General features: G+C 41.3%; 1 long non-coding RNA gene and 1 pseudogene across 1 annotated transcript; one reads left to right on the forward strand and one right to left on the reverse strand.

The window, feature by feature from the left end:
* The first annotated feature begins 21,089 nt into the window (after positions 1–21,089).
* LOC116554491 lies at positions 21,090–21,181 on the forward strand (annotated as a pseudogene).
* A 12,424-nt stretch (positions 21,182–33,605) lies between these two features.
* LOC116561816 lies at positions 33,606–40,568 on the reverse strand. The gene is made up of 2 exons (XR_004273629.1): positions 40,426–40,568; positions 33,606–33,837 (listed from the first exon to the last, which is right to left on the reverse strand). It is a non-coding gene; the product is annotated as an uncharacterized LOC116561816 (long non-coding RNA).
* Positions 40,569–60,993: the final 20,425 nt, after the last annotated feature.

Here is a 60,993-nt window from a genome sequence, read left to right on the forward strand (position 1 = left end):
TATTAAGTGAATTGAATTATTGTTCTGTTCAAATGACCTGTGCATTCAACAATGTGTGCTGAGCTCCAGCAAGAAATGTTTTATGTATTATTGGGAGATGGCCATCTGTGGCACAAACCGGGCCTCCCAACATGCAGAAATGTGGGGAGATAGTTTATGTTCAGTTTTATCTATGATCTGAATTCCATTTATAAGCTTTTTTCATCCGCTTGTCAACACTGTTCACTATAGCAACACTGAAAATGGCCAGAAATGAGCAGATTTATCAGAGCAATGTGAGGTCAGACTGTATGTTTCAATTATTGTATATTGAATTTTTATCATGCATTTTAAATTTTGGCCATAAAAATAGGAACAATGTAATAAAAATGGAATTACTTTTCTTTGATCAACTTTCAGTTATTATAAGTTACAAACTGAATAAGCTAGATTTCATGATTTTTATTAGATAATGGGTCTCACATTATATATGTATATTTTAAATATAACATTGGTTGTCCATGCCAAGAAACGTGGATTAATTTTTTTCAAGTCTGAAGAACACTGCCTTTCCTTTCCTGCATATGTAATAGAGCAGCATGGCAATATGTGAAATTAAATTTTAAAATTGTAGATTATATTTAAGCCACACCCTCCCAACCTTTTCATATCTTTTTAAAGTAAACTTTTGATAATTCTACTGGCATGTTAGAACAAATGAATGATTTTACATAAGGTAAATATACCCAGATATTTGTTGTACAGAATGAAAAGATTTTTAGGTATTTTTTCTGTTGGCTTTATTGTTGTACTGATACCTTAATTAACAAAAAAAAAATCTCCTTTATAATGAAATATAAAATCTTATATGTGGAAGAGAACTTTTACAAGAGGATTTTCTTTGTAAAAATCTTCTCTCTCTTCTTCCTTCCCTCCCCTCCTTCCTTCTTTCCATTCGTCCTTCCTTTCTTCGTCTCTTTATTTTTAAAATAAAAACCTTCTGGCCAGGCACGGTGGCTCATGCCTGTAATCCCAGAATTTTGGGAGGCTGAGGTGGGTGGATCACCTGAGGTTAGGAATTGGAGACCAGCCTGATCAACATGGAGAAACCCCGTCTCTACTAAAAATATAAAATTAGCAGGGCATAGTGGCACATGCTTGTAATCCCAGCCACTCAGGAGGCTAAAGCAGGAGAATCGCTTGAACCTGAGATGGGAAGATTGCAGTGAGCCGAGATCTCATCACTGCACTCCAGCCCGGGCAACAAGGGTGAAACTCCATCTCAAAACAAAACAAAAACAAAAAACAAACAAAAAAACCTTCTAAATTGTTTAACACTTTGGACATACAGCTTTACAGTTTAAATACATTTAGATTTTAATTTTATTTGTAAGTGGGGATATTTGTTAGAAAAATGACTAGTATCAGCAAACAGGTAGGGAGATAAGCTTTGTTCACAAATATATCCCTGGAGGCACATTACACTCACTCACCTTGAAAGTATCCTAATGAAAATGATGAGAACGATGATGATGATGAGATAGCCATGATAACTAGCATTTAATGAGCACTTCGTCTGTACCTGGAGCTAGGCTAAGTGTTCCACAGGTCTTGTCTTATTTGCTCTTCAAAACAACTCCGTGAAAGCAGGTAATTTCATCTTGATATGAGGAAACTGAGGCTTCAAAAGCAAAGAAACTTGCTCGAAGCCATTTACTGGGATTCTACCCTAGGTCTGTGTGACCTATCAGTCCTTCTGGAATCATGGTAGAAAGAGTAGAACATGTGGACTCTCCCAAATTTCTCCCAGTCAGGTCGTAGAAGTCAAGCCAAACAGAGGCCTATGGGCTTACCGTGGCTGAGGGGCCTTGTACTTCTGAGCTGCAAAGCCCCCGTCTGTGTAACATTGCTTTTCTGAGACCTGAAGCCCTTGGCTCTAGCAGACCAGTTCGTCCTATAACTTCTCTGCACCCACCCCTTTCTGATACATTTTAGACTTTCTGGTGAATGTTTTTATTTAGCATTTGTTTGACATGTTATACTCTGACTCTTCTTTCTGGTGTTCTGGGACACACATCTTCCCTGACACAATGGAGTGTCTGCCTTATCCTATATTCCCCAGCCTTTGCCATTGTTGTTTGGAGAAGCCCTGATAGGCCCAGAGATGGTGCCTCATCCAAAGAGGTTATCTGGTAACCCACAACGGTCAAGAACAAAGAACTCTGCACAATGGGGACAGCAGTGTAATTAGCTGACCTCCTGGGATTTGGACCAGAAAATGGGGAGAGTATCAGCCATACAGGAGTAAAGAGAGAATGGAACAGATACACTCTGAGAAGCAGAGATGACATGGAGGAGAGGCGGTGAGCATGAGCAGACAGGAGCTGGCCCTAAGGCCCATCTCAGTTTTTGGTGGTTTCCACTTTTAGTCTCACCATTTTCTTTCAGAAAACCTGAGGGAGGCTCTGTTCCTTGCAGCTATAAGAGCCTGCCATCTGGATACATATGAGATCCCATCACAGACACACTTTCATGGCTTCTCTTCACCCCACCCTTCCACCTGCCTTGCCCTTGATGGGCTTGATTACTAGAGGACTAATCCATACTAGTCCGGATTCTTTCCTTTGCAAGTGACAGAAATCCAACTAAAACATGTTAAGCAAAAAAAAAAAAAAAAGGGAAGGGTGAGGAACAGGATGGGGAGATGCGAGAGGAGTAGGGTTTGAAAGATGCTGACATAAAACAAAAAATAGATCTGAAGAAATCATTGCAGGACCCAAGTAGCTCCAAGCCTTCAGTGACTAGAAGAAAAGACTTACTGCTAGAAAGGTTTGATTGCACTTTTCTTTTGCTTCTTGTCTTTTTCGTTCTCTCACACATTCGACCTGGTGAAGGGCGTGACTGACAGCAGCTGTTGAACATGTTCTAAAAAGCCTTGTGATCGGAAATGAATGAGAACTCGCCCCACCAATAAAACTTAGAAATTTCCTGGGGAAGAACTTTCATTGGCTAGGCTTTGGTCAAATACCAAAGGAATATTTCCAAGGGAATAAGGTTGCACACTTACCACTGTGGCCCGGGAGCGTAATGCTATGATTCTAAGCTCACTTGAAATAGATGATTGCAGTGGGGGAAGAGCAGTTCCCCAAGAGAACAGGAACAAGCAGACGACAAGAGGTCTGCATGACCAGAGATGTAGCTATACAACTTTGTTGTATTGTTTACAAAGAAGCAGAGGAGCAAATCAATTCTCTGTGTCTCATTTCCAAGGGCCCTGGGGGAGACCTATTCCACAATCCCTGCTCCCACCTCAGATCATTGGCTTATCTCAAGATGTTAGAATCATTTACCTGAGGACAGTCACTCACCTCTGCCTGATAGTCATCCTCACCACTGAGCCCAACCATTTGAATGAATTTGAAAACTTCAAAAGAAGACAGTTGAAGTTCTTTTTTCTTTATGCTGTGGGATCTCAGTGCAGAATCCCTGGACCCGCTGCATCAGCATTATCTTGTTAGAAATACAAATTTGAGGGCCTTCCCCCAGATGTGCTGAATCAGAAACTATGGTATGGTGCCAAGGATCCATGTTTTAACAAACCCTTCAGGGGACTCTAATGTAGGATGAAGTTTGAGAATTTCTGCTTTTTTTTTTTTCCTGAGAAGGAGTCTTGCTCTGTTGCCCAGCCTGGAGTGTAGTGGTGTGATCTCAGCTCACTACAACCTCCGCCTCCTAGGTTGAAGCAATTCTCCTGCCTCAGCCTCCCAAGTAGCTGGGATTACAGGCACCTGCCACCACGGCTGGCTAATTTTTAGTAGAGACAGGGTTTCACCAGGTTGGCCAGGCTGATCTTGAACTCCTGACCTCAGGTTATCCACTGGCCTCGACCTCCCAAAGTGCTGGGATTATAGGCGTGAGCCACTGCACCCGGCTGACAAGTTCTGCTTTAAGCCATTCTTTCAACAGTTCCTTGTTTACATGGTTTCTATAAAACATGTGTGAGTAAAGACTCTTGGCCAAGGATGCTGACCTATTATCACATGTGTCTCAACAGGCTTCCTGGGGTTGCCACTATGCATCCATCCACTGCCATCCGAATGTCATGTGGATTCCCCAAGTAGATTCCAGGAGAGTTTGAAGGGTAAAGGGAGGGTGGATGAAACCATTCCATAGGGTCATTCGTGTCAATGTACTCCTGCAATGAGTGCAATAGTGTCAACTTGGTTGCACCACAGGGTCCCCAGATTCAACATTATTTCTGAGTATGTCTATGAGGGTGTTTCAGATGAAGTTAGCATTTGAATCAGTGACTCAGTAAAGCAGGTCACCTTCCCCAGTGTGTATGGACATCATCCAATCGGCTGAGGGTCTGAATAGAACAAAAAGATGGAGGAAGGAGGAATTCATACCACACCTTTTGCTTCCTACCAGCCTCCTTGAGCTGAGACATCAGTCTTCTCTTGTCCTTGGACAGGGATTTATTCTACCAGCTTTCCTGGGTTTCCAGCTTGCAGATGGCAGATTATGGGACTTAGCCTCCATAACTGTGTGCAGCAGTTTCTCATAATAGGTCTCTTTATGTATCTCTCTTTCTCCCTATCTATACCTATACCTCTATATCTCTATCTACCTACCTATCTATCTGTCTATCTCTCTCTCTACTTGTTCTGTTTTTCTGAAGGAATCTAATACAATTGGAACATGCACTTTCATGTGCAGGCAGAAACACATGCATCTAAAATATACCGGGGGCACTTCTTTGTGTCAGCTTCACAGGCTCCTTGTGGCCACAGAGACTTTAGGAGTGGTGCTTAGGGGAAACTCATCTTCCCCATGTATCCAAAGGGACTTGCTTAAGAACCTCAAAGGCTTAAAAGGAGGAACACTGAGTTCCAAGTGCCTTCCTGCCTTGTTTTCTTTTGTATATTGTTAAAAATCTGAGATTTTGTTTTCTTCACACTGTGAACATCATTATGGCATCTCATAAGTGCTGTGTATGCAGCAGGTGTAGAGAAGATAAACTCTGGTGGACCCTACAGCTCTTGCTTCAGATCCTGAGTACTGGTTTCTGGCCCACTCATTCAGAAGTAGCGATTTTCTCTGCATATCCAACATTTCCTAACATTAAAATATTCTTTTTACTACTCAACAACAAAAAAAGTGTTTTAGATTTCAAAAAAGCTTTATATTTAGAATGTAAAAATCATCCAATATACACTATATAGACTCATGTTTCGGATAAGTAAAATTATTCAAAAGCCCAAGATCAAAAATCTTCATAACAAGTGAGGTTTAATTTTTGTCCTTAGAATCTTCTGGGTGCAAGAACTCTTGTACAGTCATCTAATCCACGACTTCACCTTTAAGCCCAAAGTGCTTCAGCCAGGAAGGAGTTCTTATCCCAAAGTATAAGGATTTGCAAGGAAAGATTCATAACAGAAGTGCCGTCTCAGCCTTATTGGTGGGATTGCAAAGTGATAATTTAATTTAATTACACTATAATTTAATATCTCCTATGTTTCCCTGGGAGTGATTTGAGGACAATGTTTGAGAAAGGCAACTAAGTCTTTGACAGAATACTAACACTGGTGGACGATGGGGATGCACCTACAAGTACTGGATAGGTTTTTTTTTTTTAAATCTACATCTCTGAAAACATTCAGCTCATGTTAATTTTTTTTTTTTACATAAAATAACAAAACTTTTTTTTTCAAGGTTATTTATTTGCATTCTTATAAACAGAGTAGGATTTTCCAGAGAATAGTTGAGTATTTATTTGCCCAACCAATGATTCAAGCTTTCTGATCTAAAATAGAAAAAACAGCAGAGACCAGCCACTTCCTCGTTTCTTGGTTATATCACTAGTCCCCAACCCAGGCCCTAAAAACTGCCTAGAAATCTGTTGTCTTGGCTTCTTCAGTAATTCAGGGAGTAAAAGACAGATAGGACTTATGCCAGGTTTCACTTTGTAGTGAATTATTTAAAATTGTTTAAAAGGATAAATATGCTGGAAATTAAATGTGACAGACTGTTAAAAATCGCCCAAGGCAATTTTTAGAAATCTTTAGATTTCTCATCTACTACCTTGGGAAAGGAAAAATGGTGATGCTGATAACAAAGAAAGGAAAGTCAGAAGGGAAATTTTTAACTTGCTGAGAGGAGGCTGAGTTTTAGTTCCCGCATGGTGAACTTGTGGTGTGATCCAGTGTAGTGGGCTCCGTCATTTGCCATCCAAATTCCACATTTGGGACCAAGGCACTTTCTCCCCCAGCTATTAGGGTGTTACCTGTTGAGGCGCATAGCTGAGTCCCTCTCCAGGAATTGCCCTTAGACAAAAGGAAGTGTTTCGCCCAGTGTTATTTCTCTTTCCCTAGGGGTAGGTCACAATTGATGACTGGTTGATGAGGGACACCAAGTCCCAACTCCTTGCCTCAGTTCAGGGGTTCTCTGAGTGGCATCTACCTCGGACTCCCAGTGGGACTGGCTGAGGCCTTCCTGCAGCAGCATCACAGCTCAACATCTCCCTCTGCCCAGCCCTGCTTGCTTCACCAAGTGTCGTTTTTCCAAGCACACCCTAATAAAGTCGCCGCATGTATGTCTTTAGCTCAATCTGTTTCCGGCGGAGTTAAACCTAGGATACCCCGAAACTAAACAAAGATATTAATATGATGAGGGAGGTGAAATTTTTTTTTTTTTTTTTTTTTTTTTGAGACAGAGTTTCGCTCTTGTTACCCAGGCTGGAGTGCAATGGCGCGATCTCGGCTCACCACAACCTCCGCCTCCTGGGTTCAAGCAATTCTCCTGCCTCAGCCTCCTGAGTAGCTGGGATTACAGGCACGTGCCACCATGCCCAGCTGATTTTTTGTATTTTTAGTAGAGACAGGGTTTCACCATGTTGACCAGGATGGTCTCAATCTCTTGACCTCGTGATCCACCCGCCTCGGCCTCCCAAAGTGCTGGGATTACAGGCTTGAGCCACCGTGCCCGGCCAGGGAGGTGAAATTTTAATTTTAATTTTATTGTGGTAAGAACACTTCTTAGTATGAGATCTACCCTCCTAATAAATTTTAAGTATACAATATGTTGCTATTGATCATAGATATAATGTTGAACAGCAGATCTCTAAAAGTATTGATTTTATTTAACTAAATTTATGTAACTAAAGCTTTATGCCTATTGGTTACCAACTCTTAATTTCCCTCTCCCCCTAGTCCCAGGTAATCATCATTCTAGTCATTAACTTCATGAATTTGACTATTCAAGAGACCTCATATTAGTGGAATCATGCAGTACTTGTCTTTCTGAGGCTGGCTTATATCACTTAGCATAGTGTCCTTAAGGTCTGTATTAGTCAGAGTTCTTTAGAGGGACAGAACTAATAGGATATATGTAAATATGAAAGGGAGTTTATTGGCCAGGAGCGGTGGCTCACGCCTATAATCCCAGCACCTTGGGAGGCCAAGGCAGGCGGATCACGAGGTCACGAAATCAAGACCATCCTGGCCATCATGGTGAAACCCTGTCTCTACTAAAAATACAAAAATTAGCCAAGTGTGGTGGTGCACGCATATAGCCCCAACTCCTTGGGGGGTTAAGGCAGGAGAATCGCTTGAACCAGGGAGGCAGAGGTTGCAGTGAGGTGAGATTGCACCACTATACTCCATCGTGAGTAACAAGAGCAAAACTCGGTATCAAAAAAAACAAAAAAACAAAAAAATTAGCTGGGCATGTTGGCATGTGCCTGTGGTCCCAGCTACTCTGGAGGCTGAGGCAGGAGAATCACTTGAACCCGGGAGGTGGAGGTTGCAGTGAGCCAAGATTAGGCCACTGCACTCCAGCCTGGTGACAGAGTGAGACTCCGTCTCAAAAAGAAAAAAAAAAAAAGAAAAGGAGTTTATTAAAGAGAACTGACTCACACAACCACAAGATGAAGTCCACAATAGGCCATCTGCAAGCTGAGAAGACAGGAAGCCAGTAATGGCTCAGTCTAAGTCCCGAAGCATCAAAAGTAGGGAAGCTCACAGTGCAGCCTTCAGCCTGTGGCTGAAGGCCTGGGAGCCCCTGGCAAACCACTGGTGTAAGTCCAAGAGTCCAAAGCCCGAAAATCCTGGAGTCTGATATTCAAAGAAGCATCCAGCATGGGAGAAAGATGAAGGCCAGAAGTCTCAGCAAGCCAGCTTACTCCACTTTCATCCACCTGCTTTTTCTAGCCACATGGGCAGCCAGTTGGATGGTGCCCACCTACACTGATGGTGGGTCTTCCTCTCCCAGTCCACTGACTTAAATGTTAATCTCTTCTGGCAACACTCTCACAAGCACACCCAGGAGCAATAATTTGCATCCTTAAATCTAATCAAGTTGACAATATTAACCATCACAAGGTCCACCCATGTTGTCATATATTGAAGAATTTCCTCCTTTTTAAAGGCTGAATAGTATTCAGCTGTATATATATATATATACATATATATATATATATATACCGCATTTCCTTTATGCATATATCTGTTGATGGACACTTAGGTTGTTTCCTGGCTGTTGTGAATAGTGCTGCAATGAGCATGGAACTTCTAATATCTCTTCCAGATCCTGATTTCAATTCTTTTGAGTATACACCCAGAAGTGAGATTATTGAATTACATGGTAGTCCCGTCTTTAACATTTTTGAGGAGTTTCCATACTATACTCCATAGTGGTTACACCATTTTGCATTCTCACCAACAGTGTGCAAAGGTTTCCATTTCACAGCATTATTTCTTTTACTTTAAGTCCACCTTAATACAAGGTAAATTTATTGTAGGTTGTAGCCCTTCAATCTATAGTGTCCCTTAAGGCTGATTTGATGTATTAATAGAGAGAACACCAGCAGAAATCAGTTAGTCAAATATTTACTAAGAGCGCATTAGGTAACTCATTTCTGACTGAAAATCCTCATGAATAGTGTAATTTGTTTACACACTTGATCTTAGCCAAAATGCTGAGAAGCAATGCAATTTGTTTATCATATAACCTGTTGGTGCTGTTCTTAGTCCATTTGTATTGCTATCAAGGAATGTCTGAGGCTGTGCTATTCATAAAGAAAAGAGGTTTATTTGGCTATGGTTCTGCTGGCTGGAAGACTGGGCATGGGTGAGGGCCTCAGGCTGCTTCCACTCACGGCAGAAGGCACAGCAGAGCTGGTGGGTGCAGAGATGAAGTGGTGAGAGAGGAAGCAGCGGAGGCGGAGGTGCCAGGCTCTTTTTAACAACCGGCTTTTGTGGGAATGAATAGAATAAGAACTCATTACTGTGAAAACGGCACCAAGCCATTCAAGCGGGATCCACCCCCATGATCCAAACACACCTCCCATTAGGCCCCACCTCCAACACGGGGGGATCAAATTTTGGCATGAGGTTTGGGGAGACAAATATCCAAACTATAGGAATACCATTTAGAGGATTTTCAGTTTTGATATTAACAAGCTCACTTCTGAAAACTTCATAGATAATAAGGCCTTGCAGTTTCAATGGCCTAAAAGTGAGGTAACTGACCCAACGTGGACCTCATTTAATAGTTTCCCTTAAACCAGAGAGTGTCATATACAATTAGGTCTTTATGAAATCTATTAAAAATGTACTTTTTGTTTTTTAATCATCTAATGGGACAGGTCAAAGTCCTCTGCGTAATGGTTATATTCAGTGTGACCAAGACATTCAGCTGTGTTTTATAGATAACATTGTGAGAACTGTGCATGATTCGTTGAGAGGTAAGAGCCTGAACGTGGTATCTCTCACCTCCATGCCTCTTCCTCATTAACACTTGTCCCGGGCAACAAGAACTGCCCTAATGTTTTACCATTACCTCTGTCACTGAGAGTCCAGTGCAGCTGGCCCAGCAGGAATAGAGACCAAGTCACTGATGCCCAAAGCATACAGCCTACATTATGGCTTCTGCAAGTCATTTTATTTTTGCAAGCCCAGCTGCTCAGGGTTGTTTGCATCCCATTAATGTCTTGCAGTCTTGGATTTGGGAAACCAGAAAAATAGTTGATAATCCTAATTTTTTTTTACGTGATAAAGAAATACACAATCCCTAGACTTCCCTGTTATTTCAAGTCTAAGACCTCCAAAATCTGTAGTGTTTCCTGTATAAGGCAGCACCTCTCAACCATGACAGATCACATGAACTAAGACGTAGAGAAATCCACCACACAGAAGTTGAATTTTAGCGGTTTTTCTCTCTCTCCTTCAGTAATTTGATATTAAAATAGTGATTTAACATTTTAATGTGGCGTAGTTGACAATGCAGGTTTGTGCAGTGAAAAGATAATTGTTATAACATTTAAAAATATTTCATTATGGCATTTTTAATAAGAAAAACAGTAAAATGTTTTGCATTTTGGAATCAGCCTAAACTTTAATAATCATTCTTATTCAAATGACAGCATGTAGAGCACTTGAATGTTGTATATACACCCATGAATGATTTAGGGGAACTATGAAATTATATTAAAATTGAAGAATACAGTTCAGTGTAGGAGGGGAAAAAACTCTAATGACTTCACAGGAGAAATATTTATTGGAATATCATGTTACCTTTGTTTGTAGCATGATGGTCTCAGAGGGATCAAGTGAGATTGTTTTGATGGTAAATTTATTACATTGTTTTTAGGGGCCTGGGCCTAAGGGATCCTGTCGAAAAGGGTTTTGTGATCCCAGAAGCTATAAGGAACTTTGGCTTCTCCCAAAGAGAGTCTCCACAGAGTGAATCAATTTCCTTGGAGAACCAAAACAGATGCTGCTCCGGGAGGGAGCAATTGTTTCAAGTTGGTGTTAGCTCACCGAGGAAGGGAGCAGACAGAACATATTTCATTGCTGTCAAAAATGCAGTATTTCTTTAGAAACCTTACTCCAAAGCATTTTCCTCCCCTCTTCTTAAAAGCTCAGGCTCCATACTAACCCACCTGAGTTGGATTCTGGCTCTACCATTTACCGGCCATTTGACCTCGGTCAAGTTACTCAACCCTGCTGAGCCTGTGTCCTCATCTGCAAAATGGGAAGAGTAACTTACCTCTTAAGGTTGTTGTGAAGGCCAACTGAAGCAATTAAAATTAACTGAGCAATAAAAGCAGTCAATATTTAGCACTAAGCTAAATATTGTACGTGGTACCTTGGCACCTAATTAAACTGCCAATGATGGTAGTCATTATTATGATGGTAAATAACTACTTTTTTTTAGCTTTTATTTTAGGCTCGGGGGTACACGTGAAGGCTTGTTACATAGATAAACTCATGTCACAGGAGTTTATTGTACAGATTATTTCATCGCCCCGGTATTCAACCTAGTACCTAATAACTACCTTTTCTGCTTCTCTCTCTCTTCCCAGCCTCAACCCTCAGATAGACCCAAGTGTCTGTTGTTTCCTTCTTTGTGTTCATAAGTTCTTATCTGTAAATAACTATTTTTTAAAACCGTGTTTTGTCTTCATGTGTATAAGACGGATTGATGAGGACATGGCTTGTGAAATAGGGTATGTATTTTGATGCTTCAGACTCCAGCTGCACACTGGTGACCCGCAGGTCCACGAAGAGGGCTGGTGTGAGGCTAGGGGTGCATGCTGTCTCTCACGGCCACTGCATGCCCAGGAGATTTAGAGGAGCCAGCCTACGGTAGAGGCCCTAGGAGAGCAGAGACCCTTCCAGACTCTTCTCTCTCATTACTTACATCTCCAGTACCAGCCCCTGGGAGCCCAGAGATTCTGGACAGGCCATAGGGCACAATGACTATGTGTCAGAGTTGCCAGAAAATAAAATGTTATTCTCCCAGCTGCATTTGCAGGAATTTTCCTGGCTCCTCGCCTCTGCAGCTCCCTTCTACCACTTGAGTCCTGTCTGTAGTTTAGCCTTGCCCCAGATCTGTGACCAATCTTGTCCTTATTTAGAAGGAACTGAAGAATAACTCGACCATTTTGGTGATTTCACATCAAGACTGCCTTAAGGCTTTTCTGCTTTGATTATGTCAGTTGTTGTAATAATAATGCTAACTAATAATAATAACATTTTAATACCTACTCTTTTCTAAATGCTTTACATATATCATTTCATCTGCTTCTCCTAAAAATCCCACGAGGTAGGCTTTGTTATTATTCTCTCCCTTTTTTTTTTTGAGACAGGGTCACCTCTCTCACCCAAGCTGGTGTGCAGTGGCATAATCACGGCTCACAGCAGCCTTGACCTCTCAGGCTCAAGCAATCCTCACACCTCAGCCTGCCTAGCAGCTGGGGTTACAGGCACGCACCACCATGCCTGGCTAGTTTTTGTATTTTTTTGTAGAGACAGGATTTTGCCATGTTGCCCAGGCTGGTCTTGGACTCCTGGACTCAAGTGATCTGCCCACCTCAGCCTCCCAAAGTGCTGGGGTTACAGGTGTTTATTCTAATTTTGTAGATGAGGAAACTGCTGTCAAGAAACAGCAGTTAAATGAGAATACAGAAAGGCTGTTACTTGTACTTGACCAAAGTTACATAGGTGGTAAGTGATAGAGTGGGGACTTGAACCCAAGGAAGCCTGGCTGGACAGGCCTTGTACTTTACCGCTTTCCCCCCAGTAGGCTTCTCCTTCATTCTTTGCCTCAGACCTAGCTTGTTCTCCCATTCTAAAGATCACATCTTTGACTCATTCTGTCTGCCTGATTGCTTATGGTGATGCTTGGGGCCGCAGGTCCTCACCACAGACATCCCGGGGGCTGGAGCCCTGACCCCGATCCCTAGGCCAGGAGCCTTCCCCCTTCCCTGATTTTGGGCCTCTCTGCCCTCGACTCCTCCTTGGGCTGCTATCTAATGCCTGTCTCTGAGCATTTCAGATGCTATGTCTCTAGTGAGTTTCCCTCCATCACCGACAGGGACTTTGGTCTCCAAGCTTCTTGCTTGCCTTTATTGGATGTCCCACATCTGGGATCCAGCTCCTCCAGGACAGCTGTGAGTACAAGGGCCTAGGCTTCATTCCTGACAAGGCCACGCTGGGCCTTCTCTCTGCAAGGAGCACGCTGGCTGTAGAAGAGTGTGGCCCCATTGTTTTCATACCTGCTCCATCCCCCTTTCACAGCTCAGTCTGGATGAGGGCCATGGATAGGGAGCTAGCATTTGGGCTGTCTTAAAATACACAGAACAGGCAGAGAACCCTCCAGACACTCCTGATATGTGATAAGCGTACCAGTCTGCTCAACATGTACAGACAGGTTTCTAACCACACAGACAAGAAAAGCAAAGGGGACTGAGTCCCTCAAAGACCAGTAGAAAATAGCCAAGTGTCCATGAGACTACGCTGCATTCTTTTGAGTAGGAAAGGGAAACTTAAACTTACTGTGTGAAAATGACCAACTAGGTGTTTTTCAATTTAATGCCTAAGATATCGAAATGTCAAGTATTCCATGATACTAGGCCAATTGAAATTAACTGAGTAATAAAATATGCCTATAAGAGCAGGAGAGTTAGGGGACTTCTTGGTCATGAAAACACACTTCGATGAACAGGTCAGAAAAAGTCCCCTGTCTAAAAGGCTGAAAGTTAAACATTTTCAGAGGTAGTAGATTTCCAAACTAGAAGGTGACAGGCCACCACCTGAGATAATTAGCCTCCAGAGCACATGTCTCAGGGTCAAGGACATCTCTGACATGAGAGGAAGGTTTGGGGCACCAGAGCTGCCTTAAAACTCAAAGGATAGTCTGCAAAGCCCTTGATACAAGCTCAGAGTATCCCTAAAAAGAAAAAAATATAGGCCTACTTGGTTCAGCTGGGAAAATTCAGGAAGGTGGGAGAAGGTACAGAGACAGCAGAGTTGTTAAGATCAGAAATCAGAAAAGAAATATTTTCATATTATACTTACCCAGAAAATGTAATGCTCTGTGAAGCTAAAAGTACTGTAAACAAAATTTAAATTTAAAGAAGCTAAGTATAGGGCTCTTAGCCTCTGTCAGTTTCTGCCTTGCCTCCGCTTCACCTTTTACTTATGGGGAATTCTCCACTGTGTGACTGTGGATGAAGAGCAAGGTCCACTTTCGAATGCTGGAAATGAACAGTTCTGAGAGACCCTCTGTCCGCTCCTTCTCCCTGCAATGGGGATGCAGGCTGTGATGGAGGCTTCACCAATCAGACATTCTGGCCCAGGACTTGGAGCCGAGACAGAGGAGAGTCCACTTTCGTGTCCTCAGCATCAAATCTCAAAGACCAGGTGGGCAGAGGTGCCAGGAGTGGCTTTCAGCGTCCAGTGTCAGTATTGGCAGGGTCCCCGTCAGACAGTGGCTACAGGAGGGCCCTGTAGGGGCTTGCTGGTGGACCCTGCTTCCTTTGGTGCTGCTCTATTTTCAAAGTCTAGAATTCTAGCTTTTCCAGTGATTCTGTGATCTACCAAATATCCTTGCAATACATTCATTTTCTGCTGGAATGAGCCAGTTACTTTCAGTTGCATACATCCAAGAACCCCTGACAACATACTGGGAAGCCTACTTGCAGCATTTTACAGACAAAAGTGAAATATCCTGAAAATGTAAATGGTTCTAGCAAATCCAATAAGGAAAGATGCATATTCCAATAGAAAAAAGGCAAAGGATATGAACAGACAATTCACCAAAGAGGAAATACAAATGGCAAACAAGTATAGAAAAAGGCCTTTGCCCTCATGTTGCCAAGATGCAGATTTATCTTATATTGTTGAGAAATTATTTTTCCAGTAACATACAAAGATAAAAAGAGGGTTAATGCTCAGTGGGGTGAGCTTGTGGGGAGCAAGTTGTTGCTGGGCATGTAATATGATACAACCTTGCTGGGGAGTGGGGGAAATCTGATACTCTGTATCAAAATGGAAAGTATTCTTTTTGGCTCAGCAATTTTGCTTGTCAGAATTTATCTTGAACAAACACCATGACTCATGAAGCTCAGTCCCCAAATGGTGTCTGAGAATATACAGTTCATGTAACTGGAAGCAAATTCATAGTTCAAAGTAATTTCAGAATAACTCAAGCACTTTCCCATGGAAAGGATGGCGTATTAGTTTTCTCTGACACTGCTATAAAGAACTACCGGAGACTGGCTAATTTATGAAGGAAAGAGGTTTAACAGTTCTACAGGAGTCATGGAAAGCATGACTGGAAGGCCTCAGGAAACTTACAATCATGGCAGGAGGCAAGGGGGAGGCAAGCACCTTCCTCACATGGTGGCAGGAGAGAAAGAAGGAGAAAGTGGGGGAGTGTCACACACTGTTAAACCATCAGCTCTTGTGAGAACTCACTCACTGTCACGAGAACAACCAGGCAGAAGCCCGCCCCTGTGATCCAATCACCTCCCAGTAAGCCACTCCTCCAATCAATGTGAGATTTGGGCGGGGACACAAGTCCAAACCATATCAGATGGGCTCACAGAATTATACCATATTAGGCCCCTTTTCATTCTCTCCCACAAGTCACTACCCCTGTACGTTGTAGCTGTGATCCTCAAACATTTTCTACCAAAATATCCCTCCTTTTCCAATCCAAGCTCTCCTGCTTCGGACCAAGAATGTGTCTTTCCCAAAGGTAGAGCAGGAGGAGAGACCAAAACTATTGTGGAGGTACAGAAAGGAAACACTCATAAATTAGTAATCCTTGTATTAGTCCCATCTAAAAATAAGCAGAGAAAGGTTCTAAGAGATCTAAGTCCCTACTACTCTTCCCCTCACTCTGTTCAGGCACCCAGACTCTGTGCTGTTTTTCTGGCCTTGGCACTTGAAACTGCTCTGTCCACACTGTTCTGCCTCCAGATAAACAAAGAGGGGTTGATCTCCCCTCCCACTGAGGTCTTTGCTTATTTGTCACCCTTTCACTGTGGTCTTCCTGATCCCCCAACACAGGTTGGGTATAGTGGCTCACACCTGTAATCCCAACATTTTGGGAGGCCAAGGTGGGAGGATTTCTTGAGCCCAGGGAGTTTGAGACCAGCCTGGGCAACATAGGGAGACCCTATCGCTACCAAAACAAAACAAAACAAAAATTAGCTGGATGTGGTGGCATGAACCTGTAGTGCCAGCTACTTGGGAAGCTGATGTGGGAGGATCCCTTGAGCCAGCAGTTAGAGGCTGCAGTGAGCCATGATCACACCACTGCACTTGAGCTTGGACAACAGAGTGCTACCCCATTTCAAAAAATAAAAATAAAATCACAACATGCAAATCCCTTGTATTTCGTATCCTCCTTCCTTGCTTCATTTTTCTGTATGACAATGATCACTAACTAATATTCAATATATTTTACTGATTCATTTATTGTCTGTGTCTGCCCTCTCCCACTAAAAGATAATCTCCATACTGGAGAGATTTTTGTCTGTTTTTTTCACTGCTTTATCCCCAGTGCCTAAAAGAGAAACTGACACAGCATAGATATTCCAAAATTATTTGTTAATGCAAAAGTATCCTTGTTTCATGTTTATGGTAAAGAAAACAAAACACCCCAAGTGTAGAGTTATTAAATAAATTACACTGCATTTACGCAATGGACTGCTTGGCACAGTGTGGTAGGCAGAATAGTGACTACCCAAAGATATCAGGTCCTAATTTCTAGAACCTGTAAATGTTCTATAACATTAGAAAACCTTATTTGGAAATCGAGCCTTTACAGCCATGATGAAATTAAGGAATTTGAGAAAGGGGGATTATTCTGGATTACCATGTGGGTCCTAAATGCTATCACAAGTATCTTTATAAGAGAGGGGCAGAGGGAGAATTCACAAACACGCAGACTAGAAGGTAATACACAGATGAAGCAGAAAGAGGCTTGACGATTGGAGTGATGTAGCCGCAAGTCAAAGAATGTCACAGCTGCCAGAAGCTGGACACCCTGATTTCTACCTAGTGATACTGATTTTAGACTTCGGGTCTCCAAAGCTGTCCTAGAAAAATAATTTTGTTGTTTCAAGTTGCCAAATTTGTGGTCATTTGTTAGAGCAGCCACAGGAAACGACTATGCACTCATAACTTTAAGATTGCTACGTGGACTACCCTGGAATGAAATGTTCTCTCCCAGTAGAGACACTTCAATGGTCACAAATGCCTCAATTCCTTTACGTTTTTTAATTAAACTTTTTATTTTAAGATAGTTTTAGATTCATATGCAATGGTAAGAAATAATGTAGAGAGATCCTGTGTACTTTTTTTTTGAGACTGAGTTTTGCTCTTGTTGCCCAGGCTGGAGTCAGTGGTGCAATCTTGGCTCACTTCAGCCTCCGCCTTCCAGGTTCAAGCAATTCCCATGCCTCAGCCTCCTGAGTAGCTGGAATTACATTCACTCGCCACCAGGCCGAGCTAATTTTTGTATTTTTAGTGGAGACGGGATTTTACCATGTTGGCCAGGCTGGTCTTGAACTCCTGACCTCTAGTGATCCGTCCAGCTTGGCCTCCCAGATGCTGAGATTACAGGCGTGAGCCACTGTGTCCGGCCCCCATGCACTTTTTACCTAGGGTACATGAGGTTACATCTTACAAGACAGGACTATATCACGAGGTTTCGTTACCAGCTGGTGGGGATCAAAGTCCTGGCTCCCCACATTGCCTTTTCTGACACCACCTCAACAAAAGTATGAGGGTGCCTCATTACAGCTTCATCAGGCTGGAAACGTAGGGTCCCTATGGGCCTTTGCTGGTGGGTGTGCACAGAGCCACAGTGTTTCCTTTGGTGTTTGGCTGGAGTAGAGCAGTTATTGTCTAAAAGTTCTCTGTGCTTGATTGCCCTCTTCTTGGTCCTTTGGCTGGAGAGCAGGCTCTCTTTGGAACATTTTTCGTCTGTGCCCATTGGTGTTTCTGGGTTGCTGGTTTCTTTAGTTCCAAGTCTGGGAAAATGGAGCAAAAAGAAAACTCAGGGCACTCACCACCGTATTGATCCTTAGATCTTGAGGTCCCTACTCAATCCAACGTCTTCTCACCACCTTTCAGAGTCTTCTTAGGTTTGTTATATACACAATGTCTGGGGTTTTTGGTGGCACTTAGTGAGAGGAATAGAGAAAGTATACCTACTCCATCATCCTGGAAGTGGGAAATCACATCCTTAAGTGTGAACAAATTATGTTTTATTTGGGGTTTTCCACTAATAGGAAGAATGAGGGAATGGAATATTTGGAAAGCTCCAAAGAACAGAGCAAGAAACTTCTCTTTTAGGTTTCCTGTCTCAGTCATGCTGACCCTCCCTTAACATTTAGGTGCATGCTTACTTTCCTGGTGTAATGTTGTACATTGCCCATGCTTTCAGCTGTTTCCTGTGAGTTCAGATTTTCCAATTCTTTGGCAAAGACTGTTTCTTATACTTTATTTTCCAGTCTGGTTACCCACACAGGAGGTATGTAATAATTGTTGACTGAACACATAAAAAGACTATCTTCCACCGAAGAAGCAATATGAGAGTCTTAGAGAAATGTGGAGAGAAACAAAATCACCATGTCCTCAAGGGCCTTAAAGTCTAGCACATAGTGAATTATCCCTGGCTTCCCTTTTACATCAAATGCACCAACTTGATCTTGTATGACAAAAATGAAAAGTTTGCTCATCTCTATGAGATCTGGAATCCAGTCCCTAAACATAGCATGTGGTGTTTTAGGCTGTTTCGTACGTCGATTAGGGCTTGAACGTGATGAAGGCTGACAGATTCTATAGGTTCATTTGCTCACACTTTTTTTAGATTGTTCTCTGGAAAAGACACAGACACTATATATCTGGAATAGGCAACTTTTACAAACTAGGCTATACTGCACAGAGGCATGCAGGCTAAATTGAATGTTAGCCCCATACAGTACTTGTGTTCATCTTCCCTGGGGAAGACCAGGGCAGACGAACCTATATGCAAACCTCACACTTTCATCTTCTGGACTGAATTCTTTCAGGCAGTGACTGAGAGCTTCAACAGGCTGTCAGCAGTGGATGGAGATGATCGTAGGGCTGTTCAACCACCATCACTCCTGGAATAACATAGCCATGGCTAAAGCCTTCAAGGTTTCTTTCTGAGTGCCAAAACCCCATGTACAACGACAACTTTCTTTCTTTGAGTCTTTAAGGCTGAAATGTCTCATCCTCCATAGGCTTTCACATGAATGGGTAGAGGACAGATAATGCTGGGATTGGGGACATCTTGTTCTAGCATTGACTCCTCCTTGGCTTTTCTATAAATTGTTTAATCTCTTTGTACCATCTTTTTGGAATGCCATAAAAACTGCCTCCTCACTTGAATGTCGTGAATGAAATATACATATTAGCAGAGATATTTTTTTTTTGATGTGAGGTACACTCATAAGAAAAAGTACTGCCCTTGGGTTTCTAAACTATAAAGTTTCATCTTCAGTCCCCAGTGTCTGAACTCTTGGCTGATTAATTCATGTCAAATCTTCATACTTGCAATAGTTTTCTCTTTTTCATTCCCAATCCAAATCTCAAGGACAATATACAGAAATTAATTTTTGAGTTAGAATGGAGGAAATTGCATTAAATTCCTTCTGAGAATTAATGTGAGGTTAAGCATAATATTTTCTGACTCTACAATGCTTTTGCTTGCAGTTGTCCTTGCCATTTTTGTTTTAATCCTTTATCTCTGCTCTTATAGAGACTATTTCAATTTAGATTTTCAAGTATTTTACAGTAATATTTACTACAGGGGAGAATTTTTCAGTGTGTACAGAAAGTTCACCTTGGTTGAATGACCATTTTTGAGTAGTTTAGATTTTTTGCCATTGCTATGTGGAATGTGAAGGTTCTACCTGATCGATAAGAAGACACTTTTTGTGACGGTTAATTCATAGTCCTAGAAAAGCAGGATAGTTAATTTGTTTAATAGCAAAATCTTTGATTTGCCAGACACTTAAGAACACATTTAAAGTTGTGATGAGTCTGAAATAATTTAGAAACATGGCATCTGAATCCCCAGTTGTGATATTGACAGCTTTTCAAATGAATTTAGTCAGTGAATTCTGATGATTTGTTTACCATCTTTTGTCCCCCCAAGGCATCACAGGGAGAATGAAGTGAAAGAATAAGTGTGGAAGTAATGTATAAACTATAAGGGTAGTTTAATGTTATAATCTTTATAATCTTTGTAATCGTTGTCCTCAGCATTACCACCACCACCTCTACCAGCATCAAGTTGTATCTCAACTATTGCAAACTCATTTTTCTTCCTCACCTTGCTTCAGTCAGTTCAAAATCCTCTTCGAGTAACCTTTCTCTCCCTTCACTCCAGCCTGTTCTCCTCCTTCTTCAAACCCCTCTTCCGTCTTCCAGATGAAGCGACCTCATATCTTTCTGAAAGATTCATTTTCTCCTCTAAGGCTTTTTCCTTGACCATCACAACAATCTCAGAAATGCCCAGTGTCAGCGATGACTGATGACAGAAACTAATCTCCTTCCCTGCTTTCGGTTGGCTCTGCCTTTCTCAGATTCCATTCTCAGTGTAAATGCCCTCTATTTAAATTGAGAGTTCCATCATCGGACTGGCCTCCCTCATCTAATTTGTTATTTGCAGCATCATTGCTATTTATGGGTGAGGCACAGTAGGCATTAACGTGCCAGGTTCTTGCTCTAGAAAGATGGCATGGGGGACCAGCTTTCCTAGCATGCCCACCAGAGTTGTCTGCTGAGTTTAAAGAGAATGGGGATGAGCCATCACACATATTCTCCTCTGTCATCCTGCCCACAGGAATACATTTGAGAAAGAGGTATCATAGCTCTCCTCTGTCCCTGTGGAATAATGTTCTCCTTTGGCTTCTTTCTACATCCCTTTGTGTACCCCTCAGCTCCTGATATGCCTATGAGTAAGCAACCCATTTCCAGAAAGTGGCTGGCTCAAACTTTTGACACCTGAGTGATCCTACAAGCCGTAGGTGTTTAAAGTAAAGGTTATTTATTGACACTTATTAAATAGATTTCAATTCATAGAGTTTCTTTCAAGTCCTCTTGGTTACCCTTTCTTGCTCTCCAAATTATAACCACAATTTATTGCACAGTCACCATGTGCTAGTCTCTCTGCTAACTGCTTCTAAGTACATGTCTTTACAACAGTCCTGCAATTACGCAATCCCTATTTTATGGTTGAGAAAATTTGGCATCTGAGAGGTTAAAAAGTTTGTCCTGATCCTTTTGTAGTTCATGAGCATGATGACTGGGTGTTCACACACTTGTGTGAGATGTGCCACCTTTTACATCGGCACATTAACCATCTGACCTGAAAAAAGAAAAAAAAGTTTGTCCTAGGAAGCAAAATTTGGCAAATGACAAAGCCCAGATTCAAAGGCTTCCGTTTTTCTCACATGCTTCTCTAGAAATCTGCCCCCACGTAAAATTTAGTGCCCATACAAATTATTCCCCCTTCTCCCTTATTAGTTTTCTTATTCTCTACATCTTAGTTGTCAGGAAAAAAGAAAAACAATTGCCTGACTAAATTAATTTATGCTAAGTTATTGATGATTCTTACCCTTAAAAGAAGAATTTGTCAGCCGGGCGCGGTGGCTCACACCTGTAATCCCAGCACTTTGGGAGGCCGAGGCGGGTGGATCACGAGGTCAAGAGATCGAGACCATCCTGGTCAACATGGTGAAACCCCGTCTCTACTAAAACTACAAAAAATCAGCTGGGCATGGTGGCGCGTGCCTGTAATCCCAGCTACTCAGGAGGCTGAGGCAGGAGAATTGCCTGAACCCAGGAGGCGGAGGTTGCAGTGAGCCGAGATCGTGCCATTGCACTCCAGCCTGGGTAACAAGAGTGAAACTCTGTCTCAAAAAACAAACAAACAAAAAAAAAAAAAAAAAGGAAGAATTTGTCAGCTCAAGCTAATTGTTACTTTGTAGAAGATATGAAAAAGAAACTTAGAGGGGTGCCTTTTTATACTTGGCCCAAGTCACCAAAAGCTCCGCTATTCCAACATATGCACAAGCTCATATGTACACACACACACACACACACACACACACACACACATCCCTGAAGAATAAGAGGTTAACAATTTGAAATTTACTTTGTGCTGACCCCAGATTTCACCAATCGAGCTAAGTGGCTCAGGAAGTATTGACAAACTAAGATGTGAGCCTTGGCTTATATATGGGATTCAAGGTTAATTTTAATATAGTCTACTCAAAGAGCTACTGGTCTTTTCAATTAGCCATAGAATAAAGGACAATTTATATTCAATAACTCAAGTTTAGCCAGTGGAGAAAAATTATTTGAAAAGAGAACTGCTAAGAGACCTGACAGAGGAGATGCTATGTCAATATACAGTCTTTTCTTCTTTCAATCTCTTTTTCTGACACTTGCTAACCCCTTCCAAAGTCTGCTATTCAAAACCTTGAATCATGTATGTAAAGGCTATATAACTATCTATCTAATCTCTTTAAAAAGCATTTTATTTAAAATTATACAAGGAATGCAAAATTACAGGCTCACCGTAAAAAACATTAGAACATATAGAAATATATACAGTTAAAAATAAAAATTGCTTATCACCTTCATTCCCATTTTATTTCTTCACTCCAAATAAACTATCATTCATAGTTTGCACACAGTCATACAGCTGTCTGGACCTTTTTCTATTGTTTATATACAGTTAATTTATACATAGATTTTTTTCTTGTTTTTTTTCTTAATGTGACTGAGTTTATCCAAAATATTTACCTCGATAGTTCCATGTCAGTATGTGTAGACAAGTGCATTGTTCTTTTTAATAGCTGTATACTATTCTATTTTTATAGATGTATAATAATCTGTATAACCATTTTTTGATTGGTATACTTTTGGGTGTTTCCAAATTTTTGCCATCACTAGTATTACTGCCTGAACAGAATATTTTATGGAATAGAGTCCTAGAAGAAGAATTTCTAGTCAAAGGCTTCCTTTCTTTGAACAATTACATTAGCTTCTAAAGTTGGCCTCATTCAGAGTCTCACAGGAATGATTAGATGAACTAAGACATAAATCCAGAAGAGCATGATCTTTCCAACTCTGGGATACTGATGTAAAATAATGGCTTTAGAAACAAATTATATATTCTTACAGCACACTATACACCAATGCACTTCTAAGTAAGGCACTTCCTAGAAATAGACCTTGTATCAAGTTACAGTTGAAAGGCATCCTAGGTATAGTGGCAAAAGGCAATAGCAACAATGATAGTAAGGTAGCATTGATGGAGCACCTGGTTTGTGCCCAGTATTGCTCCTTTAATCCTCCCAAACAATGTGAACCGCTATGCTTTAGAAAGCTCCTGTGTTCTCAGGCAAGTTCTTTCATCTCTTTAGGCTTTGGTTTCTTCCTTCTGCTGTGTAAAGGAGAAGCTTACTCTGGCACTGGCTCTTGAAAGTCACTTATGTGTATCTCTTCCCAGCTTGTTCAAATGTTGGTTAAATGGCTTAAAGATAGCCATGGTGGAGGTATTTGTATCTTGGAAATTGGCAAAGGCTACAAATCAGGGTTTTCTTGGACCAGCAAGCTAATCCTAACACCAAATCCCTAACCTTCATGGGCAGGACCAGTCCTAAGCCATCCCATTTCACTTCCATATATCCAACATCACTTCCATCTACCAATATTCAAATTCAGATTAGGTGTCTCAACTTCTGGTGCATTACTTCCCTCCCTTACCTACCCCTCATTGCCCAGGTACCAACTCTTCCCCTCATCCCTCCCACATGTCCTGGAGTGGAAGAATAGGAGAGGTGGAAATAGAAACCAGTGATTTAACGCCAATCACACTTTCTTGTATATATTTCACAGCACACATTAGCAAAGAATTTTATTAATTCAGTGGAAGGGCTTATGGGGAAAATGGGTACTGGATTTGTATCCGACACCAAACTGCCACCCTTTATCAGAAAGAAGTAATCAAGCCAGGTGCTGTGGCTCACACCTGTAATCCCAGAGCTTTGGGAGGCCAAGACAGGTGGAGCACCTGAGGTCAGGAATTCGAGACCAGCCTGGCCAACATAACTAAAAATACAAAAATTAGCCTGGTGTGGTGGCACATGCCTGTAATACCAGCTACTCAGAAGGCTGAGGTCCAAGAATTAGTTGAACCTGGGAGGTGAAGATTGCAGTGAGCTGAGATCATACAACTGCACTGCAACCTGGGCAACAGAGTGAGACTTTGGCAAAGGAAGAAAGAGAGGAAGGAAGCAAGGGAGGGAGGGAAGGAAAGGAAGGAAGGAAGGATAGAAGGAAGGAAGGAAGGAAGGAAGGAAGGAAGGAAGGAAGGAAGGAAGGTAGGTATCGGAGTGTGGATGGTGAGTGTCATTCTGGGGCTCCATGTCCCATTCTGCACTATCGGTTGCATCCACGTTAGCATCTTGAACCAGTCCTCCCTGGTTAAATATTTACCCACTGCAGAACTGCTTGTTATGAAGCTTCAATTAAATAATTTATGCGTTTATGCCTGGCACTTAGCAGGTATCCCACAATGTTAATTCTTTTTTTTTTTTTTTTGAGACGGCATTTTGCTCTTGCCGCCCAGGCTGGAATGCAACGACGTCATCTGGGCTCACTGCAACCTATGCCTCCTGGGGTCAAGCGATTTCTCCTACCTCAGCCTCCCAAGTAGCTGGGATTACAGGTGCCCACCACCATGCCCAGCTAATTTTTGTATTTTTGGTAGAGACGTGGTTTCACCATGTTGGCCAGGCTGGTCTTGAACTCCTGACCTCAGGTGATCTGCCTGCTTCAGCTTCCCAAAGTGCTGGGATTACAGGCTTGAGCCACCACACCTGGCCAACAATGTTAATTCTTTTGTTTATTTGGATGAGGAATCTGCAGTCCAGAATATTAGAACTTGTTCCTCCTATGTAGCTGTAATTTTGTGTCCTGTGACAATCTTTTCCTGTCCCCCCCCCATTTCTGTCCTTTTGTATCCAGTGCTCTTCTTTTTACTTCTGTGAGATAAACCTTTTTTTAGCTTCAACATATGACTGAAAACATGTGGTGTTTAACTTTCTGTTCCTGGATTATTTCACTTAACATAATGTTCTCTACTTCCATCCATGTTGCCACAAATGATAGGATTTCATTCTTTTTCATGGCTGAATAGTATTTCATTGTGTATATATTACATTTCCTTTATCCATTCTTCTGCTGTTGGACACTCAGCTTGATTCCATATCTTGGTTATTGTGAATAGTGCTGTAATAAACATGAATGTGCAGATGTCTCTTCAATATGCCGATTTCCTTTCCTTTGGATAAATGCCCAGTAGAGGGATTGCTGAATTACATGTGAATCTGGGTCCTGGACTTTTCATTGTTTAGATTTTTTTTTTTTATTACTGATTCAGTCTCATTACTTGTTATTGATCTGTTAAGGATGTTTATTACTTCTTAGTTCAATCTTGGTAAATTTTATGTGTTCAGATATTTGTTCATTTCTTTTAGAGTTTCCCATTTATTGATGTGTAATTGTTCATAGTGGTCAATAATGATCTTTTGTATATCTGTGGTATCTATTGTGATACCTCCTTTTTCATTTCTGATTTTATTTATTTGGGTATTCATTCTTTTTTTTCAATTAGTCTAGCTATTGGGTTGTCAACTTTCTCTTTTCAAAGAACAATTTTTAATTTCATTAATGTTTTGTATTTTTTTAGTCTCAATTTTATTTATTTCTACTCTGACCTTTATTACTTCTTTTCTTCTACCAATTTTAGATTTAGCTTGTATTTGCTTTTCTAGTTCCTTGAGGTGCATCATTAGGTTGTATCTTTCTGGTCTTTTGACACAGGCATCTGTTGCTGTGAAATTGCCTCTTAATATTGCTTTTGCTGTGTCCTACAGGTATATTGTGTTTCTATTTTCATTTATTTTAAAAAATTTTTAAATTTCATTCTTAATTTCATCCTTTACTCACTGGTCATTCAGGAGCATGTTAATTTCCATGTATGTATATAGTTTCAAAGTTAATCTTTGAAATCTGTTATTGATTTCAAGTTTTATTTCATTGTGATCAGCTATGATTTTGATTTTTAAAAAATTTTGAGACTTGCTCCCTGTCCTTACATGTGGTCAATCCTGGAGAATATTACCGAAAAATGTGTATTCTGCAGCTGTTGGGTGAAATGTTCTGTAAATGTCTGTTAGATGCATTTGGTCTATGGTGCAATTTAAATCCAATATTTCAGTGGTGGTTCATGCCAGTAGTCCCAGCACTTTGGGAGGCTGAGGCAGGTGGATCATGAGATCAGGAGTCCAAGACCACCCTGGCTAATATGGTGAAACCCCATCTCTACTTAAAAGAAAAAAAAATATATATATATATACACAAAAATTAGCCTGATTTTGTTAAATTGTTTATCTTTATTCTCTGATTTCTCACTGAATTTCCTTAAGAATATTATTTTGCATTATTTTCTGGCATTTCATGTATCTCCTTATGATTAGGTAACAAGAACCACCATCATGAAAGCATGCAAAACTATAAAACTCATTGGTAGAACCAAAGGAGAAAGAGTAATAACCCTGAATAATACTGGAGAATTATTGTGTTCCTTTGGAGATGCCGTAATTTCTTGCTTTTCCATGTTTGATGTTTCCCTACGTTGGTTTCTACTTATCTGGTGAAAGAGTCATCTCTTCTGGTTTTATGGAGTAGATTTTGTAGGGAAAGACTTAGGCATATAAACGGGTCTTGAGGTGTTGCTTTGGTTGGGTGCATTGGCTTTAGTTCTAGCTGAATGCACGGGCGTAGTCTCCATGTAGTTTCCTTAGCTGTAATCCATACTAGTGATGTTTTCAAGTGTCCCAGTAGCCTATAATGAGACAGTTTGTGGTGAGGGTGGTGTGGCTTTGCCAGGAGTGGGCTTGGGCTATTTCTTATGCCAGAGATGTGTGCATAAATACAGTGGGTCAGCCAACTTGGGGCTGCGTTAGGGGGTATAGAGCTCCTTAGCCAGGAGCAGGTGCATGCCATTGCTTGGCCAGCATAGAGGTGTGCCTGGCAGGAGCAGCCACTGGGGCAACTTCTCAGTCCTGGGACATGAACACACAGCTGCTCGGCTGGCTTAAGGGCATGTTTGACAGGGGTGAACCATGGGGCTGCTTCTTAGGTGCACGATGTGTTTGCAGAGCTTCTTGGCTAGCATGGAGACATGTCTGCTGGTGGTGGCTCACTCGGCTGCTTCCCAAGCTCAAGATGCAGTTGCATGGCTGCTTTATTGGCCTGGGGGCATTTATCCTGGGAGTGGCTTGTGGGGCTGCTTCTCGGGCCCGAGACACAGGCACACAGCTGGTTGGTTGGCCTGGAGGTGTGCCCACCATGGGTGGCTCACGGGGCTGTTTCTAGGGCCTGGGATGTGAGTCCTGGGCTGCTTAGTTGGCCTGGGGTTAAATCTTCCATGAGCAGCCCCATGGAGCTGTTTCTCAGATTACCATTGTGGGCAAGGGGCAATGGGCAGGCTGGGGGCTTGTCTGCAGGGGACTGGGCACTGAGGGGATGGTTGCAGGCCCTGGGCAGATGCATGTAGTCACTCCATCAGCCCAAGAGCATGTCAGTTGCTAGGTTTGAAGGCCTCTTCTGTTCAGGGACAGAGTGAGCAACAGTTTGGCTAGCTCAATGGCAGGTTTTCTCTGGGCAGGATTGCTAGACTGTTTCTTCAACTGGAAGATTGTTCCTCCAACTGGTGGTGGGAATTGGTTTCCCTGCTAAACAGGACCAGAGTAACAGCTGATCCTGGGCCCAGGCTCCATGCAGCTGGAATTATGGCATTCAGCCTCCTGTGTGGGCTGGTGGAATGAATATGGAACCCTCATGCTGGACAGTGGCTACTGGCCTCCAGAGGTGGCTATGGTCTCAAAATGGCGCCATGCTGCAGCAGCCTGGCTCACAGAGGGTGGTGAGGAGTGGGGAGTGCATGCTTTATGCTCCAAATGCAGGGAAATGCAGCAGTGTGAATTCCCACCAACTCTTCAAACTGAGCTCAGGGCTTGTGAGGGCAACAGGATTCTGCTGTAGTAGGAACTTTGGGTGTTTGTGGTGGCAATGGGGACTAGTGGAGTTTCCTGCTTACCTTTTCCCCACAGTAGGAAGTCCCTCCTGACTCCAGGTAGATCTGATCCAACCAGGGAAGACGGTGCTGCAGAGGCTGGGTGCCTCCACAATGGCCTCCTAGACTTCCAGGCACCACAGGTGTGTCTCCACGCCCCTGCTGCCCTCCGCTATACTCCTTTTGACACTCCAGTCAACTTTTCTTTGTTTATTCATTGCCTTGGTCCTTTCTTGTGGGAGGAACAAGTGCCAGCCATCTCTAGTCAGCCATCTTGCTGATCTACTCTGTAATGGTTAATATTATGTGTCACCTTGTCTGGGCCAGGACTCCCAAATATATGAGTAAACATTATTCTGGATGTTTCTGTGATGGTGTTTTTGAATACAATTTACATTTAAATTGCTGAACTTTGAGTAAAGTATATTGCCCTTCAAAATGTGGGTGGTTGTCATCTAATCAGTTAAAGGCTTGAATAGAACAAAGACTGACGTTCCCCAGGCAAGAAGGAATTCTTCCAGCAGGAGGCCTTTACCTGCAGCATTTGCACTTCCCTGATCTCCAGCTTTACGGCCTACACACAGATTTTGGACTCCTCAGGCTCCATAATTTCATTAGCCAATTCCTTAAACTAAACCTCTCCCACTCCCCCAACTCCACACACCTTATTGGTTCTAATTCCCTGGAAAACCCTAATAGCAGGGGACAGGTTAGGGCACAATGACCTAGGGGTTGAGGTCTTTCAATGCCTGTTGTGTGGACAAGCTTTAGTTCTGGTGCAGGAATCTTCCACTACCTCACTTGCTTTAGGAACTGGTCAGGGGTTCTTCAGCTAGAATGGGCATGCCCTGTGGGCAGGCCAGACCATGAGTCCTCTTCCCCCCACCCGTTTTTTTTGAGACGAAGTCTCACTCTGTCACCAGGCTGGAGTGTGGTGGTATGATCTCGGCTCACTGCAACCTCCACCACCTGGGTTTAAGTGATTCTCCTGCCTCAACCACCCGAGTAGCTGGGACTGCAGGTGTGCACCCCCACACTCAGCTAACTTTTTGGTATTTTCAGTAGAAACAAGATTTCATGATGTTAGCCAGGATGGTCTCAATCTCCTGACCTTGTGATCTACCCACCTTGGCCTCCCAAAGTGCTGGGATTACAGGCATGAGCCACCATGCCTGGCCAGGCCCTCTTCCCCTTCTAAACCATTCTTCACTCACCCACTATAACACGTTGAGGAAGCTAAGCTAATTCTTCAGGGAGAAAAGGGAGAAAATTTTATTTTATATATGAATATATTTTTTATATTTATTTTACATTACTTAGTGTATTATATATTACTATTTTCATATAAAAATCTCTCTCTCTCTCTCTCTCTCCATATATATATATATATATATGTATAGCTCTCCCCACAGCTACCTTGATTTGGACTGGGTTTTTGTTAAAGTGTCAATTATTCTGCATGCCATTAGAATCTTCTCAGGATGGTTGGTGGGGGTATGTTTTAAAAGGAGCATGAGCTTAGGCACAGTGGCTCACACATGTAATTCCAATACTTTGGAAAGCCGAGGTGGGCAGATCACCTGAGGTCAGGAGTTTGAGACCAGCCTGGCAAACATGGCAAAACCCCATCTTTACTAAAAAATACAGTAAAATTAGCCGGGTATGGTGGGGCACACTTGTAGTCCCAGCTACTTGAGAGACTGAGGCATAAGAATGACTTGAATACAGGAGGTGAAGTTTGCAGTGAGCCAAGATCATGCCATTGCACTCCAGGCTGGGCAACAGAGCAAGACTCCATCTCAATAAAAATATAAATAAAAAATAGGCCGGGTGCGGTGGCTCAAGCCTGTAGTCCCAGCACTTTGGGAGGCAGAGGTGGGAGGATCATGAGGTTAGGAGTTCAAGACCAGCCTGATTAACATGGTAAAACCCCATCTCTACTAAAAACACAAAAATTAGCCTGCCATGGTGACGCACACCTGTAATCCCAGCTACTCAGGAGGCTGAGGCAGGAGAATCGCTTGAACCCAGGAGGCAGACGTTGCAGTGAACCAAGATCAGCCACTGCACTCTAGCCTGGGTGACAGAGTGAGACTCTGCCTCAAAAAAATAAATAAATAAATAAATAAAAGGAGCATGAGGACAACCAAGTTCTCAATCAGAGGACTGTCACCAGGCCCTGAACTAGGAAGCAGGACAGGCAAGTAGGGGGCTGAGGAACAGACATGTCACCATTCCCAAATTTGCTTAGGGCTGGTTGGCCCTGCCTGTACCCACACAGTTGTAATTAGGTAACAGTACTTTTTTTTTTTTTTTTTATCAATCTGAATATGTTGGAACTAGTTTCTTAGGGGATTCATCAGTTGAAATATCTTAGACCCTTGGCTGTGGGCCATAAAACACACTTGACTGAATATGATATAAATACCTTCCACTCCATTGATGTATTGATTTGTTTTCATTTTGCTGTCTCCATGTACCATACACATCCATCTCCCAGCTAAGTTCCCAGAGAGTAAGGGCTGGCTTGGAGAAATTCTTTTAGCACAATACATAAACAACACAAGAGCCTAAAGAGGGGAAGACTTCATATTTATCCAGTACCTAAAATGTTGCAAACATTTAAATATTAAACAATTATTCTAACTTTTACCACATTTAACTGTTAAGGAAACTGAGTCTCAGGTAAGTTATATATGCAGTGTGGGATATAATTTTTAAAAGCATTGCCTGCTGCCTTTCCTCCTCTTGGTAAGTCTTGGGAAGTTCGGGGCTTATTGTTGGTTGGTTTGTGTTCTTGAAGCTTTAACACCCCGAGACAGAGACTGATTGCCCCAAGGAAAGAGGAGGAACGTGCCCCAACAGGAACGAGAAGGAAGTAAAAAGGGAGGAGAGGAACGGACATAACAGCTCCCAAAATAGACAACTGGAAGCTAAAAGATGCTGAGCAGTGTTGAATGTACAATTTTAACTTTTTCTCCTACTTCTGAGTGGGAATGGAAGCTAGGAACTAAGTCATCAGTATTTTCCAAATTTCCTTGATGATTACCTATGATAAACAATACATTTAGCATTATGATCAGTAAAATACGTGTGTGTATATGCGTGTGTGTGTATGTATATATATATATATATATATATACATACACATGCATTCATATAAGCAGGACTACATATGTGACTTGCATATACATATATGCAAAGCACTTTAGTATTTTTATAAAGAACTACTTAGTTCTCTTAAAAAATATTTGTTGATCCTATAAATTGAATTCATGGTCCATTAATGATCACCAACTTTGGAAAAACACAGTGTTATGGAAGACTTATTTTTTGACACATCTAAGTCATTCTCTCAAGGTCCAGTAGTATAAGCGGTGGATCTAGGATTGACCCCATGTTTGTTGTGCTGAGTGTTAATGACCCGAGAGAGAAGTCCCACCCAGCAGTCAGAGGTACCCAACATATAACCAGTCCTTCAGCTCAGACTTTTCCAGTTCGTGGAAGATACACATTTCCACCTCATACTACTGGGATCCCATCTGCTTTCAGCTACAAAATATTTCTTCCTAGACAAGTTGTGGAACTACTAAGTTGCAGGCAAAATCTGAAGAACTTTAATCAAGAATTATCAAAGAGAATTTTTAAAAAAGATGTTCTCCCCACTAGAAAGGAAACTTCCTATCTAGGTGTGCCTTTGTCCAGGAGAAAAATCTAACATGCAGCAAGTTCAGGGAGAACAAGATGTAAAAACTGTGTTCCCTTGGGGCCATCTAACCCCACACTCAGCCACTCCCATGTCCTCTGGGATGAGGATGAAGGGGTAGCAGTGGGCCAGAAGGAAAAAAAAGCAATTCTTCCTTTACTGACTTGCTTCCCCACCTCCCCTCTCTCTCCGCTGTCTTGGCAGCTTTTTCTACTCCCTACTCATTTCTTACACGGGTTTCCTCTTGTCAATTTTACTTTGGAATGGGCTATAATATTGAAAGAAAAGTAGACAACAAAAAAAACCCTCTCTTGCCATGACTCAGGTTAGTGATTCTTCTGGAGGGAAAGAAAGCACAGTTGTCCAGGAATCAGACTTTCCAAGAATCTTATTTGACAAAGTTGAAAAACTTTGTCTTCAACACATGTACTTCTTTCCCTTCTGAGTGCCTCTAAGCTGTGGCGATCCCTTTGGAGAAGGTTTAAAATCAACATGGTCTGACACTTCCCTTGCACTTCCAGCTGTTCATCTCTTTTGCTACCTGGTTAGACTCCTTTCACCCTTCCTGCTGGAACAGGGAAGGGAATTGACAGGATCATGATCTACGACCCCTGAGTGATCTGGTCCCTGCCTCTGTTACTGAACTCCAGTCACCACTTTTGCCATTTTTTGAACAAAATGAGCTCTTTCCTGCCTCCGAGCCTTTGCAGAAGCTGTTCCTCTTTCTGTAAAGCTCTTCCCTCGCTTCTTCATATAGTCAGTTCCTTCTTATCATTTGGGGATCAGCTTGAATATCACATTCCAAGAAGTTTTTCTCAACTATACTCTCCAAAATAGATCTTCGTTGTTATTCTCTAGAGTGGCCTTTGGTTTCTTTCATGATACCAACCATAATTGGTTAATAGTGTGTCTTTTTTCTGCCTCCGCCACTATTATGAGGTTTTGTTTCTCTCCTCCTCCCACTCTAAAAAGGCATAATCATCTTATGAAGCAGAAAGAGTAATCCTCTTTTTACACATTAAGAAATATCATCTCATGATTAAGATGCTGTTGGTAACCTTCAACACAGGGAACTCTTCCAGACTCTTCTTTCTCTCCTACTAAATTTATTCATTTACTCATTCATTCATTCACTCATTTAGTTAATATCGTTGAGCACCTATTTAGTAACTTTGCACTGGACACTGAGCTACAATGATGAGCAAGGCAGTTCCTGCTAAGTTTACTCCCCATTGCAGCCAGCCAGAATAGAACAATGGCTCTAAAATGCATTTCTCTGCTAAAAAACCTTCATCAGCCTCCAAACGCCTTCTGGATGAAATCTGAGCTCCACAGTATGCAGAGCAGTGTAGGTCCTCTGTAACCAGCCCCTCCTTCCTCTACGACCACTTTGTTTGCGGCTCTTCTCCCAGCCTGGGCCCTGCTGGGTAACTACAACAGCTCCATCAGAAGACAGATAGCGACAACCAAAGTCCCCTGGGACTTGGTTTTCCTCTCTCCCTCTCCCTCTCTCTTCTTCACACACAGCCTGGGACAATGACACCAGTGGTTTCTGGGTTGCTCATAGAGAATCCTAGCAGGTACAATTCCCTGCTGGTTGCTCAGAGAGCTTTTAACTACTACTTCCTGGGCTGTGGACGTTTATAATTGCGTTCTCAGTCCAGGAGCAGCGAGTCAAGGGTTGACCTGGTCGTATAACTTGAGAGCCGGCCTCAGTAAGGAAACCTCACATTGCCAGGTCACACTGTGGCTGCTAGTGTCAACAATGGCATGAACTTTCTGTGCTTTGAGGATGCTAAATGTCCTCAAAGTGCTAAAGAAGATGTCAAGAGCTACAAACATAAGAGCTGTGTATCAAGACCTCTTTCCCTAGAGGAGGCAGGACCCTTCCATTCATGCCTTGTTAGAAGGGCCAGAAAGATGGAAATTTAAGTCTTTGCATTTATAAATATTTATTTCTCACTTTCAATTCCACATCTCTTCAGGGTTGCTGTGATAGATCTTTACAAAGCTTTCACTTTTTAAATTTGTGCTACATGGGGATTGCTTTTAATTTTTTTTCTTAGAGGAATATCTTGAACAAAGAAAGGACTAAGGGAAAGATTTTCTTCAGCTTCTCTGGAAACTTGCAGCCTTCTAAATGCTTTATGCTTCAGTTTCTTCATCTATAAAAATAGGGAATTAGCAAAATTAATGAACCTTTGTCTTTCATAAAATGTCTTATAGGATAGGTGCTGTGCAAGTAATATGCTATGGAATGATAATGTTTTGTTAGTGTTTATAAACATAATTTGAATTTTCCATTAATTGGAATTAATCCTGTTTATAAGAAAAGACCTTTCCAATTAAATCACTGGTGTGCGACTTCGGGTGGTTGAAGCCTTTATTTTGCTTTACTTCAAATAAAATGGGTGCCTACTCTATTTTGGGTAAATTCTTAATTTGCATCTTCCTTTGGCCGGTTTCAGTGAACAGTCTCACCTTTTATTTAGTCTCTCTAAACATTATTTGTATTAGAACATTTTCTTGCATATTATGTCTCTTCTCATTATTGAAAATCATTTTACAGCTGAAGGTTAATAGCAATGTTTATTCAAGGTAATGTTACAATGTGCTTAAGATTTTAAAATAAAAACAAATAACCTTTCATTAAACCATGATTTTGGCTAGGCATATTGGTTCACACCTGTAATCCCAGCACTTTGAGAGGTGGGCAGATCACCTGAAGTCAGGAGTTCGAGACCAGACTAGCCAACATGGTAAAACCCCGTCTCTACTAAAAATACAAAAAAATTAGCTGGGCCTGGTAGCACACACCTGTAATCCCAGCTACTTGGGAGACTGAGGTAGGAGAATCACTTGAACCTGGGAGGCAGAGGTTGCAGTGAGCTGAGATCGCACCGTGGCACTCCAGCCTGGGCGTGACAGAGACTCCATTTCAAAAACAAAACAAAACAAAAACCACTATTTTAGTGAGTCATATTTTATTTTTATCATGGAGGCTTGATGTTCCATTTCCTTATGAATGAAAATTGTATTGACCACCGCTAGCCCAAAATGGTAATGAATTACAAAGCTATTTACATTTCAGCTTTCTCATAAGTAAATGATCACCTGTTTCTAACATCGGACTATGTTTTAATGCTATTTCCACCAAGAATAAGTCTTTTAACCCTGGTATAATTCTTTCTTATCTTGACAGGTAAAAGATTTTCAACATTTCTAGATATGCTTTGAATCTAAACTTTAGTTTCTAATACAGCCAGTCACTGAAGTCATATACTTGAAAACATGAAATTGGAGTATCAATTTGTCTCTTTCTAAGTGGTACCAATAAAATTAGCAGTCACAGAGAGGGTCAGAGTGGGTCCTGGCCTGCTGTGACCCATTTACTCACTTGATAACTCTGGGATGCTTTGAATTTAAACCCATTTGGCTTTGAATCCATACAAGTCATTGCAATCTGGAATCATCCAAGCTAATTTATTTTGACTCAAGAAAGTCCTAAGACAGACGAAAAAAAAATAAGTCTAGGTTATCCCTCCCTCATCCTAAAATTAAGGGTTCCAAATAATTCAAGAGAGAGGGGTGCTAGCTCTCCTCTGTGAACCTCTTTCTGTTCCCCAGATAGCATGCTAACCTGATTAAAATCTGAGGGCAGGTTGCAAGATATTTAAGGTATATAGTCTATAACTGTCAATTAAAAGTTTTTAATAAATACAACCCCTCTCCCCTACTAAATCTCTATGACTGATGTAAACATGAACTGAGTCCTTCAGGATGTCTCTAGAGTTTAGAACCACTCTAACCAAGATCCCTGTGCCTCAAATAGTCTGCTTACAAGTAATCTTTATGGCAGGGATGCTGTAGAATCAGGCAGTGGTCTGGATGGTCCATAATCAGGTAAGATTTCTTAGCCCATTGTTTCTTGATACATAGTTTACAAAAATGTGGGTCTGAGGTTAACTCCTATTAAGTATTTAGCATGGTACCAGGCTCATAGACACTTAACATATATTAGTGTTTACTTTATTCCTTCTTGAGAGGATTTGGAGTATGAGAAACCTAGGAGAAATATCGCAGAAACATGGACTTTAATTCAGGCAAAAGCTATTTAGCTTCATCCCCCCACCCCCGCCCCCCGCCACATCTCCTGTGCCTAAAAGGTCTCCAACATCAAAGGTCTGCCGACTGCCACTCCGCTGTGCTGGACAGAATGGGGGAGGAAGAGCAGCACTGCTTCTGAAACAGCCCCATGCAAAGTGTGGGGTGAGGATGATCAGAGCTCCTGTGAAACTGTCTTAAGAATAACTTGACAAGTGGGGAAATTTCAGCAGTGATTTTTCTGCCATCTGAGAAGCACGGCGGAACTGTTGAATGAATATATTTCATGCCCCTCTCAGAGACTGCTGTGTATTCTCTGTAGTCCCTCTCAAGTTGCTCATAAACACCCATGGTGTCAGATATAATCCACTCACACCCAAAACATTAGGCCGTAACGTAAAATTTACTAAAGATTTTGGAAGGGAAATGGACGATTTTACAGTGTCCATGGGATATACTCTTATAAGCCATCTATTCACCAGGCCTTCTTTTCCCAAGTTTCTCTGGCCTACACTAGACACACACCACAGAATAAATCCTCTTCTTTTCTTCCTCCCTCCCCCTGTAGGGTAATGCTCAGCTTTCCAGACCCTGTCCCTCTTCCCCAGTCCCTTCCAAGTGCTTTATACATAGCCATTTCACCAAACTTCTCTGCATCCCCAAAGCTGCCTGCCCACAGGCAGGTGCTCAGCACGAAATAATTCCCCAAAGCAATGCTCAGAAGGGAAGTAGGTGGATTCATGAATAACAGCCCCATCTCCAATTATTTCCCACACACATTTTCCATTCATAAAGCCTAATTTTATAGTTATTAATTTGTTAATTGATTGCATGAAATGACAAAGCTAACAGAGACGAGGCCAGATTTAGAATGAAAGCCAGGTTTAGAATGAAAGATTCTAAAGATTTCACTTAGCTTAGCTGGATGACGGCCTGGGATGGGTTTATCTACTCAAGATATAACCAAGTGAGGCAGCGGCTCCTTGCTGGAGTCTGTCTCCTAAGGAAGGAGGATAGATCTATGTGATCTGAAGGCTTCTGACCACTGGTGCCTTCACAATATAGACCTTGGAAGCCTGACTTGTTTGGAAGCCTGTAGAGAGACTCAGGGAGAAACGTACTTGAAAAAATGTGTAATAACCATATGTTGATGTCCCCCTTGTCCTCATTGAGCTTCCAAAAATCACAAAACTTGTTATATAAAAGCATTAATTATCAAAGTTAAAAAAAAGCAGGCTTATTGAAGATTTACTAGGCTGGATGGAGAAGAGGTTTCCATCACACAACACAGAGGAAACAACTTAATAAAGCCTTCATTGTGCATTTTTCCCCAAAGTCTTTTTCTAGCTGGGCCGTACACTAGAATCTTCTTTTCTTTGATTTCCTCCCCTGGGGAAGCCCTGGGCCTTGCACCTGGTTGCTCTCTCTCCTTTATTAGGCAGAGTCTTCTTCTGCACAAAGCCTGGACCCCAGCAGGAAGCTTGCTCCTACCGCATAGCAGGCTATCAGAGGCTGTTTATAGCAGAGCAAGCCTCTTCCTACAAAGGAATTCTCATACCAGCTGCCAAGAAGATAGCGTTTTCTCCATATGTTATAGATCCCTTGGTATTTGAAAGATAATATATTTTTTTGAATTTAAGTGTATCGAATAAGATTAATCTCTTCAACAGATAATTACTAAGGGTCTTTTATGAGCCAGGCAAAGGGCTAGAAGCTGGGGCTGCACCAGTGAGCCAGACCTGGTGTCTGCCCTCAGTGAGCTCCCTGTTGAGTTGGGAAGAAGGGCAAGACAACAGGCATTTCAACTCCAAGTCCTCAGTGTGATATTGGGGTATATATTGGTGGATGTGAGAGAGCCCACCCAGTTCTGAGGGAGGAAGGTCTGGGAAGGCTTTCCAGAGAAAGTGATAGCAGCAGCCTGCCAGACGACTGGTGCTGGGGGAGTAGGAGGGCCAAGGCAGCATTCCAGCAAGGAAGCAGCAAGTCCAAAGCCCAGGGGGACAGGGAGCACAGCGTGACCCAGGCGGCAGTTCACAGCTTCCTGGGGTGAGGAGGGGAAGAGCGGAAATCATGAGGCTGGACAAGAAAGCATGGCCAACCTCATCGTTTGCAATGGCTTGTAACACCACGTGGAAGTGTTCAGGATTTTTTTTCTCCTAAAATCAGCAAGAGAGATTTTGAGCAGGCCAGCAGCATATTTAGATTTCTTTTTTTAAGAAAAAAAAACCTCAATGGATGCAATATAAACCAAACCAAACCCAAACAAAAACAAAATAAAACAAGGCATATGTGTGATAACTGCTATGTTTGAATTGTGCACAAAGTGTTGCAAAAGCCCGGAAGGGCCAGGTGCCTCCCTGGGGTGTCGAGGGCCCAGGAAGGTGTTCTAGAGCAGGTGGCCTGGTGGGGGGCATCTCAGCAGTGCAAATACCCCACCTTCTAACCGTGCTGTCTTTATTCCAGTGCACATCCTTTCATTCTTGAGAACCCTGAAGAGAGTATTACTCAAGTACCTTCTAAAGTCACAGTCCCATTTATTGCTTATCTGATACTCCTGATGGCTTTCTTTCTTGTCAGGTCTATGAAACTGAAGGAATTTTAGAGCCCAGATGATAACATTCTTGAATACATTATTATAAAATTTTCAATTTCAAGGAAAATCATCAAACTATAATAATAATGCCAAGCACTATCAACTAAGTTTGCTGTTATTTCCTGCATGGTCTACACAAATTTTACAAAAAAATGTTGAAGAATGAAGTTTGCGTGATCATTAATGTAGCCCTTTTTCCAGAGAAAATAGATTCTCTCTTTTAATGAGAGCATTGTAATAAAAAAAAATGAATCTAGTTAAAGGGATTTGGATATTTCATGGTATGAAAATAATTTTGACAGAAATGAATTTCAAATTTTTGTTTGCCAACAAAGAACTATTTAAAATGACAAATAATATTGAGCAAGTAGTGGTATGCACAAGTGTGATTTTTGCATTTTGTCATTTATCACTCAAAATAGTCCTGTGAACCACATGCCAGTAACCATCAATGCCATTTACTTACAAAGAAGCAGAAGACCAGAAAGGTTATATAACTTGCCTAAAGTCACGCAGTTACTAAGCACCACAGCTGGCATTGAAAACTAAATTTGTCTCCAAAGTTTATATTTCATTGCACGACTACTGCAATCCTTTTTCTTAGAGATCTTGGGGATCTTAGCCCCTTCCTTCGGGCTACGTATAGGATTTCAGCTTTGGGTACTTGACCAGACATACAAGCAGGAGGCTAGTACAGAAAGGACAACTTGTTTAATAATGTCATAATCACCAGTGATTCAATGATTTCATATGAGCATTACCTCCATAGCCTTCCTTTTCATCAACACATTATCATCTCAATTGAAGAATAGAGGATGTGGCTCCAAATTACTGATTTTTTCTAGATTTGTACAGCTCTGTCCTATTGCATTGCTTTCTATTCTTGTCAATCTGTGGGGCATTATTGGCTAAGCAGGACTGGGTATTTCTCCCAACATTCACTGTTTTTAGTTGTGAAAAGGGCATTTCTGAAGTGGAAGGAGGCTAACACAATAGTAAAGGGCAGCTCTGACTTCACATTCCAGCTCTACCATTTGCTTGCTGTATGTGTTTAAGTGGATTAAGCTTCGCTTCTCAGAGCTTCAGTTTCTTCATCTGTAAAATGGGGCTAATAATACCCATCTTGTAATGTTGTTAAGAATTAGATTAGTTAACATCTGCATGTTAACACCTGTCAAGCACTCAATCAAGAGTAGCTTTGTTTATAGTGAAATCTGTTTTCTCTAATGCTACTGCACTAAAATATGAAAACGTACTGCAGGTTAAAATACTGCAATAGGTTTATCTGCCCTGACATAGTTTGTTCACGACTATCTCCTCTTCCTTACATGGCATCATATACTCAGCCTTTCTGAATAGATGTTTGATTCTAAGGTTTACAATTGCGTCTGGTGGTGGTGCTCATGGGGGAGGATTCACTGGCTCAAACTGCTGTCTGTAAAATGTGTCTATCAGAATCAGATGCCCACTTGGCATTACTTCATGCTCAGAAGCAGGTGGCTTTTTGCTAATATGTCATTTGCTAGAATCGCAGCGTCTTCAGCCAGTTCCCTCTCTTGTTCACTGGTCTAACTGTTGGCTTGGACCAGTGCCACATTCTCAAAGGTTATATTTGCCTTTTAGAGCCTAAGAAACAGGTTGGATTTTAGGTGCAATGCCAAGGATCTGAGTGCAATACACACTTGGACTCACACAAATGACAAGTTTGTCCCCTTGTTTGTTGATGTATTGACTGATTGATTTTTAGAGCACAAGGCTTCTCTCAAGATCAGCCAGGCCTCCTTCCCTGGCAATCTGTGGAGCTGATGACTATCCTTGACCATTTTGTAGCCTGAGACCCAGATGTAAAATACCTGGTGATTCTCCCACCTCTACCCCCACTTTTTTTGAAATACAATTAACTACCATAAAATCCATCATTTTAAAGTGTAGAATTCATTGATAGCTAATATATTCTCAAAGTTACATAACCATCCCTGCTAGACCTAATGAGTCTTACTTTTCCAAATGCATATATCCAATGAAAGAGCAAAGTTTTTGTTTAATATCTACTTACTTTGACATAAGTTATTGGTACAAAAAAGTCCAGAATTCTGATTGCAATGCATTGCTCTTGAGGCTGCTTTAGTTTGTGTATTAAGGTGAGTTCATTAGTATGAATTACAAGCATATTCCTTTTCATTTAGGTGTTTTATTCTCCATTTCTAAAATGAAGTAAATGATCGTGAAATACATAGAGGCTACATGAGTTTAATTATTTTCTTCTCACATTAACTTACTTCTCTTGATTAGCATGTACAGCATATGCCCAGAGAAACCTCCTTCCAGTGGGTAAAAATTAAGCCCCTGACTCCATCATCTTCTAATATGATCTTTTCTCATCAAGTAGAGGTAAGAGTTTTAATACTCATATTGCTTCTTTGATTCAAAGATCCTGCTCACATTTAGCAAGAATAAATTAGTATTTGCTTATCATATTTAAACTTTTTATTTAAAATATTTTACTTTCAGTGTGGCTACTATGACACCATCTTTTTTAAAATGTTGATTTCCAGAAGAGCAGACAAATATGTGCTATGGTTTTGTATATATAGATAATACCATAATACTATGGACCAATCGTGTCCATGGAAAATTGTTTTCCACTAGGAATGAAGGATTTGTATCAATGTTATAATCAAAGCTGTAGGGAAATAAATATCACAGGCCTGAAGAGTACCAGTCAGTTAATGCCAGTGTAGACAGAATGATGCTGGCACAAATAGCTCTTCTGTTATTGGCTGATATGAAACTGGTTGTTTTTTGAAGGAAGCATCGGGGATGAATAAAGATTCTAAAATATTTCACATCAGGGCTACCATGTCACATGTAATTCATTCAAATAGTGATAAAAATGGTAATGAAGAATGAAGGCCATGCTAATTGCAGTTCAATAATTTTAGTGATGCCTTTGCTATATAACAGTTTCCATTACACATCTATTGCAAATCATTCACTTGTTCTAGTGTTTATTAAGCATCTACTATGTATGAAACTGTGTTAGAGACTTTTGTTAAGGATCTTAGGATCCAGTGGAAGGGCCTGTGCACTCTAGCACGACAAAGAATATAGCTGCAAGGTCAAATTCCTTTTCGACATAATTGAAGGTACATCCAAATTATTGTATTTCAATAGAACCTTATCATATTCGATTTCTGAAATAAGCAGGTTATTGGCTAAGGCTGGGGAACCTTTTTATAATAGAGAATTTTTCATTATGATGGTATTTATTGTAAAGAGATCTGAACTGTAATATAATACAATTACAATCATAAATATAATTATGAGGTGTAAGTGCTAAGGGAATACAGGAGAGATTAATTAGAGACAGGTGGTTCTAGGGCTTCTCCAAGGGCTCCTGATAAGTTCAGGGGGAGAGCTTGATTCTCTCCAGATTCTGCCTTCGCCCAAGGGACTCTCCTACACTGAGGCTTATGGTGGAGAAGAGAGGGTTTTTTCAACCACATTCAATTCAGAAGGATCCTTTGGCTTCAGCTTTTAGGAGTCTCACCTTATTTCTTTAAAATAACTAATATTACTAAAAAATACTCTGTTAGCCATTAAATAACGTATCTTTTGAGACCTTTGATGATGGCTCCAGATTTGAAAAATAGCCTTTTAAAATGAAGTGACATGCAGAGGACTGGGGTCAAACCCCCAAACGCTGTTGAGGAGAGGCATGCTTAATAATGGGCCCCGTGAGTTATGAAACATTAATGGATCCTGACACTGCTGTCACTGGGGCACCGTGGTCACTCTCATCTGGTCAGTCGTGCATGAGGTCTTACTTTCATTCAAGTAGGGATGTGACCACTCTGCATCTTTCTGTCTTCACAGCCTTGCACATTTAATAGTAATAAGAGACTCTTCCAGTAGTAAACTTCGACTGGCTGACTGCTGGGTGTATTTGTTTTGTAATAAGCTGTTTGGATGGCTGTAAACATTTTGACCATTGCTGACACTAAAGACAATTTTAAAACTAATTCAGGGAAATAAAGACGGCGCCAGGTTTTGCTGGATACTCTGAGCTTCAGTCTGCCTGTGCATGCACAGCAAGCAGCAACTGGAAGTTCCTGGATGGCTTTACCTAGAGCATCCCTGGCCTTGTGGTTATTTGAATGTATCAATACATGTTTCATTGCCATCAATAAGAAGCAGAAACAAAAGTAGTCAAAGCCCAACTTAAACCAGAAATAAGAATTTGTGGAGCTCCAACTCCCAAGTGTATTGTGCTGACCATCAACTGTCAGGAACGCAGAGTCCGCACTTCAGCTTGGTGATGACTCACCCTGCTCTCCTAGGTGAGTCACTTAAACCCTTTACTCCTCAGTTTCCCAACTTGTCTCTCTTCACATGTATGCAAAGGACTTGCAGAGTCTTTTAAAAAAAAAAATGACCTGTTTTCTACCAGGTGCGGTGGCTCACACCTGGGCGGATCACGAGGTCAGGAGATTGAGGATCCTGGCCAACACAGTAAAACCCAGTCTCTACTAAAAATACAAAAAATCATCTGGGCGTGGTGGCACACGCCTGTAGTCCCAGCTGCTTGAGAGGCTGAGGCAGGAGAATCGCTTGAACTCAGGAGGTGGAGGTTGCAGTGAGCCGAGATTGCACTACTGCACTCCAGCCTGGAAAGAGAGCAAGACGGCTCAGTCTCAAACAAACAAACAAAACCCCTGTTTTCAAGCATCTGAGTGGGTAATTGTTTGACAGGAGCAAAGAAAAGAAACTTTTTAAGAAAGCAAACTTCTAGCTCTGTTGGTTTTTATCAGTAACAAATTATACTTTGTTGCCATATAGGGTTGGAAATCAGTAGTCAAACAAAAGTGAAGTTCTAATAATCTACATTGTTGAAGTGCCAACAAGCAAAAGTCAGCTTGTCATGTTTCTAAACAACTGTGAAGATGGGAGCAGGCTGAAGCAGTGAGGAAAACCTTAGGGAGGATGGAACAGAGCCCCGGGTTAAGAGGAGTGGTAAAGGTGAAGTGGGATCTATGGCTTAACAAAGTGGTTAATTGTCATCACATGATTCAAATATGTTTATTTCTTAAACCTTCACTCCGGACTGAGGCAGATAAGGGCCTTTTTCTAATTACAGATGACTATTAGCAACCAACAGGGAGAAAGAAAGAAAAATGAAGACAAGAAACAATGAATGAAAAAGAAAAGTACTGTGATCCTTTGCATTATCAAAAGTGATCAACAGTCAGTTCTTTAAAGGCTGTGAGAACAACATTTCAACATTGTTTTCCAGCCACCGCTAACAGCAGAAACTCCCTATAGAAGGAGGCTCATAGCAGTTACACACAGACAACAGAGAAGGAAGCTGCTTGGTATAGCCGTCACCTTCAGGACGACAGATAGCCAACAGAGCATTTCACCCTGAGGGTGTTCGTGTGATTACACAAAACCCCCACTTGGTCATTTTTCACGTGCTTTAATAATGCTGATGCAAAATAAGAGTAAAATTACAGGTGCCAGTTCCCATTGTAGAATGCTGATAAACAACTTACCATTTTGCAGTGGCTGGTCACATCTGGAGCCTTTTGGGATGCAAAAGTACTGGAAGGATTATTGCAAAACTTAAAGACACTTTTGCTGCCATTACTTTGTTTTTAACCTAAATTAGTGTGGGGTTTTTTTTGAGGGGGGGTGGTGAGGGATGCCTTTTTAGAGAGTCTTAATGCTTGTATTATAAACTTATGTAGTTAAACACTAATCAAACAACAAAATGAAAAAGGGGGTTAGATTTAGAGTAGTTGCTTGAAAACTTTTCCAAATTGACCTTAAATAGACAGAGGCTGGTATAAAACTACGGATTGGTGGATTATGACTTATTAATTTTGGTGCTATCAAAATCCTTAAATAACCTGATTAAACTTGATTTGTCATTGTTGATACCTGTTACAATGTTGAATTAGCATGTAATGTGCACAGTGTAAGAAGAAAATATAAATGAAAGTGCATTGTTCCTATTCTTTATGGAGCTATGGTTTTTCATAACCACAAAAGAACATTAACATAAGAATGTAATGTATTAGGGTATAGTTAGTATTTTGACTCCTTTTTAATAAAGCTCTTCTTTTAGGATCTAAATATTTCTCTGTATTTTGTATCTGCTGCGAGGTAATTTGGGATGATACCAGGACTAGACAGATGGGTGGGAAGAGTCTGGGTCTTCCCCTTCAGGGTTTCATGATTCTTGTATGTTCTCATCAGGTTGCTTGAGGACGAATTCTGCTTGGATGTAGCTAGTAGGACATGATCCCCTTGTCCTCTTTTCTTTTTATGCTCCTCCGTTGAGAATATGCAATCTAATTCCTTAAGGTGCAAACTAGTCATAGCTACAGTAGTCCGGCTTCCAGCAGATTCTTTGCTATATCTAACATGTACGAAATCAGACGTTTTAATGAACGCATGTGTTTTTCTGTCGTGTTACGTGGACTGACAGGCTATGGAGATGTCTGAAATGATTTGGTTGAACTCATTGCAGTCTTCCAGAAATCATTTCCTGTGATATCATGCAGTGCATTTCTCCTAGGATTTCCTTGTCAAGAATATTTCTCTTTTAAGCAAAATAATAACTTCTGGAGCTTAATAGATTTTATAGCTGAACATTGAAGTAGTGTGCCCGGTATGTGAAGCATTCTAGCTGTCTTAATGCAAATGAACAGATAGGCTTAACGAGTCAATCTTGAATCTATTTGGTGAAAAAAGCCACTCTGTTGGCTGTGTGCTATTAGTACATGCAGATACAAGCATACGCGGGCTTGGACATGTATTAGCATTGGATGTTACTTCACTGAGAAAGTGATCTGTTGACCAAAATATGCATATCTGAATGGAAAGAGGTCTTTATGGTGCTCTTTTTTATTCTAATCTACTATGGTCTGAATGTTCACCTCTCCACAAAATTCATGTGTTGAAATCCTAAGCCCCAAGGTGATTATATTACGAGGTGGAGCCTTTGGGGTGATTAAGTCAAAAGATCAGAGCTTTTGTGTGTGGGATTAGTGCCCTTATAAAAGAGGCCCAAACAGCTTAATCTTTCCATCCACCATGTGAGGACACAGAGAGAAGGTGCCATCTAAGAGGAAGTGGGTCCGCACCAGGCAGCATATCTGCCAGCACCTTGATCTTGGACTTCTCAGCCTCCAGAGCTATGAGAAACAAATTTCTCTTGTTTATAAGCCATGCAGTCTATGATATTTTCTTACAGCAGCCCAAATAGACTCAAACATCTGTTTTAAGCCTGAAGTAGGAGACTTTCTGGCTGACTAGGTCAAGAAGTCAAAAAGAGATTTCTGTTTTCTTCCAAATCATGATTACTGATTTGGAGTGAAATCCTGTGATGGGCTATAAAGTATCGGGGCTCACACAGTGAGTTGGGGTAGGAGGAGATTAACAGTTGTTGACTACCTAATATCTATACGTTAAGAGTAACAATATTTCCCTTCCAGCTTGTTACAAGGAATAAATTAACTCATTCATCCTTACAACAAACTGGAAGGGAAATATTGTTACTCTTAATGTATAGATGAGAAAACTAAGCTCAGAGAGGTTAACTAACTTAGCCAAGTCCAGAGTTTGTATTTACAAGAGCCAGAACTTTAATCCGGGTCTAACTTTAAAGTGTATGGTATTTCCACGATACTGTGCTGCTTTTTCTGTGGATCCTGAAATTTCCTATAGGGAGGCTCAGAGGGAGAGAATTCCTTTGGAGGAAAACATCTGATATTGTTTGAAGTATATTTTCAAACCTACTTAGTAAATCTATGTGCTGCAAAGGGGGCCTGTCCCTCAGTTGTCTATGGTCCCATCTGCATTTTACATCTGGAAAAGCATATCTGGAAATAGTTTCATCCTGGTAGTTACAAAGGACAGTTGGAAACTTCTGCTTTTTGTACAACAAAATCTACAGTGGTCTTGGTAACGACCTTTCCAATTGTGGTATTATTGTTTCAGCTCTATTGGTTACGAGAAGAGTCATTTCAAAGGAGTTTATTATGAGGTTAAAATGGGCCATCTTCTGGTCATCTTGGGGAAAAAAAACATTGCACAGCCCATGGACTGGATTAAGGACTGGACCTAAAACTAAGGTACTTCCTTTGTCTCCCCTCTCACCCTATGCCACTTTTTCCTTTTCTCTGGACATCTGCTTCTTCTCTTACTGCTTCTCTCTGTACCTCTGCTCCATTCTCCATTGCTTTCTGCCTGCTCATCAGCATGTTCATGGTTGAACACAGGTGCCATAGATCTCAATCTCTTAAGATCAGCATACTGCCATCTGAAGACACTCTTAAGTCTCTTTAATTCCAAGTCCCCACTGCTACTGAGTGACTTTGCTCAGGTGCCCATTCCCGGTTCATCAGTGTCACTAGGGAGGGTGGCACAAACATGACTGCAGTGCCTGCCATGTTAGCAAAGGTTATAGGTATGGGCAGTTTCTGGAGAAAAGGACTCTGAGTAATTCAGGCACTTCAGATACATCTCCAACCATAAACCAAAAATATATAAATGTGGCTTTGTAGTTTTGGGAATGTTTTCTTATAATCTTTGATCTGGAATGACTTATCCCCATTTTATGCTTAAGGAAACTATGACCAACTGGTTGGATGATTTGCCCAAAGTCATTTGGCAAAGTAAACTAGAGACCAAAGCCTAGGTTTCTACCTGATTAGTTTCCACCATATTAGGCTGCCTCTTTGTCTATGCAAATGTACACAATTTATGGAAGAAAATTGTTTTGTTTTGTCATTTTTAATCTGTAGTTTAATCCGCAATTAGCATTCATGAATGAATTTGCTAATTTGAAACCACAATGGACTTTGGCTTCTCTTCCTAGTACCACACTTTCTGTTATACCTGAAGATTTGTACTGTACCCCAATGGAAGTTTGTGAATTCATTTTCTTATATTGGGATGGTACAAACCTGTAGAAATTATGGCTACTACAAAAAAAAATAGTTGAACAGTTTGTTTTGGGCTGGAGAGTAATTGTAGTTCAATTTTGTACAGGTAATAGAATATGCCTTTAAATTACCACATGACAGTTTTTGGGCACTGGAACAATTTGGTTAAATGAAGCACCAGCTCCATAAAAGTGGGGATGTCTTAAAAGACCATCATTAAAATGCATAGAGAAATGAACTCATAGTCAAGTCTACACCTGGGCACATTTATGCCAGTATTTCAATGACTCCCAAACATTAAACAAAAAATCAAGGAAAAAAGATGAAATGAAAATGCTCAGAATTATTCTCTTTGCCCAGAGATAATGCAGTTTCCCTGTGCTAAATTCTGTTAAATTTTCCAAAACTTAAAAAAGTGGCAACATTTTAAAGATGAAAGGGCTTTGTTCCTTTCCTCAAGAAAAGAATGGTCTGGTATAATGGACAAATTGAAATGCATCAAAATATAAAATGTTTCTTTATTTCATTCCTAATGGACATATCTGTTGGCAGTGGCCCACCGTAGCAAAAAAAATAGATGGCAACTGTTCATGCAGGAACATTACAAACAAATGCCTGTATGCTTGAAATGTCTGGAAACGTCTGTGGAAATGGACCTTAAATGGTTACGCAGTTAACATTCAGATATCAAAGAATTTTGCAAAATAGAAACTGTTTAAATATTAAACATCAAATTTTCCTTCTTTCAAAGGACTAATAACTTAGCAATAAAAATTGTCTTTGAATCTTGCCATCACAAGGTTTCAGTCAGGCAGTGGATTCTAAATGAAAACTTGCAGGCAGTTCTTATTTAAGCAAAATTATCAGCTGAGCAAAGAAGAATGAATTAGGAGACTGCCCCAAACTCACCTTGACCAGACAACAGTCCACCTCCCTTGCAGCGCAAGCTTCTCTGTGGAGCTGCCTGCAAAGTGAAACCAGGATCAATGCTGTCAGGGAAATGCTTCTGCACAGAGGTAAGGCACTAATCAAGATCTGCAGCTGCTGACCTGATCCCCAACAGTTAAAGAAGAAACATGTTGCCATGAAAGAGAGCAGACGGTGGACAAGGGATCAGAGAAAGGGAAACAAAAAGGAGGAATCCAGGGCCATGAAAATATTGGGCCACCCCAACAGGAAAAATCCCTTTGTCCATAGTGATCAGGAAATGTTTTAAGATGTTCTCGAATAGGTTCACCCATGTGAGGCAAAGGGTAAGGTTTGCCCGTACAACACCTGAGGCTGTTTCTGGGTAGGGACCTGGGGCCTTCATATCAGTTTCCAAATGGGAGCCTTGTTACTGAACCAGAGAAAGAAGGCAGGGCCCAGTCAAAAGCAGTGGAAGGAGTCATAAACTGGGAGGAATGGAAAGTTAGGAAACATCAACATTTTTTTTCTCTGTCCGGCCATTTGCCATAGAAAAAACGTTTTGGTCAATAACCACATGTAAGAAGGTGGTCCCATAAGATTATAATAGAGGAAGCAGAAAGATGCCTATGGGCTAGTGACATCATGGCCAATGCAGCATAGTGCGTCACTCAAGTGTCTGTGGTGATGTTGGTGTAAACAAACCATCTGTGCTGCCAGTCATAGAAAGGTCTAGCATGTGTAATGATGCACAGTACGTAGTACTTGTAATGATAAAAACCACTACGTTACTGGTTTATGTATTTACTATACCACACTTTTTACTAATTTCAGCATACTCCTACTTATTTAAAAAAAAAAGTTAAGTGTAAAACAGCTCCAGGAAGGTCCTTCAGGGGGTATTACAGAAGAAGGCATTGTTATCATAGGAGATGACAGCTCCGTGTCTGTTATTGCCCCTGAAGACCTCCCAGTGGGACAAGATATGGAGGGGGATGACAGTGATATTGATGATCCTGATCCTGTATAGGCCTAGGCTACTGTGTGTGTTTGTGTCTTAGTTTTCAACAAAAGAGTTTTAAAAGTAAAAAAATAAAAACAAAAGTTCTACAAATAAAAAAAATTTGTAGAATAAGTTTACAAAGAAATATATATATATTTTTTTTGCAGCAGAGTCACGCTCTGTCGCCCAGGCTGGAGTGCATTGGCATGATTTCGGCTCAATGCAACCTCCACCTCCCGGGCTTAAGCAATTCTCATGGCCTCAGCCTCCTGAGTAGCTGGGACCACAGGTATGTGCCACCACGTCCAGCTAATTTTTAAATTTTCTTTTTAGTAGAGATGCAGTTTTGCCACATTGGTCAGGCTGGTCTTGAATGCCTGGCCTCAAGTAATCCACCTACCTCAGCCTCCCGAAGTGCTGGGATTACAGATATAAGCCACTGTGCCTGACCAGAAAGAAAATATTTTTGTACAGCTAAATAATATATTTGTGTTTTAAGCTAAGCACTATTATAAAATAGTCAAAAAGTTAAAACATTATAATGTTCAGAAAGTTAAAAAGTCACAGTAAGCTGGGGTTAATTTATAATTGAAGAAAGCAAGCACTGTTAATACATTAGTGTAGCCTAAGTGTGCAGTGTTTAAAAAGTCTACTGTAGTGTATTGTGATTTCCTAGGCCTTCACATTCACTTGCCACTCACTCACTGACTCGCCCAGAGCAAGTTCCAGGCCTATAACCTCCATTCATGGTTCAGTGCTCTATACAGGTATACTATTTTTTATCTTTTGTACCTTACTTTTACTGTACTTTTTCTAAGTTTAGACAGGTGTAGATACACAAATGCTTATCATTGTGTTGCCGTTGCCTGCAGTATTCAGTACAGTAACAAGCTGCACAGGTAGTAGCCTAGGACCAACATGCTATACCACATAGCCTAGTTGTGTAGTGTGCTATGCTGGGTTTGTGTAAATACACTCTGTGATGCTCACACAGTGATGACATTGCCTCATGACACATTTCTCAGAGCATATCCCTGTCATTAAGTGACGCATGACTGCATATTTTAGAATCAGCTTATCAATTTCTACAAAAAAGCCTCTGGGATTTTGCCTGAGATCACATTGAATCTATAGATCACTCTGGAAAGAACTGACATCATGACAGCATTGAGTGTTTCAATTCATGAACATGTTATTTCTCTATTTATTTAAATCTTTTTTCATTTCTGTCTGCAATATTGTATCCTTGTCAGCACAGAAGGTATGCACTTCTTCTATTAAATTATCCCTAAGTATTTACAATGTTTTTGGAATCTATCATAAATTTTGTTTTTCAAATCTTATTTGCTTTCTTAAAAAATGAAAAATATTCATTGTTTTCTTATTGTGGGAAATATGAAGATATAGAAAAGAAAGTGTCAGTTATAATATTAGTAACCCAAAGATTATTATTAACATCTTGGTGTATATCCAAAAGTCTTGTTTATATTCATACCTACATATACATATTTTTAAAATGTAAATGGTGAATCTGTTCTTTGAAAATAAAAATTAAGCCAAACCAACATCAGTATAACCTAAGAAGCATTGAAAGACAATCCTAGACCTACTTTGGGTGGTGTTTTATAAATGCGTATATACCCCATTTTGGGGAAATCAGAACACATATTTTTTTTTTCCAACAGAAACAATTCAGGCCAAGCACAAACAAAAAAGCCAAAAAGGTGCTCCTGCTTAACTCAAAATGGTTTTTAGACTTCTGTCATGGGCCAATTTTTTTTGAGACAGAGTCTTGTTCTTGTTGCCCAGGCTGGAGGCTATATTGCAGTGGCACTGTCTTGGCTCACTGCAACCCCCAGCTCCTAACTTCAAGTGATTCTCCTGCCTCAGCCTCCCAAGTAGCTGGGATTACAGACATGAGCCACCACACCCCGCTAATTTTGTATTTTTAGTAGAGATGGGATTTCACCACGTTGGCCAAGCTGGTCTCGAACTCCTGACCTCAGGTGATCCATCCACCTTGGCCTCCCAAAGTTCAGGGATTACAGGCACGAGCCACCATGCCCAGCCTGTCCTGGGCCAGTTTTTAAACCTTTCTAAGGAAGCACGATCCCTATGCCTTTATCCTCTGTAAGCCTTAGGCCTGTTAAAAGCCACTAAGGAGAGAGACCCAGGATGTAGCTGGTGGAGAAGCCTTGGCAACAGCAGGAGATGGGAGTGGGGCAGCGAGCCTTTGGAGTGGAGCAGCCAACCTTGTATGATACTGACTCTAGGGTTCCTGTGTCTAAGCTTCAGAAGTCGGGTGGACTCTGGCAGTAGAACCGAGTAGTGCCAGCAGTTTATCTGTAGTCATCATTCTAATCATTCCCAAAGAAATTCTACTGAGGCTGAAATTCAAGAGGTCTAATCTCAAGGTAGTCATGCCGACCAAGAAACATAGCCAGTACCTAAAAGGTAATTTCAAAATAATTAATTGAATTCTTTATTTGCCTTTGTCAAACACCGTGCTGTCAGCACACAGTCCACGGTCTCCTTTTACATCCCTCTTGACTTCATCCTATAGCTTCTCAAGAATTCTCTTCTCTAAATCCTGAAAACCTTTTTTTCTTAGATATACCCCATGTGCCTTTTTCCTTCTTCTCTTCTCCTCTTTCTCCCAATTCTGTATTCCCTAGCTCTAAAGAAGCATCTGGCAATGACAAGAACCTCCCTGAGTACCCAGGGGCAAGGGCAATGCTGGGAACCTCCACCAAACGTCCCTGAATGGAAGCTTCCCAAGTCAGGAAGAGCCTGTGTAACTTGGAAGACTTGTGGGAAATTCTGGAGGCTGGGGAAAGATAAAACTTATTCATAAAAATGTATAGTTCATTCTCATATGTAAAGATCATAGATACCTCAGAGGGAACTTTAGAGGCATGTCATTTTCAGGAATGTTTTATCCACTTTGCTTTGAGCCTCCATTACTAAACCACACAGCAAATTGTCTCAGCGCTGAGCTCCAGAAGGACCTAGGTTTGGAATTCCTTGGATCTGCAGGTCAGGAGAGAGCTGTTTTGGCAGTGCAAAACAGGGAAGCTGGCACAGTGGCTGTCTGCACTGTGTTGATCTTTTGGTCTGATACTTGTTTTTAGTTTCACTTTCTTTTAATTATGGTCTCTCCATATCTGACCTTAACAGCACCATTCTTTTGGTTTGTTGGTTAATTTTAATGATAACAGTATATTACCATTCGAGTGGTTTCTCAGGTCACAGTGTATTGCAGAGAGCAGATTGTTAATTAAATGGTAATGTTTTCTGAATTTGGAAGTAATTTCTAAAGTTAATAGTTATTAGTTACCTTGAAATTGTAAAACAAAATCATTGGTATATAAAATCAGTACATAATTAGCAAGCTGTCCTCCAAGAAGCAGATCACATCACACTCTGCCCAAAAGGAACAGCTTTGCTGACGAGGCACTGACATAGTTAAGAGAAACCATGAATCACGCAAGGGGCCAGGAAAATGGTGCTGCCCAGCTCACATTCAGAGGCAGCATAATTTATGAAGCTCTGAGGACAGTGGGAGGTAGGCTGTCAGAAATGCTAAGTCCTCTGTGGAATTATTACATTCCCTTTGAAAGATTTGATGTCATTGAAACGAGGTAATCTGGGGAAGCTCGGAGGTTCTGTGCAATTGGGGAAGTGTGCAAAGATACTTGGAGATGAAGCCAAATTTTTTCAGCCCTTTTCCCACTGGAAATCAGGCCCAAGGTCTTATGAAAACAGACTTTCTTTTCAAACATCGGGAGGAAATACTGCAAGAAGGATGCCCATGCCACTCTGAACGTTCCGGATCCACCAGTATCAGAAAGGTCAGAGCAATGTAGAAACTGCATGGACTGTGGCTTTCCGATCTGTGTTCGCTTCCTCTCTAAACACATTCTTTTCAATTAGTTAGGATCAGATATTGTATCTGTTCAAGGGGAAAAGAGAATGAAAAATTAGCACTATATGTTGATGAGTGGTGCAAACTTATTATCAGTTATTATATTTGTTATTACTTTTGATAAGTAATTTCTAGCACTTACCATTGAGTGCTTACTGAATGCTAAAAACAGTGTTGAGTACTTTGCCTGGGCTATTTTACTTAGTCCTGACATAAATATAAGCACCACCTTCCGTTTAGAGATGAGGAAACTGAGGCTTAGAGAAGCCAAGCAACTTGCCCAAGATCACACAATTGATCAGTGCTAGAACCTATATTCCAGTCAGTTTCTTTAGCTTTTATAGAGGTATCAAGTTTTAATCTAATAAAAAGATTAAAATGACTAAATCTACTTGACATTTTGGAATTGAATATGATTCACCTTGAGGTAGAACACTCTGGATTTTGGCATAGCAGACTATTTTTTTTTTTTTTTTGTCAAATCATTTTTATACAATTCCTGTCTGGTCCATAATGGCTCTGTGCATGTACTCTCTGAATATAGATGAAATCACTTCATTGTTAATGCCTATGGAATGTTTCCTCAGTAAGAAAAAAGTTTATGCAACTTTGGAAAGTGTTGTCTGAACACGAGTCCAAAACCATCTCATACGACTGTAAGATTCTTTTTTTTCCCCTTTCCTGTTCATATACACAGTTCATCCATTATGACTTATATCATAAAGAGATTTCTTTTAATGGGTTATATTACCTTCTGTCACACAGCCACTTACTTCCTTGGAGGTCCATTGTACACACTATCCATTTCCATGGGGGTAGGTAGTCCTGTTTCTGAAGAATTTATAAGAATTTTTATCATGGTTTCTATGGCAATAGAGGATGAGAACATTCCTTCAAGCCATTTAAGATGATAATTCACCAAAACAAGTACATATATTTTTGCTAACTAACCGGCCATTGAAAGGTCTGGGGTAACTTGGTTGGCAGTTTGAAGAAACCTTTTCCTTCTCACTGCTGTGCATCAGGCAGCTACCTGGTCGAAAAATTGATTTTAAGAAACATGAATGGGCACAGAGCAATTTTAGCAACAGTTTTTGCTGAACCTTTTGTGGTAAACATTGCCATTTCCTAGGTGCAGAGTGATTGGACTTCAAAATGAACCATCAAGCCCACAGGCAAGCTTAGGACAGAAGGCAGGCCTGCTTTCCAGGATAGTAGTTAAGCTTTTCTCTTCTGAACCAAATATCAGAAATAAGCCTTTCTCATTTGTGTATGATACCAGAATAAATAGAGGTCCCTCACAAGGGAAACATTTTGATTCAGCTCAAGTCAACAGATGGTTATGGGGATGTAGTGTGGCATTGCAGAAGGACAGCAGGCTTTGGGCTCACCAGAACTGGATTCAAATCCTAGCTTGAGCTGCGGAGCCCTGTGAAAATTACTGTCCTGCTTCAAGGCCCTTTCCTCAGTTGGAAATTAAAAACAATAGTGCCAACACTGTCAGGCTGTTTCAAGCATAAGAAATAATATATATGTAAACTGAGACCGACTCAGTCCTATCTTGGAGAGGAGACAGAAGCTAGAAACAGAAATCTTTTACCTGGGTTTCTCAGAGCACAGGAAAGGAGACCCTGTGTGTAATCTACAACAAACTGATTGGGAGAAACATGAAGGGCTGTGCCTTTCTCTCATCCTTCTCCCAAAAGTCCTGTTCTCATAGGGCTCACCTTTCCTTTCCTTCCCCTTCTCCCATCTCATTAGTTCTGTCCTTCTGGCTCCAGGTCTCTTAATTCTACGTCAGAAATGCCTAGGAACCTGGAAAAAGTCTGATTCTCCTCAGAGGGCAGAGAAAAGGAAGAGCTGCAGAGCAAAAGCCAGAATTCTTTGTAGATGGCAGAAAGGGCGTGGCGGAGGCTGCAAACAGACATCCATAAAAAGGTGTGTGCTGGCTTATGCACAGAACACTCAGCTCAGTGCCTGGAACATAACAGGTTCTCAGTGGAAAGATCCTAGATTAATAAGCATCCACAGCATGCCAGATACCTCATGAGTATGCAGGTTAGAGCTCAATGAGGAGGAAAAAAGATCCCCACTTCAAGGAGGGAGTTCATAGGGTAGAAGATATTCTTGAATTTAGGTTTCTATTTTAAGCTGCCACATCATCACTGAAACAATGGACATGCACTCAGTTATGTCCGTCAAATACCCTATGCGTAATAGAACATTTATATGGCATAAATGACAAATTAACATACTAGTTGCATTCCAGAGAAGGAATTTCAAAATGACCAAGAAACATTTCTTAAGAAACAAAAACAAACAACATATCAAAATAAAACAAACAAAACAACCCACCAAAAGGAAATTACCTAACATGTGCATTTATTAGTTTTATATTTAGCAACAAATATTACTTGTGGGATGTATGATAACTAAAGTGTTACCAATGTACGTACATTGTGTCATTGCTTTTTGTGTATTATGATATCCTGATTAAAATGATAAACATATACTTCATTCACTTCTTCCTTCCTTCTGCTTTTATAACTGCCACCTTATTCTAGTTGTAAATGGATTATGGGGCTATGAAACGAGTTACTTATTAACACTATTTTGCGGCAGATTACTTAACCTCTTTGAGCTTCAGTTTCAAATCTGCTAAATGGGATTGCATTTAATAGTAGTAGATACCTCATGGAGGTATTGGAAGGACTAAGTAAACCAATGCATCTTTAGCATCGAACAGTCTGGTGCAACTGTAAATACTCAACAAATGGTTTTTCTTATTGCTGCTATTTTCATTGTTTGTTATTGCTTTCGTATCATTTCATTATTGGATCTGAACCCTATGAGGTACAAACAGGAAGTAGTTTTAAATTTCATTGCCTTCAAACATGCACTGGCTTACCTCCCTTTCCTACTCCTTGATGATACCTCAGGCGGATTCTGTGTATTTTCCTGTTACTTGAGGATATTAGGCAAAAGTTTGATTTTATAATTTAAAACATCTTGTCCAACCGAAATCAAAACTTCCATTTTCCATCAACTTGAAAGCGTTTCCCCTCTCCTCAGCTCAGGTCAGGCCAGGGATCCCACAGATCAGTGGAGGGAGTAGCGCAGGATCTGCTCCTTGGCCCTCCTGGATCTACCTTCTCGGCCACCTGCTTCTGGCTCCCTTAGGGTTGAGGATAGGCTAGTGGGGTGGGACAAGACTGGGAACAGCATAAACAACCCAGAGGAGACAGTAGCTGCTGTTCTCATACTTCTCTTTCGGTTCTCTCCTGATGAACTCTCTCAAATGGCCTCCATCCCGGCAACTGTCCATCTGCTGGCTCTTGCCTTCATGGAACACTTTTGTGGGTTCTTCTGAGACTCTCAGCCCTCCATCCGGTCACTGTTAAGAAAGTCAAACACCACACTTTTCTCTCAAGAAAGCAATATTCTGTCTGGTCCAGGGTGCAGCCCTGGCACCCAGCTACCTTGCAGGTTGTCTGTTGAACTTATGGAAAATTGAAATTCGTCCCTTTTTCCCTGTCAAATTCTGGAAGAGCAGGCTCTCCCATTGCTGTCCTCTCTGTCCCTGCTCGCCTCCTGTCAAGAGTCAGGCATGAACCTCTGTTCTTCAGACTCCAGGGAACATGTGATTTGAGGGGAGAGATAAACCATAGCAGTTTCCACTTTCACATATTTCCTTCCATACCAGTGTCTTCTCTTTAATGATTTACCAATTTCCCTTATAAATAGGGTGAGGCATGATGGAATACACAGTCAAAGACCTGGTGAGCAAGTCCCGCATGAATATGTCCAGGAACTGCCATGAGAATGAGCAGTCTCCCGCTGCCTATTGTCTCCGGCCCTGGTGCTTCAGCGGAAACCCTGGGACAACAGGAAAGGTCCCATCCAGCATCCTGTTACATTTTTATTATGACAACATTTACAACAGTCTCTTAATTGGTTTTCCTGCTGCCTATTTGTCACAATTTCGTTCCCTCCCATATGCAGCCTCTAAATTAATCTTTGCCCCAAAACTCTCTGATTCTTGTCGTATTTCTCTTTTCAGTCAGTCACTGTGGCTTCCACAGGTTGGCTACCATCCCAACAGCCCTTTTAAAAATACAGGAAAAAGTTTAGGGTCTCCAAATTGAGTGTAATCCCAGAAGATTACAGCAGATATCACAGTAGTAGAGTTTCTGTGGTCCCAGAAGCCCATGTGACACTGTCTGTTTTCAACTGCTTGCTTCTTATGTCAGACTCCCCCGGCTACAAACATAAACTCCACTAATTCAATGAGGCATTTACGGTATGATCAAAGATCCCTAAGGCACTAGACAGTGTGTCTTTAATAGGTAATTCTAGCTTCACCATTTCATCTAAGTCCTCTAAATTTTTAGGAGTGACCCACAGGCTGAATATTACCTAGATTGCTTAGAGCTGATTTCTCCAAGAGGCAAACTCTACGTCAAGAAAGTGCAAAGTACAAAATCTAACCAACTAGAATTTTGGAATCCAGAGAACATCTAATTCAACTTTCCTATTTTACACATGACAGAATGGTGACTCAGAGAGACTGTGACTTGCACAAAGTCCCCAGGTCATCTGAGGAATGGCTGGAAAAAATACCCAGTTCTCTTGATTCCTAGACTCAGGCTGGTTTCACTCTCCCAGGTGATTGCTTGACTGTTAGTTTCATTACTTTGTCAACCACCATCCAGTCAGTCCCCATACTAGAGAAGGTCACTTCCCTGTAACGGAAAGGGAATACTCTTTCTAAAATTGGTATTAAAGTCTTCTCTGATAGCATGTAGGGAGAAGAAGAGTACCTGTTAAAAGGAATTAAAGCAGACTGCAGACACATAATTTGTCTCAGAAGATGCTGATGGATCTTTTTGGTTATGAAAAGGAAGGCCCAGGATTTGGCCTAGATAGGAAAAGCTAAGATAAACTAAGCCAAATTGCTTTAAATTATAAAGTAACAGGAATTTTCCACTTCCAGTGAGGATTGGGAGGGAGATATTTTGGCAGGCCTGGGGCTTGGAGAAGAGAGAATAAGAGGGAAAAATTCCCTGGAGATAGGGAGAGTGGGCAGACCAAAGGGGAAGATAGCTATTAAAAACTCCCCAAAACTTAGAGCAAAAAGGCATTATACTCAAATGTAAGTGCTTTTCTGGTACACTGTGATTGCCCTTCATGATCCACACATCTTCAGTAGAAGTCCGTTATACACAGCAATGGGTATTAGGGATGCCTTGAGGAATACAGGATGAAGGAATTTGCCCATGCTTGGGGTAGGGGTTGTGGGAGAGTCAAAAAATCATGAAAGATGCTGATTTCTAGGTTACTATGGTAGGCAGCATAATAGCCACCCCCACCCAAAAGATGATGTTCCTATCCTAATCTCATGAACCTGTGAACCTGCGAATATTTTATTTACATGGCAAAGGAGAATTTAGGTCCCTAATCGACAGACAGGGAGAGTCTCTGGGGTTAATCATATGGGCTAAATATAATCACAAGTGTTCTTTTTTTTTTTTTTTTTTTTTTTGAGACAGCGTCTTGCTCTGTTGCCAGGCGCCAGGCTGGAGTGCAGTGGTGCAATCTCAGCTCACTGCAACCTCCACTTCCCGGGTTCAAGTAATTATCCTGCCTCAGCCTCCTGAGTAGCTGGGACTATAGGTACGTGCCACCACACCCAGCTAACTTTTGTATTTTTCAGTAGAGACGGGGTTTCACCATGTGGGCCAGGATGGTCTCCATCTCTTGACCTTGTGATCTGCCCGCCTCGGCCTCCCAAAGTGCTGGGATTGCAGGCGTGAGCCACCACACCTGGCCACAAGTGTTCTTAAAAGTGAAGAGGGAGTCAGAAGAGGAGGTCAGAGTGATAGGATGTGAGAAATCTCCACCTACCATTGCTGCTTTTGAAGATGGAGTACTGGAGCCATAAGTCAAGGAATGTGAGAGCAGCCTGTAGAAGCTGGAGAAGACCAAGGAATATTCTTCCCTCAAACCTCTAGAGAAGTCTCTAGACTGGGGAAGTTGGGGAAGTCTGTAGACTGATTCTTGTCGTATTTCTCTTTTCAGTCAGTCATTGTGGCTTCCACAGGCTGGCTACCATCCCAATAACCCTTTTAAAAATATAGGAAAAAGCTTAGGGTCCCCAAATTGAGTGCAATCCCAGAAGATTACAGCAGATATCACAGTTGTAGTTTCTGTGGTCCCAGAAGCCCATGTGACACTGTCTGTTTTCAACTGCTTGCTTCTTATGTCAGACTCCCCCAGCTACAAACATAAACTCCACTAGCAGGAAGCATCGAGGACTGTAGGTCCGAAGACCTGGTATCTAGTCTCAAGTTCACAACCCTCCTCAACCTCTAGAGAAGTCTCTAAAGGTTTGAGGGAAGAATGTTCCTGCTGACACCTTGATTTTAACCCACTGAAACTCCTGGTGGACTTCTGTTATCTGTTCTGCTTCTTCTTATCTGTTACGATAAGAATCTTAATATTTATATTTAACTCAAACGTTTCCAAGTTCCTCAGCTTTCTGGGTTCAACTTTGTAAAAGTGCAGAGTTGGCCCCAATATTTCCAAAGTTTTCCATGGCAGTAAGGAACTGACACTCTGCTTTGTGGTTGTCCCAGTCTGCTACTATATAATCAAAGCTTTCAATTATTTCCTGAATTTATTATACCCATTTGCTTTATGTTGCCATTCAAGTCACTACACAGGCTTGCCCAGCTTAACCTTCTCAGCTTCACCTGCCACCCGTCTTCTTCATGAATCCTCTACTGCTGCCAAATTGCACCATCAGCACCTCAAACACACTCCTCTGGGCATCTGCTGTCCTGCCACCTGGAAAGGTTTATCTCCCCTTTCCTGTGCCTCGGAATGTGAATAATCTGCTTGTCCCCCCAAGGCCTAGTTCAAGCATGGTCAAATCTCCAGTGTCCTCTAGCCTCCCCTCCTCAGAACTTCCCAGCATTTTGTTCTTAGCTCTCTTATAACCACCTGTGATCATTTGCAAGTAAATGATTTTTTTAGGGGATGTGCTCAAATAGACAACTTTACTTGCAACTTGTCTATTTGAGCACAACTCAAATAGCAAAAAGGCATTATACTCAAATGTAAGTGCTTTTCTGGTACACTGTGATTGCCCTTCATGATCCACACATCTTCAGTAGAAGTCCGTTATACACAGCAATGGGTATTAGGGATGCCTTGAGGAATACAGGATGAAGGAATTTGCCCATGCTTGGGGTAGGGGTTGTGGGAGAGTCAAAAAATCATGAAAGATGCTGATTTCTAGGTTACTATGGTAGGCAGCATAATAGCCATTCATTGTGTTGACCAGAAGCTCCTAAGGAGCATAATGCATATTGCTCATCTCCACATCCCCCACAGTACAAAGCATGGTGTTTTTTGCATCACAGATGCTCAATACATGCTTGCTGAATGGTGTCATGAAAACATTTTTGGCTAAACAAATTAAAGCGGAAGTCGTTATAACTAACATTATCAGGCTGGGTGCGGTGGCTCACACCTGTAATCCCAGCACTTTGGGAGGCCAAGGCAGGTGGAGCACAAGGTCAGGAGTTCGAGACCATCCTGGCCCATATGGGGAAACCCTGTCTACAAAAAATACAAAAAAAAAATTAGCCAGGTGTGGTGATGTGTGCCTATAGTCCCACTACTCAGGAGGCTGAGGCAGGAGAATCGCTTGAACCTGGGAGACGGAAGCTGCAGTGAGCTGAGATCGTGCTACTGCACTCCAGCCTGGGCGACAGAGATTCTGTCTCAAACACACACACACACACACACACACACACACACACACACACACACACA

The sequence above is a fragment of the Sapajus apella genome, unplaced genomic scaffold, assembly GCF_009761245.1.
Source record: "Sapajus apella isolate SASKATOON/1434 unplaced genomic scaffold, GSC_monkey_1.0 scaffold1, whole genome shotgun sequence".
NCBI classification, from domain to species: Eukaryota; Metazoa; Chordata; class Mammalia; order Primates; family Cebidae; genus Sapajus; species Sapajus apella.